This window comes from Microtus oregoni, unplaced genomic scaffold (genome assembly GCF_018167655.1).
Source record: "Microtus oregoni isolate MIOR12 unplaced genomic scaffold, Mior012 000067F_ref0000223, whole genome shotgun sequence".
NCBI classification, from domain to species: domain Eukaryota; kingdom Metazoa; phylum Chordata; class Mammalia; order Rodentia; family Cricetidae; genus Microtus; species Microtus oregoni.
Window position 1 is genome coordinate 1,254,082 of NW_024543974.1, and position 72,089 is coordinate 1,326,170.

General features: G+C 42.4%; 2 protein-coding genes across 3 annotated transcripts; one reads left to right on the forward strand and one right to left on the reverse strand.

Moving 5' to 3' along the window:
* Positions 1-11,380: 11,380 nt before the first annotated feature.
* Positions 11,381-36,936, reverse strand: LOC121440453 (sterol-4-alpha-carboxylate 3-dehydrogenase, decarboxylating-like). The gene is given in 9 exon segments (XM_041641213.1): positions 11,381-12,061; positions 12,908-13,010; positions 17,048-17,190; positions 18,855-18,983; positions 23,135-23,281; positions 27,965-28,123; positions 32,498-32,598; positions 34,281-34,324; positions 36,842-36,936. Coding segments are annotated over 7 exon segments (1,071 nt in total). The 5' UTR covers positions 32,555-32,598; positions 34,281-34,324; positions 36,842-36,936; the 3' UTR covers positions 11,381-11,728.
* A 277-nt stretch (positions 36,937-37,213) lies between these two features.
* LOC121440463 (centrin-2) lies at positions 37,214-42,050 on the forward strand. Of its 2 annotated transcripts, none has more exons than XM_041641228.1 (5): positions 37,214-37,225; positions 38,721-38,879; positions 39,166-39,294; positions 41,131-41,268; positions 41,615-42,050. In XM_041641228.1, the coding sequence occupies exons 1-5, from the start codon at positions 37,223-37,225 to the stop codon at positions 41,702-41,704; spliced, it is 519 nt and encodes a 172-aa protein (XP_041497162.1). In that variant the 5' UTR covers positions 37,214-37,222; the 3' UTR covers positions 41,705-42,050. The 2 variants fall into 2 exon arrangements, with proteins under 2 accessions (XP_041497162.1, XP_041497164.1); XM_041641230.1 differs by lacking the exon at positions 37,214-37,225 and adding an exon at positions 37,529-37,586 and having other exon boundaries at positions 41,615-42,049.
* The last annotated feature ends 30,039 nt before the right edge of the window (positions 42,051-72,089 follow it).

Sequence of the window (72,089 nt, forward strand, 5' to 3'; positions counted from 1 at the left end):
TTTCAGGGAATGTTTCTTCTTTTCCTAGGTTTTGATAAGCGGTTGAGAGAAATCAATACCCAAATCACCTAAGCCTGAAGATTTTGTGAAGAGGCTGAGCTGGTGTCAGTTCCAGCAGGGAAGAACCAACAGCAGATCCATCCTAATAGATCTATTGACAGGAACTGGCTTGTGTGATGGCAGCAGCTACTCAGGGAGGTCTAAATTTCAGAGCACAGCCATCAGGAAGAGCAGGCTGCAAACCTGACCATGACCATTTTTTTCTTCCTCAGAAAAGCCTCCTTTCTGCTTTTAAACCTTTTAGCTGATATGTTGAGGCCAAGGGAGATGCTTGCTCTAGAATCATCTTCCTACTTAGAGCCAAATAATGGTGCATTTGAATCACTACTGCAGAATGTTTCAAAGTAGCACCCAGATTAATGTTTGAATAACTGGGCTCTCAACCACTTTGACTCATTCTGACCCACCTAGCCCAAATGTGCAGGTGTTTTCCTCAGTCCAACAACTGATTCTCTGACTCTCCAGATACCAACCACATGTTCTGTAATGAGATTACCTCTGACATGAGCTACCTAGAGATAGCCCACCTAACACGTCAAATGCCAGTTCATGTCCTAGGTTGCCGCCTGCCCTTCCAGACAACTGGCTACAAAATTCAGAGCTCTTATCATCCCCTTCTGAAGTTTAACAGTTTACTTGAGTGACTCACAGAACTCTGGGAATCACTTTACTTGCTATCACTGTTTATTATAAAGAATGTAACTCAGGAACAGCCCAAAGAAAGAGGGAGAAAAAGTTGATGAATTTCCATGCTCTCTTGGGCAAACAACGGTTGGTTTTGATGCTGAGTGCTCCCCAGAGGCCCATGTGTTAAAGGCTTGCCCCCTGGGGTGGTACTGCTGGGAGGGAATGACAGTCTGGGTTCTCACGACAGGTTCTCTGTTATAGTGGGGAGGACCCCTGGCAAGGATGATTTATCAGCTTCTTTCCCTTTTTCTTTTGTATTCTAGTGATGAAATGAATGGTTTTGCTTTGCTTTATCACACACTCCCATCATGATGGCTGCTTCACCATAGACCCAAAGCAATAGAGTCAAACATTCATAGTCTGAAATCCCTGAAAATACAATGAAAAAGCAAAGCGTTTCCATGTCTGGGTGCTTTTCCATGGCCATGTTTGTGCGCACTCATCAAGATGAAAACTCATGCATTGCTGAGCTCTCCTTTCCTGTGCTGTGCTTTAATACAGAGCAAAAAACAAGAGAGTACACGGTTTTGAGGTTTGAGTTGTAAAAATTTTTCTTTCCCTTCATAATATGGAGGACTGGAAGAGAATCCAGGAAGGATGGACTTCCTTTTTTTTTTTTTTGCTTATGAACAAAGATAGTCTTTGCATCATCACCAATGATGTTCAGGTCTATCTGTTGGGACACACAAGTGAAGCTTCAGTAGTTGGGGCCAAGAGTGATTCTGCCTGGTACAAAGTGATCCAGGTTGATACATGGGGCATAAAGGGGAAATGGCCTGGAGTCTGGAATCCTGGGATTGGGCTGTTGCTGCCATCAGGTTAATTAGTGGCAGAGTTAAAGGCAGTACTCTAACCCCAGTTTTCTGTCCATGGCATGCCCACTGTCTGATCGCCAAGGATTATGGCACATTGGGGAAAGCCCTAGCCCTGGCACACTCCTCAACAGGACCTGTGGGCTTTAATCTAAATATCCCCTAATTGTGAATTTTGGCCCAGACTGCCTCTGGCTTCCAGCAGACTCCTGCTTCCAGGCTTTGCAAGCAGCTACTTACCCACTTCAAGTAATTCTTGCCTGCTGGGATTCTGAACAGAAACACTAAGATTCTTCTCCTTTCGGTTCTATTAGGCAGGAGCCACACAGGTCCTTGGGGTCCCAGTGCTTGGGCTCACCGTATAGAATAAATTAAAGGACATGTGTTTTTGTAGATGTTTAAACCACTAGTAAAAGCATTTTGATGATGTATGGACAAGTGTAGTACATGTGGTTAACATCCCTGCACTCCCTCCCTATCATCCTCAGTCCTAGAAACCACTTGTGTGCCCACAGCTTGCCATTTTTAAGTCTGTGGAACTGAACTGAGTGGAGGGCCCTCCCCAGCCATGTTTTGTGGGACAGCTGGGAAGGGCTCAACATGTTACCACAAGACAAGACTCAGAGCCTAGCAGTCACCAGGCTGTGCTTGTGGCTAGATCTGGGCACAGAATGAAGATGATGTCAGTAGAGCTTCACATTATTTCACCCAATTAACTGAGAGTTAATTAGTATTTCCAGGTTGCTGTTTCTTCACTGCCGGAGTGGCAACGAGAGGATCACTCACTTAGAAGATATGTAACACTTAGACCCCTTAAGACATGTGGGAAAGCTTAGTTTGCCAGGGCTGCTGGAACAAAAAAAAAACATAGAACTGGGGGCTTAAAACAAGAGAAGTGGATTCTCTTTCAGTTCTGAAGGCCAGAAGTCTCAAATCAAAGCGTTGGGAGCGCTATCCTCCTTAGGGAACCTCTAAGGACTGTCCTTCTTTGTCTTCCAGCCTAAGTAGCCCTAGGTGTTGTTCCGTGGCTTCTGACTGCATGGCTCCCATCGGTTTCTTTCTCCAAATGGCCATCTTCAGTCCTGTATGTGTCTCTAGTCTCTTCTGAGGACACCATCATATTTGAATTCAGGCTCCTATAATCTTATCTTAGCTTGATTTTATCTACAAAGACTCTTTACTAAAACAGTAACAATGAAGGGGTTTGGACTTGGACAGGGAACTGAGGTCTATCTATCTGTCTATTTTCCTGCCTCACCTCCTTCCTTCATTTGAACATCCTCCGGTGACATTTGGCATCTTGGGCCCTTCTGCTATCACTGGTGCTGGGCCTAGCCTTTGCAGCCTTGCCCTTGTGGGTCACATCTATGTTGGAAGCCCCTTCAGTTAAAATATGCAGATGGCTGCCAGCTGAAATCCTTTTCAGCTCAGCCTCTCAGCTTCCTTTCCCTACATGCTAATCACAATCCCAAATAAGGTACAAAGGGGTATTCCCAAGTCTCCTGAGTCCCATCCTTGCTGGAGGAAGATCCAGACCTAGTAGCAGATGTTCCAGCTCAGAGCCTGAAGCAGTGCTGAACAAACACTTGCAGCCTGGGCCCCAGGATTCTCAGAGAGGAGGATCCACCCACATTTCTCAACACCATCTTCTTGGTGACCTCTATACAGGTTTCCACTAACCAGCTGGTGCCAAATGAACCTAGGGAATAATCTGAATAGTTCTGGTAGACAGGGCTGAACATATCTAACAGTTTTCTTAAGGTCCTAGGCCCTAGAGGAAGCCAAGCAGAGGCCCTTGTGGGGCAAAAAGAAGGTAGGCAGTCCTTAGCACTTTCCTCTCTGAGCCAACTTGCCTGGCTGCCCCACCCCAGATTTGGAGCAACTGAACCTGTTAGGACTTGCCTGCACTTTGACCTCTCTTCCAGGTAGAACTTAGCTTCAAAACTGAGCTCCACTGTATTTCATGCTTCAGCAGGTGGCTTTGTACCCTCTTCTGCTGCTGCTTCTCCATGGTTTTGGGGTTTTAGACTCAAGGCTGCCTGGCCCCACCCACTTGAGCTACTTGTCTCTACCTTTGGAGAATCAAATGCTTGCCTGGTTTTGTTATGCAATGTTTGGAGGACCAGAATACTTCTGCCCTGCAGTCCCACCAGCCAGAGGAACCCTTTCTAGGGCCCAGTCGTTTTGGTACCTTGAATAATATTCCCCGCAATGATGTCCATCTTCTAAGCCTCACAGCCTCCTGTTTCTGTTATCTTTTTTTTTTGGTTTTTCGAGTCAGGGTTTCTCTGTGGTTTTGGAGCCTGTCCTGGAACTAGCTCTTGTAGACCAGGCTGGTCTCGAACTCACAGAGATCCGCCTGCCTCTGCCTCCCGAGTGCTGGGATTAAAGGCGTGCGCCACCACCGCCCGGCCTTCCTGTTTCTGTTATATGAGCAACAAAGACTGTATTTGTGATCAAGCATGATAATCCTGGACCACCATGCTGGGCTTAAGAAGGATCATTAAGTGTCTTCATGAGAATAAGTGAGAAAGGAATAGCATAGTATAAACAGATTGGAGTAATATGCTTTGAAGACAGAGGAAGGGGCCACGAGTCAACAAAACAGGTGATCACTAGATGCTGAAAACAAAATTGCAAAATGGATTGATACCCGAGTCTCCAGAAGTAACCAGCCCTGACAGCAACTTGACTTGAGCCCTCCGAAATAAAATGAGTATCTTACCTATATCCCCAGAACAAGAAAGTCTTTTTTTTTTCCTGAGACAGGGCTTCTCTGTAGCTTTGGAGCCTGTCCTGGAACTAGCTCTTGTAAACCAGGCTAGCCTCGAATTCACAGAGATCTGCCTGCCTCTGCCTCCCGAGTGCTGGGAATAAAGGCATGGGCCAATACTGTCCGGCTAAGAAAGTCTTTTTTTAAAAATATTGTTTTAAACCACTGAAATGGTGGTAATCTGGTAGAGCAACCACAGGAAATAAATTCAACCAGGGCTCTCATCCCATGCTGATGTGGGATTCCCCTCTGTATGCTGTGAATATGTTTTATTACCATTGATTAATAAAGAAGCTGCTTTGGCCAATGGCAGGGCAGAATAGAGCTAGGTGGAAAAACTAAACTGAATACTGGGAGAAAGAAGGCAGAATCAGGGTGATGCCATGTAGCTTCTGAAGGAGAAAGAACCTTACCAGTAAGTCACAACCTCGTGGTAATACATAGATTAATAGAAATGGGATAATTTAAGATGTAAGAGTTAGTTAATAAGAAGCCTGAACTAATAGGCCAGTGTTGCAATTAATATAGTTTCTGTGTGATTATTTGGGTCTGGGTGGCCAAGAAATGAAACGCCATCTCTGATTACACCATGTTGTGTGTCCCAGCATACAGACCCGAATATCAGTGGTGATTCAGAGACTGTCTTTGCTTCATTTGAGAGAACAGGAATTCACTGGGCAAGAGATTATGGTCATTTGCTCATATATATATATATATATATATATATGACAAATCACTTATAACTTTACTTATATTATATTGTAACTCAGCAGTGTACAAAGATTCCACAAGCTCACTAACATCTTGTGCTTCTGCACATGTGTGTGTGCACATGTATGTGTGTGTACACACACATGCAAGTACACATGTATGTGGGAGTACACATGTATGACCTCTGGCTTGTACAAGCATGATATTATGTACATTGTATGATTACTCTATTGCTGTCCACCTGTTTTTTGAGAAGGGGGTCTCTTATTGGCCTGATAGTTAGGATCCTTCTGTCTTTACCTCACCAGATCTAGAATATTAAGAGTACGTATCCTGACATTCGAATTCACATCTTCATGCTTGTAACACTGTAGGTGGGTCTTCTATCTATCTGTTGCTTTCATTGGTTAATTAATAAAGAAAACTGCTTGGCCTGATAGAGTCAGAACATAGGTAGGTGGGAAAGAGAACAGAATTGTGGGAGAAAGAAAGCAGAGTCAGGCAGACGCCATGGCTCTCCTCTCCGAGATGGACACTGGTTAAACTCATGCCGGTAAGCCACAGTCAAGTGGCGATACAGATTATTAGAAATGGGTTAAAAGAATATGTAAGAGTTAGCCATTAAGAGGTTAGAAATAATGGGCCAGGCAGCGTTTAAATGAATACAGTGTCCGTTTAATTATTCTGGGGCTAAGCTAGCCGTAAGGAAGCCGGGCGGGACGAAAAGCAGGCCTGCTTACCTTATCACTACAGTAACACAAATGCTGAGCTATCACTCTTGTCCACTTAAAAAATACCAGCAGTCCTGATATGTGTAATCTGATGTTGATTAAAACAACGAAGTATTTTTTTTTGGTTAAATTCTTTCATATAATATATTTTCATCATGTTTTCACCTTCCCCCCATTCCTCCCAGATTTTTCCAAAGTTCCCTCCCTCACTGACTATATTTTTGAGTGTCTTTTGTCCTATCAGTCTTAATTAAGCAGCAGTTCATACATCTTTATTGTGAAAGGCAGACCATAAATATTTTAGGTTTTGGGGGCCAGAATTAATTCTTTCATTGTAGCAAAAGATGCCTATATAAGTGAATAACTATGGCTGTGTACCAATAAAATGCTATAAAAGCAGTGTCAAGCAATATTTGAGCCCAGGTTCATAGTTGGCCTATCCTTGCCCTTAAGAGAAGGAATACTTAGGCTAACTTTGGCATTTCGTCTCTTTGATGGGAATGTAAATTCCTTGAGGGCAAGGGCTGTATTGTTACTTCCAGTTTCCTTTGACTATAGCTAATGATTTCTCTCCTCCTCTAATGAAGAACAAAGCTGGTGGTGTGTTTCTTAGTACCTGCTACAGAAAGCATCTCAACAGAGTCACTGACATACAGATTGCCTTCACCTTTTTCTTTCCTTTCTATCCCTACAGAAATTTTCAGAACCCAGTGAGCTGATGTGAACCATCTTTCTGAGCATGAGCACGTGAGAGGCAAACTTGGCAAAGAGAAATCTCTACTTTGGCCATTATCATGAGAAACCTTCCATAGTCAATGGCTAAAAAATGTTGAAGAGAGGAGCATAAGGAATGGAAGTCTAGTCTCCCATAGTGCTTTTCTTTCTCACAATTTCCATCTGTGCTAATGTGTGTTACAGACATGTGCATGCAGGTGCACACTCCTCTGAGTACATGTGTGGAGGCCATGAGGATATCAGGTATCTTCCTTTATTGTGTATCTTCCTCAATAGATTTCTACCTTATTCTCTTGAGAACCTGAAGCTCATTGTTTTTTGCCAGGCTAGCAGCCAGCAAGCGCCAGCAATCCTTCTACCTGTTCTCCACCCCAGGCACTAGGATAACAGGTATGTACAGCCCTGCTCAGCTTTGTATGTGGGTGCTGGAGATTTGAATACAGGTCCTGATGCTTGTACAAGCAATTACTTTTATTCACTGAGCCGTGTCCCCAGGCCCTATTTGTTCTTTTTGAACCCTTCAGGTTAGAACATTTCCAACTGAAGCCTGCTATCCTGTGGGTTTAGGAACTCTTAGCTAGATTAGACCGCCTAAATGCTAATGTGAAAGGTGGGGTTTACTGGCCTTGAGAGATCCAAAGCAACGGTCCCTCCTGGTTCTGAGAAGGATCTTTGGGGGCTCCCTCAGGTGGCTAATGTGGGAACTGCTGGCTTTCTTTTTGAAGGTCCTCAAGTCTTAGCACACTTTGTGGCTACTTTCCCTGGAATAAATAAGGAATAGAAAGCCCCTGGGCTCTGAGGAGTAAGGAAGTCTATATGGGATGGGGGGCAGTTGGGTCAATGGCTATTATACGATTGAGGACATAATTAGATGGACACGCAGGAAGAAATTATGTTGGAGATGGAGTTTGAAAGAATCGGCTGCTGCTTCTCCCACCCCACCAAGAGCAGTACGATGGGCGCAGGAGAATGCTGTTGAAGAACTGCATGCAAGTTGGCATAAGCTGCGCTCCTGGGGATGGAAGAGAGGAGTTGGGAGGGAAAGAGCATCAGTATATGCCATCACACAGCAAACCTGGAACCTCTGAAGGGCAGGAGGTCGCTGCTGTCCTTTGCATGGGTTCCGTGACTTCTGTTTTGGAGTCATGGATCCCATAGTGGAATAGTTAGTTCAGAGACTTGCAGATATGGGTGCCCACTGCTCCTTAGTTTCTGTCTACTGGATCCCTCTCCAAAGCAGGTTTCCCACAGCTGCTGAACCCCAGTTCCCTGGCCTGTAATTTATTTGGTCCCTGTCTTGTCTGACATGCTGCTGAAAGACACAGTTGAAGGGCTAAATATGGTGCTCTGAGGCTGTAGACCCCACGCACATACACTGGGACTGTGGCTCTGCATTGCCCTAGCCTGGCTGGCCATTCCCTTTTGTGGTTGCTGTTGTTCCTCTAGGACAGATGACCACCTGTGCTTACTGGACACCCACTCTGTGCTGGCAGGGAAAACTGGTTGGCTCTGTCCCTCAAAGAACTTCTGGCCTGGGGGAAGTAGGAAAAAGTAAAGGTAGGAAATACATGAAATGAGGTAAAGGTCAAGAGCCATGGGCTAGGGAAACAGAGAGGAGACAGAGAAAGCTAGGATTCTGGGAAGGAAAGAACTGGTCACTCTAGACCTGCACACAGGGCCTGCAAATACACCGAGAGCAAGAAGGACAAGCTGAGGAAGTGTGTGGATGGCAGACCGTGAGTCAGTCAAGGCGCAGCTCTGCTGGAATACAGCACATGCTAGCCTGGTGGGAGATGTGGGAAGAGAGGCTGTGAGAACACAGAACCCCGCTAAAGTACGGCTGGTAGTGAAGCGGAAGCTAGAACTGTTTTAGGTCTGACATAACAGATGTAGAGAGTGGGCTGGGAGAGGGAGAGATCACTCTGCTGTCACAGCACACCTGACTTGGGTGTAGATGGTCCAGGAAGAACTAGGTCAACAACCACAGAGGGAAGAAGTTCTGAAATGGGAGCTCACCCCAACAGACATACCGGGAGCAAACTGCCTTCCTCTGGCCCCGTTTCTCCAGAGAGAAAGTATCACACAGACAGGCAAAGGCTAAGCTCCATGCTTTAGGCAGCCACTGGAGGCCATCAGTCATCAGGAGTGGAACAGGCGGGGTAGCCCCTAGGCCTTGGGCCTGTGATGAGAGCAAGTTGTGTCTTGTAGTGGCTGCGGAGAGGCTCTAGCTGCACTCAATGATCTGGGGCAGGCTACTTTAGTGGTTGAAACCATCAGCAGGGCTTGTGGGGACAGTGTCAGGCCCACCCCCAGGCTCAGTTCAGCATGGTCGGGGTGTGGCCTCGGAATGAAATTTCTTGGCAGTCGTACTTCCTCCAATTGGAAAAGAGGTGAATGGGTCTGAGTGAGGAATGTAGGGAGAGTGGTCAGCTGGGAAGTTAGGGTCTGTCTGGAGGACATGCATGCAGATATGCTTGTGCATCAGATGCATACTTGGTACCTATGGAAGTCAGAGCAGGCACTGGACCCCAGGAACTAGAGCTACAGACAGCTTGTGAGTCTCCCTATGGGTACTGGAAACTCAACTGGGTCCTATATAAGAGCAACACGTGCTCTTTACCATTGGGCCATATTCTTACCCCAATTTTTCCTTCTTGGAATTTGCAAGTTTTCTGTTATATACTAGTTAGGTGGCCCTACTACAATATCCATGCCAGACAGGCAGATGTATGCCTGCTGTACTTACTGCAGGAACTCAGAGCAGCACCCAGTCAGAGTGTGTGGATGGCACAAGTGAACAAAAGCCACAGCTGAGTCTTGACTATCTCCTACAGGATGATGTGTTGAAGGCTTGGACTCCATCTTCTGCTGCAACTGGGAAGTGGTGGATCCATTAACAGGTGTGGCCTACTGGGAGGAAGTTAGGTTTTGAGGCATGAGCTTGAATGGGATAGGGCACTGCAGTCCCAAAAGCAACAGAGCCAACCAACCAGAGAGTAAGTTCTTTAAAACAGTTCCTGTTTTTCAAGTAGTTTTTGTCAGTATTTGGTCACAGGGACAGAAGGAAGAATGCACTGGACAACTGAGTTTGACAAGGGACATCTTTGGTCCAACAGCTGTTAACATTTTGAGGGAGTTTGAAGGCATTTGGTTTTGTCTGTTAGCTAGGCCTATTAGCTTCTCATCTAGCAGTTCTGATCAATTACTAAGCTTTGTTCCCATCTAAGGTGCATCTTTCCTTTCTGTGCTGAATTCTGATTTCTTTCAAAGTACATCCATTAAATGTTCAGTTCTAACTCATGTGGAGCAGTCAGGAGGATTTTCTTGATCCTTGCCCTCTACTGAGTAAATTGTATGAACCACTACAGGCTGTCCAGACCTACAGAATAAAGGTTATCCCCTGCCTTCCTCTTTAGCCTGACCAATGTCCTACTGCTTCCCAAAGTAGCCTTCCACTTGTGTCCTCTACCGAACTGAAGTTACACCAGTAAGTGCAACTTACACTATTATTTCATATATGGTTAAGAAACACAGCACTCTGCTCAAAGTGGTTGGCTATGAGACTGATCTCTTTAGTTTGAAATGCCAATTGGTGGGTCTGCATCAGCGATTATTTCTTCTTCATGTCCAAACTCAGTGCATCACCTGCTCTGCAGAAACCATGTCACTTCACGTTGTCTTACATAAGTACATAAAATGCATCAAATTTTATCATACTTCAGGGTATTATGAATGGAACTCCATTACTGTAAGCCTCATGAGCAAACCTGGCATCTTATTCACATTTATATCTGAATGCCTTGGCAGCTCAGCATGGTCTCTTCCCAGGCAGAGCTAATAAGCCAGCAACACAAACTGTATGGCCTTTATACCTTTATTATAGTTTCCCCCAATTGCCTTCCTACCCTTAGACAGTGATGAAGAAGAACGTAGAATTCTTCAAGAGCCAGGTGGTGGTAGCGCACGCCTTTAATTCCAGCACTCAGGAGGCAGAGGCAGGTGAGTTCGAGGCCAACCTCGTCTATAGAGTTGAGTTCTAGGACAGGCTCCAAAGCTACACAGAGAACCTGTCTTGAAAAAACAAAAACCAAACAAACAAAAGTTCTTCAGGAACACACTTTAATGAGTTCAGAGAACAAAACCACACTGTATTAGATGGGCTGTACTCTTTGGAAGATGAACGGCCTGGTATGTTCTGTGAGGTGAGCTACAACCGTGTCTGCGGGCCATTCTGCAAAATCTCATGAAGGAGTTTCTTGTAGTGATATTTCATTTGTATTTTAATAAATAAAGCTTGTCAAAGAAAGGCCAGAAAAACAAAACAGCCAGCTACTGGCTCTTACCTCTACCTCAGTCTGAAATGGCGATCCTGCCTCCAGGAATCTCAGAATGAGACTGTGTCTGAGAGCTGCCTCCTCCCCTCTTATAATCCTCTCTAGGGCTGGGATTAAGGGCATGCACCACTAGTGCCCGGTTTCTATGGCAAACTAGTGTGACTACTGGGATTAAAGGTGTGTGTCACCACTGCCTGGTCTGTAAGGCTGACCAGTGCGGCTGTTTCACTCTTCAGGCAAGCTTTATTTATTAAAATACAAATGAACTATCAGTACAGTTTCTACTCAAACATCCTGGAGATGAAGAAGGCCACTCTCTCCAGCTTATTACCAACCATGTTTTTAGGAGCTGACCAACTAACATAGCACACAATGTACACATCGCACTGACAACTAAAGACTGCCAACAGTTTCTGTGGAAAGAGAGATGTTTTATGGTAAAACAAGGCAGGCAGACACTGCACTCATTTTTGAAAGAAACCCTGACATCATGCAAGACAGCAGGGAACCAGGAATGTATTTATTCTTAGAGATTGGTAGCTGGGGTTACAGTCATCAACACTTCTAACTATTCTACTAGGAACATATGAAATGTATGTCTAAGTCTTACTCTGTGTCAACAATTCTGGTTTTGCTTCAGTTTTTAAGACCTCGATCAAAGTCTTGTGGTTTTCACTTTATGTTGGTATACTCAGGGGGAGGGAGAGAGAAAGACCAAAACAGTAGATTATGCATCTGCCTGCTTTAGGAAGTCCAATGCTACCCTGGAAGAGACATCTGCTCTTGTCACCAGCAAGGGGCACATAGCTCAGAAGAAACTCAATTAAGGATATTGGCTCATCAGAACAGAGAGGAAAAAATTATTGGGGAGGGCTCTGGGGCACATCATTTGTTCTTCCGCAGGTGGTGGAAACTCTGCACAGTCCTTTCCACGGCGTCATCCATGGTGACCAGTGGCCGGTATCCAATGAGCTTTTTGGCTTTCTCACAACTGTAGTAGTGGAATGTGCCAGCCAATGCCACCCGCATTGGTGTAAAAGTCGGCTTGATTTGGATGAGAGGACTGACCACCAGCACCAGCAGAGATAGCAGGAAAGCAAGGTAGTAGGCCACCCAGTAGGGGATGTGGTACTTGGGGGCCTCATAATTGAGGCCTGTCAGAATGCGGGACAGGAACGTTCAGAAAGGAATTGGTTCATCGTTGGTAATGTGAAATGCCTGGTAAAGGAACACGAAATTAGAGAACCCTGCACAGCTGTTGGGGTGAGCAGGCCACACATGGGTCTCTAAGCTCAACTAGCTGCTGGCTCCACTTGCAACTGTTACTGTGGGAAAGCAGAGGCACACTGTCCTGCCTGTCCTGTCTCTCTGGCAAGGCACCATGTGCGTTATCAGGTCTTACATGCCTAGCTGCAATGTATCACAGTCTGTCTCAGACTCTCAGAATGGGCCGTGTAGAAGGGCAGAGATTGAAGGTGTTAACAAAATCCACAAAGTGGATCCTAAAAGTGAAGTTTAGCTTGCACTCAGGAAGTTACAATTGGTAATTATTGCCATGGTAAAACTCAGTTTTACATCTGCATGTAACAAATGGCCAATATTCAATCTTTCAGACATATTGTTTGTTCTAAACCATGTTATAAGTGGGAAAATAGAAAATGTTCACAGGGGAGAAAAGAGCACTCAGAGATAAGAGTGAAAAACAAGGAAGATAGTGAGCCTGAGAAATAACAGGCAAGGTGGGGTAACAGAGTAGGTCCTCTCAACTCTGATGACTTCTGAATGACTATATGCAGATCACTTGCTAGGAGTGCAGGAGTGTCAGGTCTGAACAAAATTAGTCATGTGTGGGTGGTGAGGGAGGATAGAAATCTGAAATCTGAAATATGAGAAGAAAAGTGACAAGTATCTGCCTAACACAGATGTGACCAGGCTTCGAGTGAACATGGGACTCTAGAGAACAAAGCCTTTAAGTTCTGGATTTTGGCTGTCCAAAGTAATGATGCTTCACTGATGTAGAACTTCCCAGTGGGTCCTAAGGTGCTGGGAGAAGCAAGTCCTTACCTTCCCACCCAGAGCTACATCTTGGGAGAGGTGCTCGGCTGCCAAGATATGTCCATGAACCACATTCTCCACGAAGGTGAAGTCCACCAGGTTCTCCCCATTTCTGGAGGTAGATAAAAAATATTTCAGCTGTGCCCCACAAAGACATTTGAGAGACTAACCCACTTCTTTCTTATCAGTGCCTGTCTCTGGCACACTTGTGTGATTGCAACAGGTAATGAAATATGACTATGCAGAATGACCAGGACCTTTGGGGCAGTGAGATATTGAAGGATCAACCAATGAATGGGAGACTGTGGTGTCTTGCATGCCCCAGCATGACCAGTACTAGTGTGTCTTCTTGACCTTTGATTTGAGGTACAGACCTTGAATACTTTCCAAGGATACACCAGGCCAATGGTCTTCCAGTTTTCTCTCACTGCCTCTGTAATCCCTCAAAGCCTTAGATCAGAACATCAGTGAGATTTAATAAGTACAGGAAAACAACACACGGGGATAAAGAAGAAAAAAGAAATGTAAAAGGCACCAGGTGCAGTGAGGGGTTCATGCCTTGAATCCCAGTACTTTGGAGAAATCGCCCTTCACAATAGCCACAAATAACAAAATATCTTGGGGTAACACTAACCAAAGAAGTCAAAGACCTATTCAACAAGAACTTTAAGTCTTTGAAGAAAGAAATTGAAGAAGATACCAGAAAATGGAAAGATCTCCCATGTTCTTGGATAGGTAGGATCAACATAATAAAAATGGCAATCCTACCAAAAGCAATCCCCATCAAAATCCCAACACAATTCTTCACAGACCTTGAGAGGACAATAATCAACTTCATATGGAAAAACAAAAAACCCAGGCTATCCAAAACAATCCTGTAAATAAAGGAACTTCCAGAGTCATCACCATCCCTGACTTCAAACTCTACTACAGAGCTACAGTAAAGAAAACAGCTTGGTCTTGGAATAAAAACAGAGTGGTTGACCAATGGAATCTAATTGAAGACCCAGATATTAATCCACACACCTATGAACACCTGATTTTTGACAAAGGAGCTAAAATAATGGAAAAAAGAAAGCATCTTCAGCAAATGGTGCTGGCATAACTGGATGTCAACACGTGAATAAAATTAGATCCATATCTATCACCATGCACAAAACTATAGTCCAAATGGATTAAAGACCTCAATATGATTCCGACCACACTGAACCTGATAGAAGAGAAAGTGGGAAGTAGCCTTCAGTGCATGGGCACAGGAGACCACTTCCTAAATATAACCCCAGTAGCACAGACACTGAGAGCAAAAATAAATAAATGGAACCTCCTGAAACCGAGAAGCTTCTGTAAAGCAAAGACACATTCAATAAAACAAAAGGCAGCCTACTGAATGGGAAAAGATCTTCACCAACCCCACATCAGACAAAGGACTGATCTCCAAAATATATAAAGAACTTAAGAAATTAGATATCAAACTACCAAATAATCCAATTAAAAAATAGGGTATAGAACTAAACAGAGAATTATCAACAGAAGAATCTTAAATGGCTAAAAGATACTTCAGGAAATGTTCACCATCCTTAGGCATCAGGGAAATGCAAATCAAAACAATGCTGAGATTCCTTTTTGCACCTGTCAGAATGGCTAAGATCAAAACCACCAATGATAGCCTTTACTGGAGAGGATGTGGAGCAAGGGGAACACTCCTCCACTGCTGGTGGGAATGCAAACTTGTATAACCACTTTGGAAATCAGTGTGGCGGTTTCTCAGGAAATTGGGAATCAACCTACCACTCTTGAGCATATACTCAGAAGATGTTCAATTATTCTACAAAGACATTTGTTTAACTATGTTCATAGCAGTATTATTTGTAATAGCCAGAACCTGGAAACAACCTAGATGCCCCTCAACCAAATAATAGATAAAGAAAATGTAGCACATTTACACATTAGAGTACTACTCAGCGGTAAAAAAAAACAAAAAAAAAAAACAAACAAACCAATGACATCTTGAATTTTGCATGCAAATGGATTGAACTAGAAAACACTATCCTGAGTGAGGTAATCCAGACCCAAAAAGATGAATATGGTATGTACTCACTCATAAGTGGATACTAGCTATAAATAAAGGATATAGAGCCTATAGTTCATGATCCTAGTGAAGCTATGTAACAAGGTGAACCCCAAGAAAAACATATAGATCCACCTGCAAAGTCGAAATAGACAAGATCACCTAACAAAATTGGGAGTATGGAAACAAGGGGAGAAGAGAGGAAGGAAGGGGAAGAGGAGGAGAGAAAGGAATGGAGGAGGAGAACTTGAGGGAACAGGATGGTTGAGATGGAGGAAGGACAGAGAAGAGAGCAAGGAAAGAGATAGCTTGATTTAGGCATCCAGTATGTGGTTAGCAAGACACTTGGTTCTAGAGAAATTCCCAGGAATCCACAAGGGTGACCCCAGCTAAGACCCTAAATAATAGAGGAAAGGGTGCCTGATCTTGACTTGTCCTGTAGTCAAACTGATGAATATCTTAAATATCACCATAGAATCTTCATCCAGCAACTGACGGAGACAGAGGCAGAGACCCACACTGGAGCACTAGACTGAGCTCCCAAAGTCCAGTTGAAGAGTGGAAGGAATGAGAATATGAGCAAGGAAGTCAAGACCATGATGGGTTCACCCACTGAAACAGTCTAGCTGAGCTAATGGGAGCTCATCAACTCCAGCTGGATTGGGAAGGAACCAGCATAGGACCAAACTCGTCCCTCTGAATGCGGTTGACAGTTGCATGGCTGTGGCAGACTGAGGGCCACTGGCAGTGGCACCAGGATTTGTCCTTACTGCTTGTACTGGCCTTTTGGGAACCCATTCTTTTTGGATGGATACCTTGCTCAGTCTAGATATAGTAGGGAGGGCCTTGGACCTTTCCCAAAGCAATATGCCTTACTCTCTCTGAGGAGTGGATGGGGGTGGCTTGGGAAGGAGGTAAGTGGAGGGAATGGGAGGAGGGAAGGGAGTGGGAACTGGGATTGGTATATAATGTAAAAAGTTTGTTTTCTTTTTATAAATAAATAAATATTTCAATCTAGGAAAAAAGAAGAACTGTTTCTGAATGTTTGTGTTCCTCAATATTCTTGTTAGAGCCCTGCTCTCATGAATGGAATCAATGCCCTTATAAAAGAGGCTTGAGAGAGCCTATTTGTCCCTTGGGTCACATAAAGATACACAGCAGGTAAGAGGATTAGATGCTTAGCAGACACCAATTTTGCTGATAGCTGATCTTGGACTCCTCTGTTGTGGAACATTTGTTTATGCTATGGAACATTTGTTTAATGATGCAAAGATGTGTTGCATTCTTTTATGCTGCATTTGTTTAACTCTGTGAAGCTATGATTATTTGCCTGTCTAAAACACAGGAACTGAATGGCCAAGAATAAGACAGCATGAAGGATAAGTGGGGCTGGTAGATAGAGAGAATAAACAGAAGGAGAAAAAGGGAGATCTAGGAGCCAGAGAAGGAGAGGAGGACACCACGGACCAACCATCCAGCTACACAGTCAGCCATGGAGTAAGAGTGAAAGTAGGATATTGAGAAGAAAAAGAAAAAGCCCACTGGGCGATGGTGGCGCACGCCTTTAATCCCAGCACTCGGGAGGCAGAGGCAGGTAGATCTCTGTGAGTTTGAGGCCAGCCTGGTCTACAGAGTGAGTTCTAGGACAGGCACCAAAAAAAGCTACAGAGAAATCCTGTCTCGGAAAAAAAAGAAAGAAAGAAAGAAAGAGAGAAAGAGAAAAAGCCCAGAGGCAAAGGTAGATGGGATACTTAGTTAAGAAAAGCTAGCTAGAAATAAGTTAAGCTAAGGCCGGGCATTCATAGTCTCTGGCGTGATTTTTTGGGAGATGGGTGATGGGCCCATCAAAGAACAAAGAACAAAGAGTAAAAATCAACCAACAATACTTTTCAGTCTCCAGATCTGTGAGCTGTGAGTTACTTGTTTGTGAAGTTATCTAAACTATAGCTTTTTGTTACTGAAGCCTGAACAGACTCCGACTATTACACGATGCTTCTTGGCACTCTTAATTATTATCTGCGTGTGCTGCACGTGTGCTCACAATCTGAAGGGAACAGAATGACCAATAGAAGCTGCCTTACCCAATCATGAACTTCATTTTGCCCTTTCTAGCCGCATCAATTAGGATGGGGACTAATTGGGGGTCCCTTGGGCCAAAAATGCCGTGAGGACGAATGGCTGTGGTTAAGAAATTCTTCTCAGGGTCGTTGGCATCCAGTACTGCCTGAAAGAAATCAAGAGAGAAAGGGGCACTGTAAGACTTCTCCTGGCTAAGATGGTACCTTACTGTATGTGGAGACAGATGAATGACATACTCAGTGTATGTGCAGGCCATTGGGTAGTTGTCTGTCTTGGCACAACATCTCACATTATAATTCTGAGAAATCAACAGTGAAGGAGAAAACTGGCTAATACCTGCTAGGATGAAATCAGAAAGCTCAGGTCAGGTTCAATGGCCAAACACACATGTAGCCAGAAGGTGTATCTTGGCTTCAATTTATGGAAAAGGCCTGAGAGTTTTAGTTAATGAGGTAGACTTGAGCCTCCAGCAAGGCTACTACCAAACCAAAAGAGCTCCTGAATTCAGTGGCGTGTACAAGGCTTCAAACATACTCTTCACCATGCAATGAACAGTCCACTCAACAACAGACAGATAGCTCGGGAGTTAGCTTGGCCAACAGAGCACAAGGACACATACATATAAAGATTATAGTCCTAGCCACTTTAAGCTAGTTTTCAATCGAGTATATGGCAATCACAGCTTCCTGACCCCACTCCCCTCAAATGCTGCTAAGTGTCTGTGATGCTGAGGGGAATGGCCAAGCCTTCAAACGGCCTCTGACATGGTTATCTCTATGTTTGAAAAGTTGCTAGACAAATCCCAAAGAAGACTTATTATGAAGAGTGTTTCGGGTGATGTTGATCTTGAAAACAAGGTAAGTTACTGCTGGAGTCTCCTTCAGTTTTTCTGACTTCTAGTTGAGTTCACGCCAGTGACATATTAATGGCTTGAGCCCAGGCTTCCATCTGGAGATCATGAGCCAACTGAGCTGTGGGCTGGAAGCCTAGCACCTTAGGTGACAGTGTACAGGGCCTCTGAGCTAACTAGTATTGTCTGGAAGCCCATGGTAGGCTTTGGTCTCCCGTAAGCCTAGCTCCATAGAACAGGAGGGCATAGCCTGGGCATAGGACTTCTTTTTTTTTTTTTTTGGTTTTTCAAGACAGGGTTTCTCTGTGGTTTTGGAGCCTGTCCTGGTACTAGCTCTTGTAGACCAGGCAGGTCTCGAACTCACAGAGATCCGCCTGCCTCTGCCTCCCGAGTGCTGGGATTAAAGGCGTGCGCCACCACTGCCCGGCAGGACTTCTTAACTAGGTGAGAACAGGCTCTGTTGTGGCCTCCATGTGACTGTGTCCTGTTCTGAGATGGAAGTGAGCTTCAGTTTCCAAGTACTGGCCTGGAGAGCAAGCCTCAGTGTGTAATGTGCTGGAAAGGCCTAGGAAACAAGTCCATAGCTGCCCAAGTAACTGTAAGGGCCCAGGGCTGTCCCAGCCTGTAGTACAGGGTTTCCAGTGTCCAGGTGACCTCAGTGCTCAGCCCACAATTACACCCTCTTTAATCAGTGTATTTTCCTGTCATCTGGTAAAAGTGCCTGTCGTATTAGATATTTTTGGAGGTTAAAGGAAGTAGTCCCCAGAAAATATTGAGAATAGTATTTGGCCACAGTATATCATTCTGTCCTTTTGAATTTAATTCTGCAAATGAATTTACATTTCATGTTGGGTACTTGGGTCTCAAAATACTAACTTTTCCATATTCACAGACATTTTTTTCTTATGAATGGAGACACTTGAGGTATCTGTTCATTTAATTGGCTTTGAAGTACATACTTTCTCCTGCAAGATCTTGGTCTCTGTGTAGTAGTCAATGGGCTTCAAGGCATAAGGGAGGTCCTCAGTTCCATTTTTTATGTCCGTACCCTCAAAGACGACACTAGCACTGCTGGTTAAAATCAATTTCTGGCAGAGAAACATTTAAAGGAAAACAAAAGTCAGGAAGTTTTGCTACTCCAATTGCCTAAGTGTCATATATGAGCGAGCCCCATCCACAAGGCACTTCAAAGTTACTTGCTGGAGTATATTTTCTTTTTAAGTCTTCTAAGAAAACCTTGTAGCCATAGGGACTTTAGACACATTATGGTATTACAGTTTAAAATAATGGATCTCATTTTTTCCCATCCTATCATATCTAAGGGAGGAAATAAAACTAACACTATTCATGATAGATCTCTATGGGAGGGCGCCTCCATGGAGGGAAGGATGGACTACCAACCAGTAGGGAAATTTCTGCCTGCAAAATTCCACTGGATACTCTGATACCAATCTTGCCATATAAATAAAAGCATATGCATATGCACATAACTTAAGGCATGCTTTGCTAGTAGAGACAAGCACCTAGCATGTGTAAGGTTCAATTCACAGCAGCAGTATAAAAGGCAGGCAGGCAGGCAGGCAGGCAGGCAGGCAGGCAGGCAGGCAGGCTATATCTTTTGCAGGTCCCCAGATTGCATCATTCTGGTTAAGAGCAGTTCATCTGATACTGACATCATTGGTTCTGTTAGTTATATTTTTTACTGCTTTTATTCTATATCATTCTATAAATCCTAGCTACAGAGGTAAACAAACACCAATTTATGTTTTAAAAAAACAAGACACCAAACTAATCTCATTGGTCCAGTGTTTCTCAACCTTCCTAATGCTGTAACCCTTTAATATACAGTTCCTCATGTGGTGACCACAACCATAACATTATTTCATTGCTACTTCATAACTTTAATTTTGCTACTATTACTAATTGTAACGTAAACATGATATACAGGATATCTAATATGTTATATATGTCCTATATTAGATATCCTGCATATCGCATTTCTACATCTTTCAGTTATTTGATTCCCAAAGGGGTTGTGGCTCACGTGTTGAGAACTACTGCCATAGTAGATGATAGAAATAAAAAGATACAATACATATCAAGTTGAGACAGGACCAAACATCTCCCCGCTGTATTGAGGCTGAGCAAGGTATCCCTCCATAGTTGACTCCCTATGGGAAGCCTTACCCTTTCTGAGGAGTGGATGGGTGATTGGGTGGGGAGGGATGGTGAGGGAGGGAGAACTGTTGTTGGATGTAAAACGAAGAAAAAAACTTTTAAATAAAGAATATACAATGCCTACATGGAGTGGGTAAGCCTACAGAAAATATTAAGGGTTCAGCAAACTAGCTGAATTCAAAATCAATATAAGGAAATTAGAAGCTGGAGAGATGGCTTAGTGGTTAAGAGTGTTTAGTGCTCTTGAAGAAAACCCGAGGTGGGTTCTCAGCACCTATATTATATGACTCACAACCACCTGTAACTACAGTTCCAAGGGGATTTGATGCCTTTGGTGTGGCCTCTGAAAGTTCTGTACACACACACACACACACACACACACACACTCACATTCTCTCTCTCTCTCTCTCACACACACACACACACAAATAAATACCAAACAAAACCCCGTAAAACCACTATAAATCTATCTATTTCTATACCTATCTATGAAAATTTGCTGTATTCCTAAACATTAACAGTAACTGAAAATGTAGTATAAGTTGGTGATTAACAAATGATGGGGTTCACAGGAGTAAGTATAATAAAAGATATATAAAACCTCTGTGAAGTACAGTACAATTATCACTGAGTGGCATTACAGATGGGGGATGTTTCATCATAAATAGGAATAGTCAATGTTAGAAAGACATCAGATCTTTTTTAAATTACCCAGAACATAAATGCAACTGCAGTAACAATCCCAGGCAGCTTCATCAAGTAACTTGACAAGCTGATTCTACAGTGGAGGGGAAAACTTGAACAAAAGGCTCAGAGTAGCTAAGGGATCTTCGAAGAAGCTGGTCAGATACTGATATGTATGCTAAGGTAGAGCTTATACCCATGAGATCAGAGAGGTCAGTGCAGTAGACAGAAAACCTGGGAACAAATTCAGGCAAAACAGGATGCTCAAAGGATGATGCAGGCAGGATATATGTGCACAAAGTTTGGATTAAGCCATCAGCATGCTGAATTATTTGAAAAAAAATTGATCTTGATCCTGTTGCATATATCATAGATTCCTGGTTAATTAGATTTAAATATGCAAAGTAACACTTTAAATATTTGAGATAAAATGCATTAAAGACTTTGGTTTTGGTGTTGGAAAATCAGTTTCTCTTCGGCCTTACACACTAAGCTATCTACCCTCTTAGAGGACAAACAAGATATATATATATATATATATATATGTATATATATATATATATATATTTCTCAAAATGCATAAAGTTTCAGAAAGACATGTTCAGCATGACATGATATTAGTGCTCCAAAGTTCTACAACATGCTGTTAGTGCATGGAACTAATAGGAATAACAAGTGCAGGTTTAGAACCACTGTCCCACATGGGTGAAGAAGGGGCAGTGGCAATGAGGAAGGGGCATAGGTGGCTTCAGTCATGCTAGTAGTAAGCACTACATCCACTGTATTGTTCTGTGCCTTCCATTTCACAGCAGCGGGGGCTTCACAGAACTCCAGCTACATACACATCCTGGAGTGGAGAGTCTGGAACGTGGCAGCAGAGGGCCTGCTTTGAATCCCACCTCTTTTATTTACTAGCGGAGACTTTGCTTAGCCCCTGGCTACCTAAGGAAAAGAAAAGTAGGTGACAAACACAGTAGGGCAAAGCTCCTGTCAAGTACAAAGCATACCTGAGTATGACAGTTGGTTCTGATGGGTTTGGAATCACCCAGAAAGTACACAGCTGGGCATGCCTGAGGGGTTTAGCTTATGGAAGGAAATCCACCCTGAATGGGATCATGGGCTGAGGTCCTGAACAGGAAGTTAATTGAATACTGTCATTCATTTCTCTCTACTTCCTGCTTACAGATGTAATATGATTACCCAATGGGAATTTTAACTGATGGGAATACAGAAGAGCTCCCTCCTCACCTACTCATATTGGACCCATTGATTACTGGGAACTGGCCAAAGGTCCCCAGGAAGATAACTGGAAGAAGAGCCCCTACTCTCTGTACCCTTTTCTCAGTTTCACAGATCTCTAAGTGTTGTAAGCTGATACACGGCTAAAATTTGTATGCTTTTCGGCCTAAGTCAGCATAGGTTGCTATCATGTAAAAGCAGTAGTGCCCCCCTTTTAAATGAAAGCAGTTTGATAAACAATGTGAGGAACTGTTTAAAGGATTCAGCACAAAATTAACTTCTGATCCAGGAATCCCACCTCTGGGTAGCTACCCAAAAGAATCAAAAGTGAGGACTGAGGCAGGCATTTGTAGTCTCTGTTCACGGAAGTATAATTCATAGCAGCCCAAAGGCAAAAGCAACACAAACGTCTACTGATGGCTATTTATTCTCTTTCATGTGCATGGAAGTGTGTGTATGTACGGAGGTCAGAGGTCTATGGTGGAGGTCTTCCTCAGTCTCTCCATCCATAAATGGGGAGTATTAGTCTTGAAAAATGAAGGAAATTCTGACGAACTACAATGTAGATAAACCTTATAGACATTGTGGTAAGTACAAGAAGCATACCACGAAAGGATAAAACCTGTTTGAATGCACTTGATAGTAAGAGACAGAAGTGGAGAATAGTGGCTGCCAGGAGCCAGGGAGGGGCAGAAGACTGCAGAACTTCTGTCTACTGCATGGATAGAGAAGACAGTGATAACAGATAATGAAGTGAATATAGCTAACATCACCGAATGCATACTTGCAAAAGGGTTACAGTGGTTACAAAGTATATTGAAAACATTATGTACACGTTGTTTCAACAGAGAAAACAAGCAACATCAAAATTTCATATCTCTTGAAGCAAAAATGAATAAGCCTTAGCCTATCTGAACACTCAGATGGTCTATCTGTATTGGAAGAGTATAACCTCAACTGGTTGGCCCTCTGTGACATCAACTGGTGCCCAGGGCTTAATTTTTAGTATCTTCTTAACATGAAAGAGGCAACCCTGGATAAGCCCAGGAAGAGGGTTAAAGGGAACAACTCCACCTCCCCTCCCTCTGAGAAAGCAAGCCCATGCTCCAGATACTAGTTACCGCAGCATTTCCCTTACCTGAACCCCAGCCTCTTTGCAGGTTTCAATGACATTCTTGGTGCCAATGAAATTCACTCTATAAAAGAGTTCCTTGTTGTTACCGGATGGTGGGGGTGACGCACAGTGGAAAACTGTGCTTACACCTTTCAGAGCTGGGTACAGGTCCTGGAAAAGCACACAAGACAAAAGAATCATTCCAGCTTCTCACGTTCTCGTTCCAGCCTTCTGGGTACAGGTCCTGGAAAAGCACACAAGACAAAAGAATCATTCCAGCCTTCTCACGTTCTCGGTCATCTGTGGCCTGTAGGCCTTTTGGATTTTTATAATTCTGTAAGCAACACAGAAACATATGCTTTGTAAAAGACTCAAACTACACAGGAGTATGTGGGATAAAACCATGTTTTCTTTGAATTGCCCCTTTAATTACCTTGTCCAGAATAAAAAGGGAGTATGAGAAGTCAGACACCGCAGTGACTGGAAGAGGCATACAGTGACTCAGTTTCACTTACTAGAAGGAACCTTGTAAGACAAACAGGCGGCTGCAGATCTGGGCGTAAACACACTAAATAAACCAGGAAGGCCTTTTCATATTGTGAAGTAAAGAGGCTCTCCAAGCCTGCTGGAGGCTTCAAAGACTTAAGAACCAGCACACAGAGACTCCTACTGGCCAATGAGGAGGCTATTTGCTCAGCAGTTAGAATAAGAGTGGTTAGTGAAAGTGGAGAATAGAGAATAATTGATTAATTCGAGCAAAAAAGATCTGAGGGGCTAAATGAACAGAATGACAAAATGCCACCATTGTGCCAAATCTCCAAATTCATGGTTATCACCAGAAGAAAGAAAAATCACTAGATGCCATAAAATCCTTTGTCACTATACACAAACATAACAGTTCTGGGAAACCATTTGAGAGTAAGGAGTCACCTTCTAGGCCCAAATAACTATCAAATGATGAACAGAAGGCACACTCCAACACATAGGATATTCTTTTCAAAATTAAATTTTATATTGTTGTGTGTGTGCGCGCGCATACATGTGTGGATACCAGAAGACAATGTAGGATATCTCCCCCCTCCCTTTTTGAGACAGGGTCTCACTATGTAATCAGTCTGGCTGGCCTGGAACTTACTATGTAGATCAGGCTGCCCTCAAACTCACGAGATTCGTCTGTCTCCAGTTCTCACATTTTAAAAGACACCTTGTAGTTTCAGTAGGCTGACAAGCCAACAAGCTCCTGAAATTTACCCATCTCCACTTCTCTAATACTTGGCTCATAGGCTTGCATGACCATGCATAGCTTGGGATTGTTTGTGTGCTCGGAGATTTGAACTCTTGCTTTAATAGCAAGTGCTTTTACTCACTAAGCTATCTCCTTATCTCCTAGCTACTCTTAAGTTTGTTACTCCATATTTAAGCCTTCCTAACCATTATGACAATATCCTTTATACGTGTTTTTATTTGGGGGTTTAGGGTCCAAATGTGGACCACTCATATGTGAACCTTGAGTTCTTTTCATTTCTGTTAATCTGGAGCAATCCCCTGAGTTTTGCTTTCCTGTAATATTTCACAGGACCAGGGAGGTTAATTTATTGACTTTTGCTCTATTTGCATTTGTTTGTTCATTCACGATTATATTCACTTAATAGTTTTGGCCATTTCCAGATTCCCTTTATGGTTTTGTCTAACTTGTGCAAGTGGCTAACAGAATTCAGGTAAGCACATTTACTGACTTGCTATACAGGAAGTACAAAGGGTACCGGTAAAGAGATGCACAGGATGAGGTGTAAATGAGTGGTATGGGGCTTCCCCACCCACCTGTGCACTAGCCTCCAGTCTCACGACATAAGCAAAACTGAAGCATAGAAATAAGGAAAGTGAAACGGAAGCCTGGCAAGGTCTGGCAGGTCAGATTCTTCTTGGCTGCTCTGTGTAGCATTCCTTCCTCCTAGATATGGAGATGGATCCCTTCTGACACTGGGTGGGGAAAAGCACATAAGACTCATCTTTAGGAAGATGAATTGTAGTTCCTATAGCCTGCATTAGAGAAGGAACTGTGAACTAGGAAATGTGGATGAATATTTATATCTCTGCTATATCTATTCTTTCTCTCTTCTCTCTCATGTGTGTGTATACATGCATAGGGGTTTGTAGCCATGATGCACCAGGATGGGGGGACCTGAACCACACCAAGTCTTTAGTTCTATAGAAATAAATGAAATTGGATGTGGTGCCTCATATGTGCAATCCCAGCATTTGGGAGCTGGAAGCAGAAGGATTGGTGTGAATAGGAAGCCAGTATGCTCAACATAGTAATAAGTTTCAAGCCAGCCTAAACTACAAAGCAAGACCCTGTCTCAAAATACACATCCTATCAAAGTCTAAATTTTATAGCAATAGACATAATCAATGTAAAACTATTAAGGTATTTATTGGTTTTGTACTCAGTCTTTGAAATTCAACTTGTATTTTAAAGTGTCTTTCAGTGCAGACTTGTCTTAACTGAAGTGCTAGATGGGCATATGTGCCCAGTGCCTGCCTCACTGGACAGTGTACCAGTTCACAGGAAACAGCAGGTGGCAGAGACATGCTGATGTCCTGAAGATGCAATTAGCAACATCCAGACTCTAGGAAATGCTGTTCGATGATGAACAAGCTAAGCACCACTAAGTCAACACACATACTACAGCATCTTGGGAACTTAGAAATCAAATAGTCTCAACTGTGTTTAACTCTCTATTTGAAAAAACAAATATGGATGTCCTATGAAGTAGTTAATGAATGACTGACATTAAGGAGCATTATTATTATTATTAATGGTGTCTCTGAGACTGACAATTATGTAATGCTTTCCATAAAAATGAGTTTTATGTTTTAGAGATAAAAACTGAAATGTTTACACATGGACCGATAGATATGTTGGAGATTGGCTTCAAAGTAACTGTGGATAGGGAGATGGACACACCGAGAAGATGGCAGCAAACTGCTTGATGTGCAAGTATAAGGGTCTGAGTTGGAGCCCTAGGATCCATGTTAAAAAAAAAAACAATAACACAACAACAAACCAAACCAACTAAAACCAAAACCAAACATCTGGTTGCTTGGAAGGCAGAACCAGGACCTAAATAGAGTGCATTGAAAGGGGGTCCTGCGGCTGGCAGCACTGGGAGGCTGAGGCAAAAGGATTATTTTTAAATGTTCCCCTGTCATGTTCTTACCTGCATCATGTCCACCTTTCTTTCCTTAGCTCAGAATTCAGAACCCACTGTTGGAGCTTTGCCTTACTCCTCTGACCCTTTATCCCATTTGTCTGACAAATGCCTGCTCTGGTCCAGTGCACCTTGTCCCCAGTCCCTGCCTGCACCGGAGATGCTGAGTGTGACTAGAGAATCAGATACAGGTGTGGGCAGACTTTTAGAGTGCTGGGGCTACAACCTGAAGGAGAATTTGCTCAGACAAAAGGACAATATCCTTCAAACTCTTGGTGAAGAAACCCTAAGAACAAAGCAGGTTTCTCTAAGAGGCGGGGGTTCTAATCAGGACACTGTGTCCGTTCTCCCCAAGGTTCCTGCCTGTCCCACTAACTTCACACTTCCCCCCACAACCACATAAACTTCTTCTTTGAATTCAATCTCAGTTGTTTTCGCCTTCTTGCCCTGTGCACAGCCCCTCTCTCGCCCACTGGGGACTGTCTCTTTGGAGAACCCTGGATGACATGTGACTTGAAGAGAATGGTGCTGGACAACAAAGGGGCTATGGAGCCAAAGCTGGTGAGGAAACAGTAAAGACAGTGACAGTAGAAATGGCCACAGTTGCTCCTGCTGCAGTGGTAGAGAGCAGGACCAGGAAGAGGTAAAACAGTGCCCAACATGCCGTGTCTGCCATGGAGAGAATGTACTTATTGGGGAGGACAGGTCTGGGCTAGGGAATTACAATGGGAGTAGAGGAGTAGAGCATTAACTGCAAAGGAGAAGAGACAAAACCAGCAAGGCTATCTTCTTAAGCATCCAATTCAACAAGAGTACCAGAAATGCTGAAACCATTGTGGAAGTCACTTGTGAAGGAGAAGAAATGATTATGGATGGTTGCCATAAACAGACCCAACAGCTTTGCTGAGCAACTTTGCTGATGTAGGAGGGTCATCTGTCTATGTGTTACTTTCATTGGTTAATAAAGAGACTTGGCCTTTTAATAGGGCAGAAAATTAGGTGGGTGGAGTAGAAAGAACAGAATGCTGGGAAGAAGGCAATGAGGCAGACGCCTCAGGCAGATGCTATAGCTCTCCTCTCTAAGATGGACACAGGTTAAGATCCTTCCCGGTAAGCCACCACCTCGTGGTACTACACAGATTATTAGAAATGGATTAATCAAGATGTGAGAATTAGCCAGTAAGAGGTTAGAGCTAATGGGCCAAGCAGTGTTTAAAAGAATACAGTTTCCGTGTAATTATTTGGGTAAAGCTAGCCAGTGGCCAAGAGCTGGGAGGCAGGAAGCAGCCTGCAGCTCTTACTACACTGCAAAACCTACAAATATTCAAAAAATCTTGCCACCTATGAACTTTGCAGAACAGAGAAAATGGAACAACTGAAGTGAATGAGCAGGGCTGGGATGAGAGTGGGAAGTGAACAGGTACAAGATTTCCTTTGGAAGTGAACATGTTCTGGAAGTCAATAATGGCGAATGACTGCTGAAATATATATATATATATATATATATATATATATATATATATATATATACATATGTGTATGTATGTATATATTCAAACTATAGTTTTCTTGGCCTTTGAGCACCTGGTTTTGCCTTTGGGGGGTCCTACAGGAGATTAGTGAAGCAGAGTAGGTCCCTTACCTGTTGGCTGCAGAGATCACCTATAAAGAACTGCACCTGGGGGTTATCAAACCCTTGGCGGATATCGAATACATTGACAGCATAGCCTCGTGCCAGCAACTGCTCCACCATGTGCTGCCCCAGGAACCCAGAGCCTCCAATCACCGTGCACTTCTTGGCCTGGGGAAAGAGGGAATGGCAAGAGGACCAGAAATGTGAAGACTAACATGATAAAGGTCAGACTTACGTACCAGGAGCCATTGCAATGGCATATACATCTGTCTGTCTGAAACTGCCTGAGCTCAGGGAAAAGCTTAGTATAGCTGTGTTTGATCAACAGTGTCACCTGTTCTCTTGGGTTTAACAAGAAGGAGAGAGAAAACAAATGACTCTAGGCTAGACTGGTAGATTTGATGACATAATCCCCACCTTATATTTAGTGGAAGGGAATTAAAAGTCCTATGATCACACCAGACAATCTAAACAAGCAAAAAGCCAAAGGCTGTGCCTTCTTGTTCCTGATTGGTAATCCCTTGCCAGAAAAAAAAAATCTAGCTATTTCAGAGTTTCTAATGAAAGCATCCGTTTCCAAACTCAAAGGACAGTGATTTTCTCTGCCTCCATGCCCATAAGGAGGGTGGATCTTGTGGCTCTGGGATGACCACTTAACCCCTTCTGGCCTCAGCCCACGTATTAAGTGCTACGCTACTAGGATCTCCATATAGAACCAGGGAGCCATTTATCACTCAGACCCAGGGCTTTGCTGTGCCTTCTCGGAACTCAGAGGAATAAATGGATGACTCAGCATTGGGATGTGGTATTTAGATTCCAGCTTCCCCAGTGCATCCAATTTCTTGGCTAAATTCAGACTCTGGGAAGTGGGGTAATGGAAGGATAGTATACTACCTGTAGGTGTATAAGTATTAGAACTTTAGGATGTCAATGCAAATGTTCGCTGGCATCTGCTCAATAATCTGGAGACCTTATCAGTAACCTTTTCTCACTGCTGTAAGAAAATATCTATCAGATGCAGCTTAAGGAAAGAAGGATTTATTTTGGCTCATGGTTTAAAGGATACAGGCCATCATGGTGATAAGACATGATAGCAGGAGAGGCAGGTGGCCATACTGCATTTCTGGTCAGAAGAGAGGAAGGTACAGACACACACACACACACACACACACACACACACACACTGGCGCTTGGTTGACTTTTTCCTATCACCTTTTCACTGAGTCTGGGATTCTAGCACATGGGATGCTTCAGCAACATTTAGGGCAGGTCTTCCCTCATCAGTTACACATATCTGGAAACAACCTCACAGACATCCTCAGAGGCTTGTCTTCTAGGCATCTACAAATTTAGTTCTCTTAACAATGAAGATTACCCACCACACTACCACTGTCCCTAAGCTGTACCTGGGCTTCCCTAAGATGACAGACCCAATTTTCTTAGCTTGTATGGAATCAGTCAGTGTTGGCTATGTGAATAGTCAAGATCAAAAAGAACTCTGTTACTTATTATAAAATAAAGCAACCAACCTCCCCTCTTTTAAATAATCTTAAAATGATTTATCTTTATTTTACATGTATAGGTATGTATTTATCTTTATTTTACATGTATACTTGCATGTATGCTTGTGCATCGTATGCAAGCAGTGCCTGTGAAGGCCACAAGAGGGCGTCAAATCCTCTGAACTGGAGTTACAGGTGGTTGTCAGCCAATATATGGATGCTGGGAAATGAACCTGGATCTGGAAGAACATCAGTTGCTCTTAACCTTCCCTCTTGTACCTTAAACATTGACATAAAAAAGCTATGTGACATACTCAGGACTTGTCAGGGCCAGGTACCATCTGCAGATTTCTCTCTCTTACTGTGGATGTCCATTCTAAAATGGCTCTCATATCTGTAGACATGCTCAGCCTCCTCACTGCCCATCAACTGCCTCTCTGGCAATCTTTCCCTTCCATCTCTTTCTACCTCAGTTTCACAGGCATATTATATGCACTTAGAACCACTCTGATTTTTATGGCCAGTCCTCAGAGCTCCTGCTGATGCTCTCTAGCACCTCTAGGTTCAGAGATCACATAAGGTTCAGAGTCCAACTGTTTTACAAAAAGTCAATTTAGGGACTGGTGAGATGGCTTAGTGGTTAAGAGGGCTTGCTATGCAAAGATACGGTAAGTTCACATCCCCAGCACCAATGTGAAGTCAGGCATGGCTGTACATGCCTGCAACCCCAGATTAAGGGACAGGTGGATTCGGAGAACTTGCTGACCAGTCATATTAGGCAAAACAACAACCTTCTAGTTTACAGAGTACAGTAGTTTGAGTAAGAATGTCCCGCATAATCTTGGCATTTGAATATCTTGTTCCCAGTTGGTGATGCTGTATGGATAGACTTATGAAATATGGCCTTTCTGAAAATATGTCACGAGGGGTGGGCTTTAAAGTTTCAGTCTCCTGTCATTCCCAGAACTCTCTCTTGGCTTCATGCTTACAGTTCAAAATGTGAGTGTTCAGTTTGCTGCTCCAGCCACCACGTCTGCCTACTGCCATGGTGGTGATAGACCCTTCTCTCTCTGGAATCATACACCCAAATAAACCCTTTATTTGATGAGTTGCCTATGTCATGGCATTTTATCTCAGCAATAGAAAAATAATTATTATGGCAATAGACTGTCTAAAAGAAATAGGCGGAGAGCAATAAAGATACCCCGTGTCAGCAGGGCAGTGGTGGTGCATGCCTTTAATCCCAGCACTAGGGAGGCAGAGGCAGGCGGATCTCTGTGTGATGTGTGATTCCCCTCTGTATGCTGTGAATACCATTGGTTAATAAAGAAACTGGCTTGGCCTGATAGGGTAGAACAGAGTTAGGCAGGGAAAATTAAACTGAGTGCTAGGGGAGGGAAAGGCAGAGTCAAGGGAGAAGCCATGGAGCCGCCACTAGAGACAGACACTCTGGAACTTTGCTGGAAGGCCACGACCTTGTGTGATGCACAGATTAATGGAAATGAGTTAAATTAAGATGTAAAAGCTAGCCAATAAGAAGTTAAAGCTAGCTGGGTAGTGGTGGTGCACTTTAATCCTAGTACTCGGGAAGCAGAGGCAGGTGGATCTCTGTGAGTTCGAGGCCAACCTAGTCTACAGAGTGAGTTCCAGGACAGGCTCTAAAGCTAAAGAGAAACCCTGTCTCGGAAAAAAAAAAAGAAGTTAAAGCTAATAGGCCAAGCAGTGATTTAATACAGTTTCTGTGTCATTTTTTTCAGGAGTCTGGGTGGCCAGGAAACAAACAAGCTACTTCCTTACAACATCTGTGCATGAACCACACAAGTATAGGCATATGTATATATATATATATATATATATATATATATATATATATATATTACACACACACACTCTCTCTTTTAACAAACCCTTATAATTTTGTATTTGTTTACATATTTAAGCATTTATTTATTTGTTGAAACAGGGTCTCTCTAAGTATCCCTGGCTGTCCTGGAATTCCTTATGTAGACCAGGCTGGCCTTGAACCTATAGAGATTTATCTGCTTCTGCCTCCCAATCCTGGGATTAAAGGTATATGTCATCATACCTAGCTCTCATTTCTGATTTTAAATGTGATTAATCAGTAAATCTATTCATGAACAGGATGACATGGATTCCCTCCTTATACTGATATATTACACTGATATTATTCCTGGGACAACTGAGCCAACAGCTAGTCAATAGATTTTTATAGTGATGGAAATCAAACTTGCCTCTGTTCAGAGATGTCAAACATGCAAAGGTAAATGTCTTTAATCCTATGTCTAAGGCTATGTGAGGAGGCCATGTGAAATAATCAATAACTTTTTGTGACCATAGCAGACGAAAAAAAGAGAATAAATACTGATAAAAATGAACTTTCAGATGGGATACAAGTACTGAGAATGGACCAAATGGATAAATAAGCCTCTTGGAGATGATAGTGTTAGGAATAGGAGAGGAATGGACTTGGGTGGGTGTATAGCTCAGTGATGGAGCATATCTGTTAGGCTATGTTTCATTTCTAGCACCACAAAATAATTTAATTCAACTGTAATATAATCTCAAGAGCATGGCTGGGGCCCCTGGGTTTTCTCCAATATTTTTGGTTTTACTTTTTCTTCAACAGGATAATGTATGTTTTTTTTCATAGCAGTCCTACCTAGAATAAACATATAAGACAAAAGTATTCTTCCTTAGTAGCTTATATTTAGACATTTATTTCTTTGAAAGTCACTCCATGGAAAAAAAGAGCTCATTCCAAAGCATTAAAGAAGGTTCAAGAACCAGGTGGTAGTTGCACACACCTTTAGTCCCAGCACTTGGGAGGCAGAGGCAGATGGATCTCTGGGAGTTCAAGGTCAGTCTGGTCTAAATGAAGGAAAGAAAAAAAAAGAAAAGAAAAGAAGGAAAGAAGTGTGATGTATCAGGAGTGAAGTACATCACTATAAGCTTGAAGACCTGGCCTATGTAAAGAATCACCACCACAGCCTGGCCTCCCCTACTTTTTTAAAGTACTTACTTTGGAAATGTCTTTTGTTGAATGTGTCTCTTTTGATTCACCAACTGCTTGTTCCATTATGGCTCAAACTATAGTCTTGTTTGCAAAATCAACTCTTCTTCCTAAAGACATAATTAGAGAAAGACATTAATAGTAAGTGAAGCAAAGCATCTCCAGCTATTATCACGAGTGTTCATAAATAGCTGAGCCATAGCTATACCCACTGGCCAAAGTACCCTGTGCTAGAGTCTGCTCTCTCGGGGTATGGTAGGCCCTGAAATTTACAGAGCACTGAATTAAAGGCAGGACAGGAAAGCAGATAAATATGACTCCTTCACTACTCAAACCAAAAATCTTTGGGCTGTGGTTGGAGAATGGTGGTGACCAAGCATTTTACAATGGTAGACAAGAGTAACCAAATACGATCGATGCTACCAAACAGAAAAGTGCGGCCCAGGTGAAGGCCTCATCATATACTCCCCTCTTCTTTCACCCACAATATCAACTTGCAAACACAAGGTATTTGCTGATGCAATATGTGTAAATGGCAAAATGTACCAGAAATAATAGTCTATCTATGAAAGAAGATGCAGAGAATGCCAATGGGGAAAGAAATGTCAGGCAGTCAGCACTGACTGGGTCTTGAGATGGCTCCAATCCAATTTCCACACTTTCAAATGGTGGGTGCCATCATATTTCCCTAGAGGACTTGATTTTAGGACTGTACTGATTTTGTGGGCATATCAAAGACCCAAATATCCTTGAAATGGCTTATTACAACCCTCAATGTTTGATGGGTCATTTACAGAGAGGTTTTACAAACTCATAATGGAAGTTATTAGTTGTCATTATTAATTTTGTCAAACTGACAGGATTTAGAACCCTCTCTAGGAAGACTCTTGGCCTGCCTGTGAGGACATTTCCAGAGAAGCTGAGCTGAGGTGCAAAGACCTACACTTGAGTGTGGGTGGCACTATCCGTGGACTGGGATCCTGGACTAAATAAAAATGTGAAAGCAACGGAGATGTGGCTCAGTGGTCAAGAGTACCAGCTGCTCTTGTGGAAGAACTGTGCTTGGTACCCAGCAACCACATGGTGGCTTACAACTGTCCTAGTGCGTTGGGATCTGACACCCTATTCTGTCCTCTGTTAGCACTAGGTATACATGTGGTGCACACACACACACAGTGCTTATACACGTAAAATAAAATTTAAAAATCTTAATTCTTTTTAATTTAAAAAAGTAAGAAAGAGAGTTGAGCATCAGCATCTGTTCTCTGCTTCCTGACCGCAGATGCAACATGACCTGCTACCTTACACTCCTGACATCATGACTGCCTCACCATGATGGACTGTATTCTCATACCATACTAAACCTCTGCCTTCCATAGGTTGCTTTTCCCCAGGTATTTCCTCACAGCAACAAGAAAAGTAACTAATGCATCAGTTCAGTATATTTCAGAACTTGCCTTCTCCTGGGTCTCTGTGCATACATCTAATGACGATGGATAGCCAACCTGTAGCTCTGTGCTTACCCCATCCCTCTCTTTATTGCACACTTATCGGGACCTGACATCTACGCACCTCAAACAGACATGGCTCACATGGCTCTACATAAGTAAGACAGAAGCTGCTTGAGTTGCAAGATCAGGGCACAAATCGATCAGTGGAGTTAGTGGGCACCCAAGCCTCAGACATAGTTAGGCCTCATCATCACTCCCGTCAGGCTTAGCACCCTGTACAGGACCAGGTCTGATGATGCAATGGGAAGACAAGGACTCCCGCAATGCTAACACTTACTCACCCAATGGATACGTTATCTCGAGAAAATACTGCAAAGCAGAGGTCCTGTAAAAAAAAAATTAGAAGAAGAAGTAAGGCCTCTTCCTACAGAATTCAAAGACATGGCACAGGGTGAAAGTGCTTAGGAGGGCATTTGTTTCCAGAGGTCTCAGGTGAGCCATCCAGCTGGACTCTGTCTTTTCACAGGCCACATGTCCCTCACTTCCTCATGTTGCTTGATTACTTTTCGGTCACAGAAAGCACCCAGCTTTAAATTTGCAACGGGCCACCCAGCAGTCCCTCACCACATCCAAGCCGAGCTTCTATTGTTCCTTTCCTATCTCCTTTCTGGGCCAAGGTGAGTTCTCCCTTATTCTTCAAGGCCAGTCTCAACTGCTCCCTGTGAGCCCTGCTTCTACTTCCTCACCATCTGTTCTCAATGCTCTCCTCCTGGGTTCAAGCACCATCTGGTAAATTACCTGTTGCTGTTGTTTTCGGGGCTGCATCTGGGAAAGAGTCATCTTTCCTGCCTACCTCAGATTGCTATGGGGCTCAAAGGAGCCCATAAGACCGAGTGTCACAAATTTTCAAACACCAGCCACTGTTAGGTAGAAACCAGTGAAAACACAGTTCATGCCTTCAAAGAAATCATCAACTTGTGTGGAAAACAAAAAGCTTCAAAGAATGACAAAGCTGTGTTTGGGTCCTAAGGAGGACAAGCGGACAGAACCAACGTAGGCTGCTTGGTCACATGAAGTAACCTGACAGAAGAAACAAGAGACTGTTCACCTTTTAGCAGTCAGGAAGCAAGAGACTTCCAGGCCATGACCCTAATGCCCTAACAGTTTCCCAGCAGATCCCATTTTGTATAGGTTCCACTACCTTCCAATAGCACCATGGGTGGGGACCAAGTCCTCAATACAGGGACTTCTAAGGAATATTTAAGAATCACTTTTTGCAAAGAGGGGCATGAAGTCAAGAAGGTCAGCAGGGGTAAAACTGCAGGAGGCTTCGGTGGGCTTTATTCTTTAAACTGAAGTTTATAAGCAGGGGACTGATCTGACCAGAGCTGGTCACAGCAAATTAACCTGGTGGAGCATGTGTGTATGTTGGTAGAGGGGTATATAGGTAAATTATGGGAAATTAAGAAACTACTTACCAACTTGCTGATAGACTAAGTTTCACTGAATACCTAACACATATTCCTCCCTGCTCCAGATACTAGAGTGTCAGCAGTGAACAAAAATGTTCAATTTACAGTGGCTTATGAGGTGACAAGTGCTACCATAAAAAATAGAGCAAGATGAGGGGCTCGTATACAAAATGAGTAAGTCGCTTACTTTAATGAGAAGGCGATAAGGGCTGAAGAACTGGAGTGGGGAGGAGAGATGCAGGGCCAGGTGAAGCGAAAGTTCAGGGTGGGAGGTGCATGGCTCTGGAAGGAGTAGGCAGTGATATGATCGAAATATATTGCCAAGCTGGGCACAAAGGAGCACACCTTTAATCCCAGCACTCAGGAGGCAGAGGCAGGCGGATCTCCGTGAGTTTGGCCAGCCTGGTCCACAGAGCGAGTTCCAGGACAGTCTGAGCTACATATACACATATGTGACAAAAATTCTCAAAGAATTACTTAAATATCCTATGTTTTAAAAAGTTCATGACACTGCGTATGGTCAATGCAGGAGAGTGTATCGGCCACAAAACCAGCACTGGGTATGACGGGAGGAGTTGCATGCCAGGCTTCGCATGCTTTGGTGAGAACTCCAGTTCGTACTGCTCAGGAAGGGCTAAGGTTACGGGAAGGACAGACCTGAGAGAACCCAGGGGCTGGACATGAGGGATTGCTGCTGGAGGGAACAGAGGAGGCAAATATGACACGAAATTTCTGAATCCGGATCATGGCACCAAGGATACAGGGCAAAGGGCCTACATTACTACTACAGAGAAAGTCTCTGACCTTTCTCAGTTTGAGAGACCAATGTCATGTTCTCAATGTCCCTAAACATTCTATGCCTTGAGGGGAAGCAGCTGTGCCAGCTGAGGCACACTGCTGTAGCCAACACTGGATCTCCATTAGTCCTGGCATAGTTCCAGGGAACTCCACCCCCTTGCACACATTCCTCTTTATTCCCTACGCACGCCAACATTTCCAAAATTCCTTTAACTTTGCTTTCAAGAGAGTCGCATTCAGCAATGCTCCTTCCCATGTGGCTTGAATGTCTGCACAGCTATCGGGGCACATTTTGATAACTTTTCTAGAGCCACAAAGTCCCCAGATCATCATCCTGAGAGCTAAAGTGGTTTTTGTAGAGGTAAATTCACAGAGCCTCGCCCAGATTCAGTTTCTGAGCCCCAGCCCCGTGCACCGCTGACACAACGCTCGGCATGCCCACTCCCCTTTCTAGGCCTCAGCTGTCCCATTCAGTCACCCCTCCAACGCGTTATTCCAAATCTTTCCTGGCCCCTCTGATGCTGAATCCCCAACTCAGGTTTTAGAACGTCCCACCCATCCTCCCGCAGCACTCCCGCCCAGCTCTGTCGCCCACACGCAGTGGCCTCCAAGGACAAGGCCACAACTCTTACCCGGTTTAAACACTCTTGCGGTCGACTTCAGCTTGCTAGCAATCTGCAACCAGCGGACTTCAACCCAATACCAGTCACCCTTTTCTAGGGAGAGGTATGAGCCCACGATCAGCCGAGCTTCCCTCACCATGTCGATTGGCTGCGTCCGGCTCTGGCGCAGCCAATTGACGCTCGCAGCGTGATTTTGCCCAATGAGACCAGTCCTTGTCGCCGCTGCACTGCCCTTTAACCTTGGGGCGGGCTTTGCCAGGTTAGCGCCACCCGCTTTGTCCGCAAACCAATGGACGTGGGGCCGCGCACGCGCGCGGAGCAGTGGGAAAGGCACGGAGGCCGCTAGTACGCCTTGCCTTAACAACTGGTTGCTGAGGCGTCCATTCGGTGATGGTAAGTGCTGGACGTTCGATGGTCTCTGCGCGGCGCCCCCGAGCCCTTCCTAGGCCTCTTTGCGGCCCTGAGCCTTTCCTGCAGGGTTTACGCACTAGTTCTTTCTTGGAGCTCTGTGCCGGAAGGGTAGGAGAGAAAGTAAAGCCGCCTGCAGCTAGCCTGCCTGCACTTAGCCATTGCTCCCTCCCCACCTCCAGTCACCTTCAGCTTTCCCTTACCTGCCTCCCGGCCTCCGCTGATTTTCCTGGAACTGCGGGTGACCATTCTGTTGCAAGGAACACTCAGGCTTCCCGCAGACTCTGACCTCAGTCAGACTCAGGCCTCCTGGCCGCTGCTAACTGGCTAAAGTTTCTGCACGGTGGTAAGACGTTTACTATGTTCTGATGGTTGCAAACGTGTTTGAGCTTCGCAGACAAAGCACGTAAGTGCCAAATGGATTGGTTCGTATCACTTTGTACTGGCATAATAATTATCTCAGTAACTTTACCTTTGGCCAGATTTAGGCATAATTAATCGGAGGAGCACAGTTCGTGGGAACTAGCCCCACAAATAGATGTTTAACTACATTTCTAGAATTGAGATCCCCGGATTCAGGGATAGTTGATATCTGTTAGATATCCAAATTGGTTTCTCAGCTAGTTCTCTTTCACGAAGAAGAATAAGGGATTTCCTGGCTTCTAAAATCAATAGTTTAAAAAAGAGTCAGAGGTTCATGGAAAGATTAATTGTTCTTTCCTGCAAACTTTGTTCTCTCTCGATTTATTAGGCAGATCTTTAGAATAGGTTGGTACAATCTGTTTTTCCATTCATTACTGCTATCTGAGTTAGCAGTGGAATTAAAACATGGAGGGACCGTTTTCATCTTTGGTAATGAAAACTGAAGCCACACCGTTTTGTGACAGTGTATTCATAATAAAATGATACGCGTGTTCCTGATGAACAGGTATGGTCTCACGTTTGCTGTTTATTAGCTTTGGAAAAGAAGGAGAAAATTCAAGCATGTTAAACCTTTAGGTAAAACACTACATTCATTCAAAGAGTTTTTTAATGTTGCTTCTTTATATTTGAAAAATTTTGATTTAAGAAATGTTGTGGTAGAAGACAATCATATTTAATTAGAGTATTGCTGATTTTCTATTTTTACAATGTGGTGGCAAAAAATAAAATATATTTATTAAAACAGTTTTAAATTGAGAGAGTTTTTTCACAGAGGATTATTTTTTTAGAGTTGGAGTTAATTTTAGTTTAGGTTTTACACTTGTTTGTGTGGGGGGGAAAGGGGAGCATGGCTTAGCTTGAGCATGGATGGAGGCCAGAGAACAACTTGGAAGAGTTGTTTCCTTCCCACCATGTGGGTCCTGGGTTCCCACTTAGGTTGTCTAGCTTATGAAAGTTAGTATAATGTCATCCGAACATTACTCAGAATGTCTAGACCTGTCATAAATAAAATATGGACTTGTAATACAGTGCTTCTGTGTTTGTATAATGTTTGAAGGCCTCTAATTTTAAGAAGACAAACATGGCATCCAGTAGTCAGAGAAAAAGAATGAGCCCTAAGCCTGAACTGACTGAAGAACAGAAACAGGAAATCCGGGAAGCTTTTGATCTCTTTGATGCTGATGGAACTGGGACTATAGACGTCAAGGAACTAAAGGCAAGCTGCACAGACACTTGCTTTGCCACCTTCTCTTTCCCTGTTGCTTGTCTTTATTTGTCACCTTCTCCCTTCTCCTTATAAAAAGTAATGGAAAAAGGTACCCTATGTATATTTTACCTGAAACAATGATTTAATTGATAAAGTTGATTGCAAATATAAATAAAATCAGCATTACAGTGTTACCTAATGATTTTTCATCATTTTATCAGGTGCAAGGTTAGTATCCTCAACAGTCAGTTTTTCTTCTACATCTTTTGTTTAGATTGTACTCTTTTCATTGTAGGTTGCAATGAGGGCCCTGGGCTTTGAACCCAAGAAAGAAGAAATCAAGAAGATGATAAGTGAAATTGATAAGGAAGGGACAGGAAAAATGAACTTTAGTGACTTTTTGACAGTGATGACTCAGAAAATGGTAAGTTAGTTGAGATAATGCACATATTTCCCATCCATAATAGTAGATATATAGGATTCTAGGTATAAATAGAATATTCAATAAAATCTATACCATTCACATGGTTGAGGATTGTGTTTTTAATTAATTAACTAATTTTACATATTAACCATAGTTTCTCCTCCCTCTTCTCTTTCTGTTCCCTCCCATACCTCCCCCATCCTCTCCTCTGTGTCCATTCAGAAGTGGGAGGATTGTATTTTTAATTAGAGGATCCCTAAGTTTCATTTGGCTTTCTTTATGGTCACAGCATTACAGAAATCATTTTACCCTGTCTCATATGATAATCACAAGCAGTAAAATCTGTTAACAGAGATTTTCAAATGTTTCTCATTTCTATTTTTTATTTTAATGGTATTAAAAATTAAATTAGCATACAATAAATCAGGTATTATGGCATTTTCAGACAAGTGCTTCTCAGTTTGACAATTCAGTATATACAATTAGAGGCACAAGAATTTTGAGCTTTAGAAATGATAGGCTGTTTTGGTACTTCTAAGGTTACTTTAATCCATCCCTAGTTTCTCAGATCCTTTAGCAGTCCAAAGACTTGAGAGCACATGAACACGTCACCGGAACCGACCAGCTTACTCTTTCAATGGCCTCCTGGCTTGTTGGTGTGTCATGATCACCTTCTCTTAGTATACCCGGAGAAAGGTAACCCCTTTCAGGTTCCTCAAAGTGTTTCCCAGGGCACAGGCCATACCTCTTTAATTAATCTAAGAGTTGTGTTGCTTTGAAATCACCATACCTACATCGTGTGTGTGTGTGTGTGTGTGTGTGTGTATGTGTACTGATTTAAGAATTCAGGAAGCTTGGTATTCTGCAACCATCTGGCAAGTCGAATTCATATTCAAGATTAGCTCCTAGATTGCTCTTCCTAGGGATTTTCTCCAGTTGTAACTCCTGGCCAGAACCTTCCTGAAATATTCGAGGTTTGAATGCTTTTGGAAATTTTACTCTCTTTCTGTTGGAGCACTCGGGGCCTCAGTAATTCTTTAAAGTCCATTGTGCAAAATGCCTCTCTCTTCCTCTGCCTTTTCAGTGTATCTCTGTCTTCTGTTAGTATAAGCAGTGTATTTTTTTTAAATTATAACCCTACTCACTGCTTCTGGATTTTACAAATGAATCTAGAATATCCTTGGTTTGTACAGTGTTTTAGATACAATTACATTTCCTTTGTAACACTTGAGTTTGTGTTAAGTTTACTGATTTTCTCTTCCTTTTCTACAATGGGTCATCCTTGTTTTTCTGTGACTGAGGACATGTATTACAGTGACTATTTCCAAGCCCATGTGATGATGTGGAATAGGGCCAGGGAATTAATCTATAACTCCCCCCCCTTGGCTTTAGAACTGGGGAAAGTTGTGAACAAGACAAAGCACAAGAGGGGCAATCAGTATCAATCCCTAGTAATACCCAGCACTGGGTATTGGAAAGATGAGCCCCAGCTTACTTCAGAAGCCCTAGTCTTCTACCTGTGAAAACTGTCCAGCTGCACCATGAGTCTGTCCTCTCTAAATGATTCATTGACCCCTCAAACCAGTCTTTATGCACATTTAGCAGGACTTCTTGGATTTTCAACCAAGCTGGCATCTTTTCCTACTGGATTCCGAGCTGATTATGAAATAGATGATGGGCTAGAAAGTAGGCAGGGAGTACATTCTACCGTGACCAGAGAGCTTGGCTTCCTGGCTCCTAACATGACTCAAGTCAGGTTATTGGAGACAAAAGGATGACCAAGAAGTGGCAGGGCTGCAGGATATGAGTAACTATGTGTTTTATGTTCTACTAAAGTCCGAGAAAGACACCAAAGAAGAAATCCTGAAAGCTTTCAAGCTCTTCGATGATGATGAGACTGGGAAAATATCATTCAAAAATCTGAAACGTGTGGCTAAGGAGTTAGGTGAGAATTTGACTGATGAGGAGCTGCAGGTGAGTAATGTCTTGGTCTCTCTGGAGCCCGCTGGCTTTCCCAGGTTCTATTTTCTCTACTAGGACAACTTAGAAGGGAAGCTAGTATCCTAGCTGATAATTTAATACCCATGGACCCTGCTTCTGGAATACACATGTGCAGTTGAATGTACTCTTTTGGGTTTCAGACTAGGGTAAATTTCTAGCTCCTTTTTAAGAGATGCATTTGACAGTGTGTGTGTGTGGCATGCTCCCATTAGATGGACCATAGTCATCTTTCCTCACAGCATTATTTGAAATTTCTTATCTAATCACTTTTCAGTTTAGTTTGTGACTTGTTCTAAGAGGAGCCCTTACTGCCATACAGGAAATGATTGATGAAGCTGATCGAGATGGAGATGGCGAGGTCAATGAGCAAGAGTTCCTGCGCATCATGAAGAAGACCAGTCTCTATTAAGATCAGTGCTTCTTTTTCTATTGCAAGCACATGTGACTAGATTTAGTGCCTGCCATTTTGTGAAATATGGCTTTTGAGAACCCCCCTCCCCCAACCTCTGGGGTAACTAGCCGTGACCTTGAATCTATTTTTGACTTTTGGAAGTTTCTTTGATATTAAGTTCTTTGTACCTTTACCTGCTGATTGATTCAACAGGGCAACACAAGAGCACACAGTGGGGAAAAGGGACTGAGAGTGAGTGTAGCCACCCCGCCTTCTATTACTTCACACTGCTCATGCATTCCACACAGCTGCAAACATACAGTGGCTGCTTAGATGTCCATGTACCCATGTCACCGGAAGCAGTGGTTGTTCTAAAACTGTTTTAGTTTTTAGTAGACATCAGAGTGTAGTTTTTCCTCTCATAAAACCTAATGAATGCTTGCTGTGGCATTTGGATGTATGTCAATGTATTTGTTTTGTTTTAAAAATAAAACCTTTCTTAATTTAAGCTCTCATTCTTTAAAGGATGAATATTTTTATCTTTAACTGTAAGTTCATCTCGTAAACAGTTGTGTTGAGGGCAGCCTGGTAGATATATAAAATTTGCCATCAGCCCATGTACAAAAAAGGAAATAATTCTTTGCTACTTTTCTGCCATGAATGGTTTCTTGCTTTCAAAAATTGTGAGTTTTTATAACTGGTAGAATTTCCAGTTGACCTAAGGTTAAACGATGCTCTACAAGTGGTTCTGGCAAACTCTAAAGCTTATAGAGTCTTCGGGTAATTTGTGCTTGGACAAAATAGAGATAGACAGTAGGTAAGGTTCAGGCAATCTTGTGAGTTTGTTTGCTTATAGCATCTCACAGAATCTTGGGGTTGGGTTGAGAAGGAAAGGAGTATTATCCAGGTACCCTCCTAGCCCTACATAGAATTGCCTATGAGGTGAAGCTCAAGTATATGGCATTAAAGTCAACTCATGTTCCCCATGAGAGTGGGGAACAAGACGGGTTAAAAGGAAATGGAAAATGAACAATGACTGAATTATTGATCCTCACATGAGAAGAGAATGGGTTTTTAAACTTGTGTGGACATTCTAGTCCTCTGAGAAATATGTGTGTGTTTTCTAAATATCCATATATATGTATTCCACATATATTCATTATATATATACACTTATATACATATATACATACATATACAAAACTAAAAATAACAAGAGTCAGGCAGGTAATCATGCTTGTAATCCCAGTACATAGATGGTTTCCATGAGTTCAAGGCATGCTGGGGCTACACAATGAATTTGAGGTCTTTCTGGGTCACAAAGTCTGACCCTGTCTCAAAGAAGCAAAACAAAACAACAGCAGCAAAGCCCCACAAAACTAGATCAGTTTGAATCAGATCATCAATGGATATATATATGCATTCAAAAAATCTTTAGATTTATTTATGTGTTTGAGTATTTTGCCAGCATGTATGTCTGCATGCTATGTGTATGCCTGGTGCCTGCAACATCAGAAGAGGGCATAAGATCCTCTGTAACTGGAGTTAGGGACAGTTGTGAGCCACCATATAGGTTCTGGGTCCTAGAAATAGAACCCAGGTCTTATGCAAGAGTAGCAAAGTTCTCTTAATCACTAAGGAATCTCTCTGTCACCTCTCTCTGCTCTCTCTCTCTCTGTCTCTCTCTCTCTCTCTCTCTCTCTCTCTGTCTCTCTCTCTCTCTCTCTCTCTCTCTCTCTCTTTTTCTCTTTGTGTGTGTGTGTGTTTAATAATAAAAGGAAGGAGACAAAGAACCAAGAGTAACCTCAGACTTAGGTAATAACATGGGTTCTCTTACTGGATGAACAATTGAGACAAGCTGCCTCTCTTGGTGTCTCAGATTCCTTTTTGTACAATGGAGAGAATGATTGAACTGAGAATTTCTGGGGGTCAACTAAAAAATTCTCAACAGGACCTACTTTCTGGTGTTCGAGAATAATCTCATCCCTTTGTGGTGGTATGTCCTTTGGAGCAGCTCCATGAAACTTATGATCATTGTCCCCAAAGTCAGTTGACAACATTTTTTAGGAGGATGTGGCTTTTATCTTTTGATTATTGTTTTCTAATAAGAGGTCTATGACCTGATAAAAGACAAAGGGTTGCCTGGATAGAGGTGGGCGGTCCTTGGGCTTCCCACAGGTCAGGGAACCCTGATTGCTCTTCGAGCAGATGAGGGAGGGGGACTTGATCAGGGGAGGGGGAGGGAAATGGGAAGCAGTTGCGGGGAGGAGGCAGAAATCCTTAATAAATAAATAAATTAAAAAAAACATAGACAAAAGAAAAAAAGAAGAAAAAAAAGCTGGAGGAATGAAAAAATAAATAAAAAAAAAGACAGGGTTGGAAAGACTGGCCCTTCCTCCCATTTTACTATGAAGTATAGCCATACAAAATCAATTTATGTTTAATGACCAAGTAAAAGTTCTTAATATTTAGTGGAAGCACAGTTATATTTTAAAATAGATCTACTTTGTGAAATAGTGGAATCAAGCTAATTACCCTGAAAACATTTCTTCCTGCTTAATGTTCCCAACTATGAAATCAAATCTCTTTAGAATCTCTTGATGAAGGTGTTAGGGCGGCTAGTTGCATATCATCTCCAGTTACATAAGCAAATAGAAGGAAGTCACCATGTCCTGCAGTGCAGCCATTATGTGATTCTCGGTGCAGGAAACAGGGTGAGTCATCCAAAGAGGGAGGTGGGGCTGAGCCAAGCAGCTGTGTGGACAGGAGCCACGCGAGTTCAGTTCTTGTGGAGCCAGGCAAGGGACGCTGTAGGAATTGGGTATGTATGGTAAGCAGGGAACTAAGTGTGGCAAAAAGATAGATGGAATGGGCCCTAGAGACAACTGAGGGTGGTTCTTGCATGATTGTACACTCAGCAGGCGAGGGAAAGGCGCAGTCATTCATGTTGGTAGATGTGTAGCTTGCCTGTTCATAGACGCAGTGGAAGAAAGGGGAAGAATGGATCAGAGATATATTAGAAAATAGGAAGGGGTCAGATAGTGGAGGAACCAAGGTGAGTTCAGTTCATGAGGACTGAAAACATGATGTATGGAGATGGTAGGAAGAGAGGGAAAATGGAGCAGAGAAATTTGGGCGGAATGGTATTGAAGACAGTAGTAATGAATTGGTGTGAGCTTTGTTCAGTGCTGTATTGGGTGTAGTGGGAATTGGGAATTGGGAAGGAGCAGAGATGAGCTTTGGAAAGAGGAGCGGAGAAGAGTTCCATTCATATTGGGTTAGTGGGCCTCCTGAATTATGTAAGGCATAGTAAGTGCTCATGAAAGAACAGTTCAGTGGATGAATCTTTTTTCCTCTTTCTAACTTGTTAGAAAAGCTGGATTCTGAAGACGCACTGGCACTGAGTTCAGAATCTATCTGAGAAAGCTGTTAAAGACGAGAGGTAGTTGAATTGCAGTCCTTGCAAGACATGGAAACCACATGGGCAGGACCCTGGAGGAGGAGGGCTCCATGTAGACTGGCTTCTCTAGGTGTCATGAAGCGCCTTTACCCTCTACTGGATCCTACATTGTTTGGGGACTATTGTGCTTCAGTCCCATATGGACACTTTCTGCCTTTTCTCCTTCCTCCTGCTACAGTTTCTTTGCTGCCTCGAATAATGAGAGATAACATGTTATTTACCGTGTTCCTTGGTAAACTTCCTCTTTGGGAAGTCTAGTAGTTAGACCATGTGTTTAGAACCAGGCCACATAACTACCAGCTCCTGGGCATCTCCACTACTGTGTGGTGATTTACTCCTTTGGCTTTTTGAGGGGCCCACCACCCAGCTCGCAAATAAATCATACACAGAGGCTTATTCTTAGTTATGTATGCCCGACCTTAACTTGTTTCTTGACAGCTTTTCTTAACTTAAATTTTCCAGACTACCTTTTGCCTCTGGGCTTTTATCTTTCTCTATTGCTGTACACCTTTCTTTACTTTTCTCCGTGGCTTGCTGTGTAGCTAGGTGGCTGACCCCTGGAGTCCTCTTCTTCCTGTTCTCTTGTTCCTTCTCTTCCTCATTTCGCCTTCTATTTATACTGTGCTTGCTAGCACCGCCTATCCTTGCTCCTGCCTCGCTATTGGCTGTTCAGCGCTTTATTAAACCATCAGGTGTTTTAGACAGGCAAAGAATCACAGCTTCACGGAGTTAAACAAATGTAGGATAAACAAAAGCAAAACACCTTAAATAATATTCGCCAGCACTCCACCATCTACTTGGAAGAACTTCTCTGAGGTTTAACGGCTTCTGGGAGTGCTGACCTTGCAGACACTGCTAAGTGCAAGAATCTCTGGCTCTCCTTCAGTTCTTCTCTTGAGCCTGCTCCTGTTTTAACCACACTGCAGACCGGAACTGCTCAGCTTGGTTTCATTTTTGTTAGGCTTTCAGATAGTAAAATTTTGGCAGCAGGATCAAAGGAAGTAATAGGATCAAAACCACAGCTGAATAGCAGTTGCGCCTTAGTTACTAGCTCACAGAGAACATGCAGTTTTCAGCCCACTAGAAACAGAGGCATCCATCAGTTTGAATTGCTTGCTGCTCTGATGGCATTTGCTCTTGCACTTACCAGTCTAGGACATGCCCTTTCTGAGCCTTCCACTGTGATTGGCAGCTTACAATAAGTTGCTGCCTCTTCCACATTGATTCTCATCACCTGTTTTGTTTGCTGTTCGATTCCTATGCTGGACTTTGCTAGAGTATTTTGCACCTTCCACTATAGCCAAAGTAATCTGCCTGCATTGATTGTGGTTAGAAAGCTGTGCCGCCAATCTAGTGTGCCATCCAATCTAGTGTGCCATTCTGGAACATATTCTCTCTCTCAATCTCTCTCTCTCTCTCTCTCTCTCTCTCTCTCTCTCTCTCTCTCTGTGTGTGTGTGTGTGTGTGTGTGTGTCTGTGTGTGTGTATAGTGTATACACCCCCACCTGAAGGTGTCTGTGCTTACAGAGGCCAGTAAAGGGCTTCAGATCTCCTGGAAGTGAAGTTATAAAGCCATTGTGAACCATCCAACATGAGTGCAGGGATTCGAACTTGTGACCTTCACAAGGATTCATACTCAGGATTCTCCTCAAGAGAAGCAAATGCTCTTAATTATTGAGCCATCTCTCCAGCCCTGCCTAAACTCTTAGGAGAGCTCTGGCCTCATGGCTAAGAATATTCCTGTCAGCCTTTGAGGAATCTAGAAGGAAGCCTCCTCTTATGTTTTGCCACTGAGGGGTCTTCTGTCCTCCCCTTAACCACTGTTTTCTTTGCTCTGACCATCTAGGCTGTCACCAAGGCTTACTCTATAGAAGTCATTTTGAGCTACCCCTCCATTTTGATTTCTTTTCTTAAAAATATTTAATGTGTGTATATACTTTGCCTCCATGCATGTATGTACACCATGTGAATACTTGGAACCTTCAGAAGATGTAGAAGCTCCTGATACTGGAGTTAAGGAATGTTGTGAGCTGCCATGTGGGTTGTGGGGACCAAACCTGGGTCCTCTGCAAAACAAAACAAAACAAAACAAAACAAAAACTGTAAGTGCTTTTAACTGTTGAGCCATTTCTCCAGCCTCCATCTTTTAATTTTCTTTTAAAAATTTTAAATTACATTTATTTATGTGGGTGTATATTCCTCCACTGGCCTGTTTTCCTGTTTCTCTAAATTCAGAACTCAGTCCTTAATGAAGTGTGTTCAGAGAACAGTCAGCACGAGTGCTTATCTCCTACCGTGTGGACCCCAGGGATTGAATTCAGTTTATCAGGCTTGGTGACAAGCATCTATTCCACTGAGCCACCTCTTCTTCCTCCCTCCCCTTTTAATTTCTGAAGCCACCTCTCAATCCAAATAGAGATTGTTATGCCGTTCAGCTTCCTGGTCTCTTGATTTTGTCTTTCAGAGAGAGACCTTGTTCTTGTGTTATCTTGTTCTGCAAAGGAGTGTAGCCTTTAGTTTTGGTCCCATTTGCTTCAAATTGCAACTTTTCTACTCAGCAGCTGTGGTCTTAGAGGGCTAGGCTACGATATCTTTAGTCTTGCTTTGCATGTCTAGAAAATGGGCGTGCTGTGGGAACAACGGGAGATGCCAAAGCCAGGCTCCCACACAGCATATTTTGCCAAAAAACTGGTGGCAACAGTGTGTGTAGGCCTCATATACAGCCTTCCACAGATCAGTGCGGTCCTTTCTGCCATCGAGGGACTCTCCACTGGCCTGTTTTCCCATTTCCCTGAATTCTGATTCCCAGTCCTTAATAAGCGTCTATGCCAGCTCGTTTCTGTATACATACTCATGTCTCTGCCATTGCCCTGGTTAAAATATTATCCCCATCTTTCTTCCAAACATATATCTTTCATTTCATTTTGTGAAGGTCTCCTCTCCTTCCAGAAAAGCTTTTTTGGGGAGTGGGGGTGGGGGATTTTCCAGCTGGAATTAATGCAAGACAGCAGTCTTGCAATTAAGTTCTTGCCATTAGATAGAGTATCAGGACAGAGGCCCTGAGGCAGTGGCATTTGGAGTTCAGCATTGGTTTTAGCTGGAGCTCCTTGATGCCCAACCACCGTGGAACATGATGGAGAGGATGCCAGGAGAGAGACGAGGTGGAATCCTGGTGGGGCTGGGGACACCGCATGGGTTTTGTTGAAGTGGTAGTTTCTTTGAGCGGGTACCCTAGAAAGTCTAATTAAAAGAATACAATGACAGGTTTGCAATCAGAATTGTTTACCTGCTACATGGCTTATTGAGAGTCCCCAGCTACACTGAACACCCCTCCAGGGAGGGCACAGATGTGTCTTTGAGTTCTTCACAGTCATTCTCTGTGTCTGTTGCAATGTTCCAGCTGTAGTCAGACTTATTTACTGCTTGCGGGTCATAAAGCAAAGAATTACTAAGTCTTTAAAACAAAAAAAAATTCTAGCCTTCCATGACTGTTTTTTCTCCAATTATTCAGTATTACAGGCTGAGTTGTGCTTCCCTCAGTGTTAATGTTGTAACTCCTGGTACCTCGGAATGCAACCTCACTGAGATCTTTTATGTTGGTAGTCAAGATGAAGTCTTGAGGGTGGGCCCATATCCAGCGTTACTAATTCACTTATAGAATGGGGACATTGGGACACGCAGGGAAATGAAAGTGTAGAATAGGATCCTCTGAATAAGATAGCTGCCACCTTCATCTGATCCCCTGTACTTAACTTGCAAGAACCCATCATGATCAGGCTTATGGACTATCGATGTCCCCTTATTGAAGGGGTGGGCATCTTCGAGCTATTGGACCCACACTTGAGACTCCAGCATCTCTCTTTGGTTCTATGTGTATGATTCTGCCCTAATTCCATGCAGCTTCAGTATCTGGGAAGGTGCTAGAGTATAATAGGCTGTGGAGGGTCTATTTATACAGCTATAAAGAAGCCATCATCCATGCTGGGTGAAGACTTTCCAGAGCCTCTGCATTGGGGCCACCCACAGTCCTGCCAATAGCACTTCACCCAGTGCTTTTTTGTTCTCCGCATTGAACTTTGGTGGAATTGTATTTTGATTTGTCTTTGGGACCTCATAAGGAGGGGTAGATATTGTTTATGCCTTCCTAGGGAAAAAATTTTGTAACGTGTAAGAGACCCAGAGGGAAGAAGGATGGTTGGAATGCCCATGGAGAGAGACTAGATCCCTTAGAAGAAACCAGCCCTATTAACAATTCAAATTTTGAGTTCCTGTAAAAACAAAAACAAAACTTATTTCTTTTGCTGAAACCTCTGAATTGATGGTATTTTGTTGCGAGACTGCTAGCAAAACACATTATCTTTCTCTTACTGAAGTGCTTGCCCTCCTTCTGGAACTGCTCTGCCAGAAGTGTATATAATACCTGCCACCAAGGAAACAAAACTTGAACCTGGAAACTTTTCTCAAGAACTCTTTGCCCTATGGATGCTGCCACTCGCCTCTTCTGGAGAGATCCATGAGTCTTGCCTTTTACTCAGTGTGTAGTCTGAGCATATATATAGGCAATTGGGTAGGTCATGTCCTTTTGAGATGAGATAGTTGATGTGGGGAACTACTGATCAACCCTCATACAAATAAATTCGAAAGGTAGATCAGCAATCACAAAAAGCCTGGGAAAGATGAAAGCCAGGGCAGCTTAGCAGAGCTTCAGCGAGGCCTTGCTATTGGGCTTGCTGTTTTGAACTGCAATAAGCAGTTAAAGAGAAATGCTTTCTGAAGGAACCTAGCTAAGCTGGCTGTGGCGATGCTGTAACACCAGCACTAGAGAGGCTGAGGCAGGAGGATCAGAGGTCCAAGCTAGCTTTGGCTGCAGAGCACTTTGAGGCCATCCTGAGCTATATGAAACCCTTTCTCATTAAACAAAACCCCCAATCAGTCCTCCTACAAGAAAGAATGCAGATACCTGTTAGAGCAGATAAACAGTCTTGTGAGAGACATTGTTAGGGGTATCAGTGAAATGTTGAGCTTTTGTGCCTGGTTCCACTGCTGTTGCTTTGACCTGCAGCAAGTTACCCAAGGACTCAGGACCTCATTCGTTTCATCTGTCTACAAGGAGTATGTTAATATAACCCACTGCAGTATCAGCTGTAAGGACAGGAGAGATGGCTCAGAGGTTAAGAGCACTGGCTGCTCATCCAGAGGTCCTGAGTTCAATTCCCAGCAACCACATGGTGGCTCACAACCATCTATAATAGGATCTGATGCCCTCTTCTGGCCTGCAGGTGTACATGCAGAGCATGTATACATAAAATATAAACAGATAAAAAATAATCTTTAAAAAAGAGAAGAGCAGTTGTGAGAATTATAATTAAGACAGTACACTTAAAGGGCTTAGAAATGCCTTGCACATGACAGTAATTTAATAAATATTGTCCAATTAACACAACAAAAGTTTGCAGTTTTCACTACGGAATTCAGGAATTGCATCGTGGACCCCATTGTTGCAATTAAGAGGTTAACCTGGCTAGTTTTATGTCAACTTGACACAGGCTAAAGTCCTCTGAGAGAAGGGAATCTTAACTGAGAGAATGCCTCCATGAAATCTGGCTGTAGGGTGTTGCCTTAATTAGTGATCAGTGTGGGAGGACCCAGCCAATGGTGGGTGGTGCCATCCCTGGGCTGGTGGTCCTGGGTTCTATAAGAAAGCAGGTTGAGCAAGCCAAGGGAAGCAAGCCAGTAAGCAGCACCCTCCACGGCCTCTGCATCAGCTCCTGCCTTCAGGATCCTGCCCTGTGTGCATTCCTGTCCTGACTTCCTTCAGTGATGGACAGCAATGTGAAAGTGTAAGCTGAAGAAACCCTTTCCTCCCCCACTTTTCTTGGTCATGGTGTCTCATCACAGCAGTAGTAACCCTAACTAAGAGGGTTATACCTTTAGAATGGGCTTCTAATCCAGGTTACATAGATGTTGGGATTCCATGAATTATTCTGAGGAAGTTCCTAATCTTCTAACATTACATGCTCAGTTTGTGGGCACACACAGGTGCACTGTTTGTGTCAGATTTGTTCAAAGACTTCCAGTAGTCCAAAATCAGAATTAGAATTAGGCACAGCATGAAATATGTAAACCCACAGCACTGTGCTACGGTGGCATGTGTCCACTTGTATCTGTGTATGTTTGTATATATGTATGTATATGTGTACATGTGCCTGAGTGCGTATACATGTATGTGTAGGAGTGTGCAGAAGACATCAGGTTTTGATATTCTTCACCCACAAAGGAATTTTGAGTCTCACAGGTTTCCTAGCCTGCCTTTGCTTTCCCACAATGCAATCTAGCCCCGGTTCCATGTCATGTCTGAGGACCCAGGATGATTGTTTTCTGACTGCTCTGGACCCTGGGACCACCATGCCTTTGTCTTTGTCCTGGTCTACTTAGAGCCTTTGTGACCCAACAGCCTCACTGTTTGCATGACTTTTCTGCTATTTTTCTTCCCTCCTCTCTAACATCTTTGGCCTGAAGATTAATCTCGTTGAAGGAAAATCGCCAACCAGAGGATTTCTTTTCCTCTGAGAAATTGCTGTTTCCTTCCCTCACACTGACTAAAAGGTATTTTACTGATCTATCTTCAGCATTTTTGAAAGCTTCAATTCATTCTCAGCTTTAGTCTTCCCCGAATTAATTATTGATAAGAATCCATATCATTGCATGCACAAGTGTGTATTTCCTTCTTTTACAATTTGATTAATTCATCTTTTCATTCACTCAGCAGACTCCATACTTTTTAACCCAGGCCTGCAGTGAAAAAAACAAAATTCATGGTATTTGTATTCTAGTGAAGGAGACAGAAAACCAGCTCAAGAAAAATAAAAGAAGAAACAAAGATAAAAATGAATGAAGAAAGGATGACCAGGAAAGGAAGACCTAGCCAAGGAGATGACATTTGAGCAAAAGCCTAAAATCTTACATAGACTTGTGGAAAAGGTGTCCAGTCTGAGAGGACAGCAAGTACAAAGGTCCTGAGACAGCAGTAGTTTTGGCACAGAGGGGAACTCTGAATAATCCCATGTGGTTGCATCTGAAGACAGTAGGGGATGGGGTCAGAGCTAGTAGGCTCTGTAGGTAGAGGTGATGCTCTTTGGGTGATGGAGGGTAGTCTTGTGGCTCTAAGCAGTATAGTCAGATGCTAGACATTGGTAATTTATCCTTTTTCTTTCTAGTTTGACTTACATATTTTGTCCATTTAATGTTTCTCATTTGGAATTATTGATTTGTGTGCATGTGTAGTATATGCCTGTGTGCACATGTGTTTGTGTGGATGTGCTTGCCAACGTGGGTGTGTATGGAAGCTAGAGATTGTTGTTGGAATGTCTTTGTTAACTGCTTTCCAACTTAACTAAATTTTTTTCTCACTGAGTCTGGAGCTCACAATTTTGAATAGAAAAGCTAGCCAGAGAGTTCCAGGGTTTTGACTGCCTCTGCCCCCCAATACTAGGGTTATAGTATCACTATGCTTGCTTTTTTTTTGAGAAGACAGGGTTCCTCTGCCTCCTGAGTACTGGGGTTAAAGGTATGTACTACCATACCTGGGGATTGAACTCAGGTTCTCATGGTCTCTCAGCAAGCACTTTATCCAGTGAACCGTCTCCAAAGTCCCTTATTTAGAACTTTTTTATTGCTTACAACAGGAACATTCACTTTTTCTTGCATTTAGATTTGAACTGTGACATAGGCTGTTCTTGGATTTTGAGTCTCAAACTACATATCAGCTCTCCTGGGCCTTCAGCTGATTCAACCGGTAGGATTTGAGACTTTCCAGTTTCCAGAGGACTAATACATATGCATATTTTATAATACATAATGTGCATACATATATATGTAGCATAAAATATATGCTATGTAAATACATTTGTAAATTATTCCTGTTTACCCTAAGATGCTTTTCTGGAGAACCTTGACTAACATAGCCAGCAGAGGGCGATCTTTTATCAAGCTAGGCTTGCTTTTTATGTTTATATGGTTGGAGAGTTTTCTTTAAAATGGAAAATAATTTTTTAATTATTTTTTTACATATAATATATTTTGATCATTCTTTTTTCCCCTCACACAACTCCTTCTAGATACTGCTTACCTAGCCACTCAGCATCATGTTCTCTCTTTCTTAAAAAAACAATATAAAACAAATAATACAAAAAATTACCTAATTATAGCAAAACATAAAATACATGAAAGACACGGAGTCCATTTTGTGTTGGCCAAGTACTCCTGGATATGGAGCATGCCCTGGAGTGTGATTGGTATACTCAAGTGTAGTGATAGTTCATTTGTATTTTAATAAATAAAGCTTGGCTGAAAAATCAAAGAGTAAGCAGCCACACTGATCAGTTTTACAGCCTAGGCAGTGGTGAAACACACCTGTAATCCCAGTAGTCACACCAGTTGCCCCAGAAACCAGGTGGTAGTGCTGCATGCCTTTAATCCCAGAACTAGGGAAGATTATAAGACGGGAAGAGACAGCTCTCAGACACAGTCTCATTCTGAGATTCCTGGAGGCAGGATCTGTTGAAAGGAGCAGCGGGCTGCTTCCCGCCACCTCGGCTCCCGGCTAGCTTTACCTGAGATGATTACACAGAAACTGTATTCTTTTAAACACTGCTTGGCCCATTAGCTCTAGCCTCTTACTGGCTAACTCTCACATCTTGATTAACCTATTTCTAATAATCTGTGTAGCACCACGAGGTGGTAGCTTACCAGGAAAGATCTTAACCTGCGTCCATCTCGGAGAGGAAAGCTATGGCAACTGCTTCACTTCCCTTCTTCCCAGCATTCTGTTCTGTCTACTCTGCCTACCTAATTTTCTGTCCTATCAAAGGGCCAAGGCAGTTTCTTTATTAAATAACGAAATCAACACAAAACAGAAGACTCTCCCATATCAAGGAACACCATTTCAGACTGAGATAGAGGTAAGAGCCTGTAGCTGGCTGCTTTGCTTTTCTGACCTTTAGGTTGAACCCCAATATCTGTCTCTGGATTTTTATTAATTGTGTAACACTCAAGTGTCAGTCCATTGAATAAAACTGATTTTTCCTCTCTCTGCTTGGTCAGGGGTAGAAATTTGTGCCTACTTCTCCTTTTCCATGCTGGGATTCTGTCTGGCTTGAATTGGTGCAGGCCATGTGCATGTCAAGTCTCTGTGAGTTCGTATGTGCACCAGCCCTAGCTGTGTCAGGACAATGCTGTTTCCTTGGAGTCATCCACCACCTCAGGCTCTTACAATCTTCTGTCTCCTCTTCCTCAGAGATCCCTGAGCCTTGAGTGGAGAGGGGTGTGAGACACCTCATTTAGAGCTGAGTGCTCCAAAGTCGCCCATGCTCTGCGTAATGTCTAGCTGTAAATCTCGGTGTTAAATAGCATCTATGGAAGGGTGAAGTTTCTTAGATGAGGGTTGAGCAATTATCTTTTGGTATAGCAATATGTCATTATCAATTAGTTTGCTAATTGCTATGTTGCTTTAGCACAATATTAGTATTGGGTTTTCCCTTAGGCCCATGACCGATGTAGTCTCAGGAGAACAATCTTTTTAATTCTTGTTTTTTTATTTGATGATGAAGGCAACACCCAAGAAAGAGAGTAACATTGACATAATGTGAGACCGACATGAGGTCAGTCTAGAGCTGCAGTGAGTGAGGCATTCATTGTGTGCTGCTTGAGACATAGCAAACTGCAGCTTCTAAAACAACACTCTCCAACACAGCTTCCCTTCCCGAGATTCAAAGGCCATCTTACAACTAATGGGATAAGTTTTAGATCAAAACTTCAGAAGTCCAATGTCTTTAATACCAATAAAATGGTTGAAATACAGACAGAAACCAACAAGACTGACAATGGACAAGTGTGTATAATGCATGATCTGGCTTTTATATACGTAGACCAAGGTCTAAAAGGACCCCTGCTTTTAACCATTGTTTTCCTTTGCATGGCAGGGGGTGAAGCTTAGGGGTAGCCATAGTTGATTTTTTACTTTCTCTTTTTGTTTTCTTTGTTTTCTTTCTGACATTAAATTTCTTTCTTTCTCTTTTTGGTGGATGCTTTTTCTTTCCAGTTTCCGTAAGTCTAACAAACTGGTTCTGATATAACTACAGACTTATGATTAAATATGCAGACTTGTGAGCAGCTTCTTAATTCCACTCCATTTTTATTGAGGGAACATTCTGTTCCTCACACTTTTCATTCTTAGAGGAGCAACACAAATCTATTTCGTATAATTGTTAAGATAGGGCAAAGAGCAAATATATGTAAACCTTTCCATCAAAGACTGTAACACAGCAAGCACTTAACTAGTCATACCTAAGACATAAATATATTCATACACACATATAATATATATGAACATGTGAATGCCCACAGAGACCAGGGGAGGTGTCAAATCCCCTGCCTGGAGCTGAAGTTATTGGTGGTTGCGAACTATTAGATGTGAGTGCTTGGAACCAAACTCAGATTGCCTACAAGAACAGCAAGTGCTTTTAAACACTGAGCCATCATCTCTCTAGTCCCAGATGGATATAATTTTTAAAATGGAAATAGCTGTTGTTATTGTGAAATAGTTGAAACTGTAATTCATTGCTTGTGGAAATGTAAAATGACATGGTGGTGCCTCTCTGACAGGTATACTTCCAAGTGTATAGCCAAAATAAGAGCAGGTTTTCAAAGAGATTGGACATACATGTTCCTAGCACATTACTCACACTAAAGTTTCAAGTACTTCAAGCATCTGTTGATGGATGAGTATATAGCATATAGTCTTATCTATCCATACAATGGAGTATTACTCATCTATAGAAGGCTATGTAGCCACTGAAGGAGACAGACTTCCGGGAACCTTATCGGCAAACCACAAACCTCATGGTAAAATATAAAATAATAGAAATGGGCTAATTTAAAATGTAAGAGTTAATTAATGAGAATCTTGAGCTAATAGGCTGAGCAGTGTTTTAATTAATATAGTTTCTGTGTTATTTTGGGTCTGGGCAGCCGGAAAACAAGTGAACAGCCTCCCACTACAGAGTGGTACTCCATGTTGGACACCAGATATAGATGGATGCTATAAAGTAGTCCCACATTAGTTCAGAATTGAGTATGATAAATGGTTCTTTATTTAGAATAGACTCACAGATCACAGTTCTCTGTATGAGTGGGGAACAGGAATTACATCCAGCAGCTGAGAGAGAGGGCCTACAAGCTTTACAGCTGCATTTATAGTATAAGAGACCATGCCCAGGTAGGCTGGTATCTTAAAGGCTATCTTAAGTGGCTAAAGGAGTTCCCACTTCAGAAAGTAATGAGAGATTACCAGTGACTATGGGAAAGGGAAGTGAATTACTATTTAATGGGTATTAAGTTTTTGTTGGAAATGACAATATTTTGGGTAAATATGCTGGTGATGATTACATGATATTGTGAATATATTTAGTGTCAATGAATTTTATACTCAATAATTAAAATGATAGACATTCCAGAATATCATTCCAGAATACAAATAAAAAATATTCTTAGCATAAGTGGTATTAGGCTATTAGATCTAGTTGTAGCCCTTGACAAAGTGGGGAGAAGTGGGCTCTGAGAGCTAAGGAGAGGCAACACCCAATTTTGTGGATGGTATGCTTAGGTGAAAGAACAAACACTGTGGAAGTTCTAGTAGCTTTGATATGCTACAAAAACATGTGGATCCTCTATCGTTCAGTTATAGAAAACAGCACAAGAACTGGATTTATCTTGCTTTTTTTCTGAAACTTTGGTGCTAACACAGTATCTGGTATGCTGTGAGTACTATATACATATTTGTTGAATGATTAAATGAATAAATAAATTAATATCTGTAACTTCCTAATCTACTTAAATAATTCTGTAGCCTATCATTTTGGGCACTTTTGTCAATTACTTGATGTACATTTAGAAGCATGAGCCTGGATTTTAAATATTTGCTTGTAATTAGCATGACGACAGTATATTAGTTGGGCTAGGCTAATTTCTGTATCTCAGGGAGCTGATTCATTAAAGGATTATTTTGTAGCTGTGCTGTGTCCCAAAGCTAATGGAGGAGGGTTGGGATGCAGGTTGAGATTTTTTTCCATGGAAACTATCAGGGACCCATCTTTCTCTTGTCTGGTAGTTCCAATGGCTCATAGGTATCCAGAGATCTTCCTTTTTGTACCTGGTAGGCAAGTGAGAGGAGCCAGACCCAAAAGTGTCATACAGCCTCTTCTTGTCTGTATCACATTGGATGGTATATGGCCACATGATTACCCAAGGGAATCTTAATGAGATTCCGGGAAATGTGGTGTGGCTACACTGTATGTGTGTATGTAATGTGTAATGAGGGAAACTGTAGATGTTATGAAGTACTCCTAGGGAAGCTGTGTGGTGGGAATGCTAAGAGAAATATCATGGGTCAAATGTCCCACAGCCTCAGTGTTTAAGAAATAGGAAAAGAAACAGCAGAGACAGGAGGTTAAAGATAGACAAAGTGACCGAAGGAAAGCCAAGTGGAAGGCCACAAGGCTGAGAGGACACAGTGTGAAGGCTGGGATTTTCTCTTTGGATTTAGTAGCATAGAACATATATATCTATATATCTCTGTATGTCTGTATATAAGAGAATATTTTTGAGAATTTGACTGTAAAATGAAGGAAGGACATAGTGGCCAGGCAAGGTGATACTCAGGATGGGAGTAGAAAAAAATGGGAAAGAATAGTGAATGTTTGAATATTACAGGGAAAGAAGCATTGTACATAATGACTGATATAGGCCCAGGGACAAGTAAACAGACTGTTTGCCAAACAATCCCTAATTTTCTTCTGTGGGCATCCCAGGAGGATCTTCTCACATTGATACCTCATTGGAGTAATCTCTCTGGCTACTGATGCCTGAAGCTAGTGAAAGACAATCCATTGGCCCTGCAAGTGTGCTGATACAGGAACTTAGGCTCATCAAACCTGCCCTCTGTACTTCAGTTTTCTCCTTTCTAAAATGGCACTTTTACAAGTTATACGTATTTTTAAAATTGATCTACTTATTTTATATTCTGGTCGCAGGCTCTCCCCTCATCATCCTCCCCTCCAAGTCTCTCTCCTCCATTCCCCCTTCCACCCCCAACCCCCTCCTCTTCTGTCCCTCCTCTTCCATTTCCATCCCAGAAAGGGCGGGTCTCTTATGAGTATCAGCAAGATGTGGCATATCAAGTTATAGTAAGACCAAGCACCTCCCCATGTGTTAAGGCTGGGCACATGTGTTAAGTATGAGGAGTAGGGTCACAAAAGCCAGTAAAAGAGTCAGAGATGGCCCCTGTTCCCACTGTGGGAGTCCCATAAGAGGGCCAAGCTACACAGCTGTCACATATATGCAGAGGGCCTAGGTCAGTTCCATGCAGCCTCCCTGGTTGTCCCTTGAGTCTTGGCAAGCCCTTATGAGCCCAGGTTAGTTGACTGTGTGAGCCTTCCCATGGTGTCCTTGACCCCTTTGGCTCCTACATTCCTTTCTCCTCCTCTTCTGCAGGGCTACTGAACTTCACCTAATATTTGGCTATGGATCTCTGCATATGCCTCCATCAGTTTCTGGATGATGCATTTCTGATGACAACTGGGCCAGGTATCAATCTGGTCACAGGAGAGGACCAGTTCAGGCCACTTATCCACTATTGCTAGGAATCTAAGCTGGGGTCCTTTCTATAGACCCCCTGGGAGATTCCTCTATGCCAGGCTTCCACCCAACCCTAAAATGCCCTCCAGCACTCTTCCCTTAGTCCACTCATGACATTTCTTCTATTTCCCCTTCCCAGGGAGTTATGGGTGTCCCCCATGAACTCCCTTTGTTACTTAGTCTCTCTGGGTCTGTGGATTGCAACGCAGTTACCCTTTATTCTACAGCTAATATCCACTTAGGAGTAAGTGCATACCATGTGTGTCTATCAGTCTAAGTTACCTGACTAAGGATTTTCAATAGTTCCATCCATTTGCTTTCAATTTTCCTGGTGTCCTTGTTTTTAATGAGTAATGGAGTTATATGTAATTTGTGAGACTGACTGCAAATCAAAAATATCAATCCCCCATTTTTAGGAAGTTCCTACTATAGTAGATTTTCATATGGCTTTTAAAAATGTGTTTAAGTGTTACTTATCCCTCTTCTTAAAAAAATTAGATGTTGGGGGGGCTGGAGAGATGGCTCAGTGGTTAAGAGCATTGCCTGCTCTTCGAAAGGTCCTGAGTTCAATTCCCAGCAACCACATGGTGGCTCACAACCATCTGTAATAGGGTCTGGTGCCCTCTTCTGGCCTGCAGACATACACACAGACTGAACATTGTATACATAATAAATAAATAAATAAATATTTAAAAAAAATTAGATGTTGGGAAGATGGTTCAGTGGGTGAAGTGCTTGCTGTACAAGCATGAGGTTCTGAGTTTGGGTCCTCGGAACTCACATAAAAATCTGGGTATGGCAGTGTGTACCTACAACTCCAGAACTGGATGGGGGAAGTAGAGACAGTTGGATTTCTCAGAGCTCGTTGGCCAGCTAACAATGATATTTGGTGGGCTCCAGGTTCAATATGAGATCCTGACTCAAAATATAATGTGGGAAGTAATAAGAAATGTAGTAGGAGCTGTAGGCTGCGTTCCTGCCGCCCAGCTTCTGGCCGCCTGGCTAGCTTATGCCCCGAAATAACAACACACAAACTGTATTCATATAAACACTGCTTGGCCCATTTCTATTAATGTGTGTAGCACCACGAGGTGCGCTTACCAGGAAGATTCTAGCCTACGTCCATCCTAGGTCGGAGCTTCATCGTATCTGCCTTGGAGAGCAGAGGCATGGCATCTCTCTGAGGCATCTTACCTCACTTCCTCTTCCTCCCAGCATCTGTTCTGTTTACTCTGCCTACCTAATTTTCTGTTCTATCAAGGGCCAAGGCAGTTTCTTTATTTAACCAATGACCTTCCACCATCAAAGAAAGACACTTGATTTTGATCTCTGGTCTCTATACACTTGCATACACATGAACATGTATTTTTTGTCGCAAGAACACAGACACAAAAACAACCAAAACAAAATTATTAAGTATTTCAAGTCTGTTGTGGCGTTTTTATCTATTTTTCCAATGCCTTTTGGAACAGGAAGCCCTAGGACATGGTCTTGCCTGCATATGTGACCCTTTCAAAGAGGGGTAGCACACTCTCTTGCTCTGTCTCTTGGGTGGTCAGAGCCAGAGCAAGGAGCTGTTGATCCTCATCTCCCCTGGGCAGAATGGTAGGGCACAGCAGCTGGATCGCTGCAGTGTCTAACCTGTTCTGTATCAGTAAGGGTTTATTCCCACTTTATACCTAAATTCTTGAAACCCTTTAACCCAGATTCTTGTGGGTACACATAACACAAATCAGTGACAGCTGAGTCTTAAAACCAAGTGTGCAGAGGTCACGTGTGACTGCCTAGACGACACAACCATGAAACCAGCCTAGGTTCTAGTCAGCTTCCTTCTCTTGAAATTGGACAGGTGAATACTGTATGATTTGTGTTTGCTGGAAAACCGAGTTGATTCCCAAAATTCAGTGTCTTCTATTTCTAGGCATCTGTTGAGCACATTTAGACTTTTCTGATTAGTTTTCACTTCAGCCCCTATTCAAGAGTCCCCTCACCCAGTGTGTATTCCCCCTCCCCTCTCAGTTGGCTTGGCCTTGGGTTCTCTTAAATATTCAGAATCAAGGGTAAATGTCAGTCTCCAGGGTCTCAGAATCATAGTTGAGCTCACATTTATGCCTTAGAACTACAGCACTTTTGTTCTTTGGTAGCCTGGGAAATCCCCCGTGTTCCCTAGCAACAAGACCCATTTGGAGCTGTTGCTAAGGAAACCCTGGGATTTCCATAGTTGCTGAGAGCTCATGCAGCATCTCTTTTCCTATAGCTGAACATATCTGTTGTCAGCAGAAGAGGGGGGAGGGAGCTGATTTGCTGCTACCAAAGGGGGCAGGGCTGGATTCACTTCATCTTGACTCCAATATTGGTGCAAACAGGTGAGCAGGGCCAGGGCCACACTGCAAGGTTTATAAATTAGTAGTGTTACCCTCATCACATAGAAACATCCAAACAATGAGTTATCAACTTGGAGTGATATGGTCTGCTGGGTTTCCATGGTCCCAGGTGTCCCAGCACAGAATCACCAAATGTGAGTGCATTGTATCAACTTACCTGTATTCCCTTTCACACTGAGCAGGCACCAAACCTTCTCTTTCCTGTCTGGGGAAAGACAAAAACATTTATGAATGCATGGAATAAAAAATGTACATTTTGAAAGGAAATCAATATTTAAATTTTTTTATTTTAGAAGTTATTAATTTTACATACCAGCCCCAATTCCCCCTCCCTTTCCTTCTCCTACCCCTACCTCCCTCCATCCCACCACTAATCCATTCCTCAGAGGAGATAAGACTTCCCTTGGGGAGTTAGCAAAGTCTGGTATACTAAGTTGAGGCAGGATCAAGCCCTTCCCCCACTGTATCAAGGCTGAGCAAGGTATCCTGTCATAGGGAACAGGTACCAAAAAGCCAGTTTATGTCCCCAGGATAAGTCCTGGTCCCACTGTCCTTCCCACCACAACAGCTGTCACCTACATTTAGAGAGCTTAGTTAGGTCCCATGCAGGTTCTCCAACTATCAGTCCAGAATCTGTGAGCTCCCACTAGCTTGGGTCAGCTGTCTATGTAGTTTTCCCAGTCATGATCTTGACCCTCCTTGCTTGTATGATCCCTCCTCCATGTCTTCAACTAAACTCCAGGAGCTCAGCCCAGTGCCTGGCTGTGGACCACTGCATCTGCTTCCATTAGTTACTAGATGTAGGTTCTATGATGACAATTAGGGTAGTCACTAATCTGATTATAGGAGAAGGTCAATTCTGGCACCCTCTCCACTATTGCTAGAGTTTTAGCTGGGGTCACCCTTGTGGATTCCTGGGATTTTCCCTAGCGCACCAGATTTTTTCCTAACCCTATAATGGTTCCTGCTATCAAGACATCTCTTTATTTGCGCTCTCTCTCCCTCCCTCTCTCTCTCTCTCTCTCTCTCTCTCTCTCTCTCTCTGTCCCTCTCAGTCATCTTGAACCCTCATTTTCCCATCCCCCATCTCCTCCCTTCTACTCCTTTTCTCAGTTTACCCAGAAAGAAGATCTTAACTATTTCCCCTTCCTGGGGTCTTCCATGTGTGTTCCTCTTAGGGTCCTCCTTGTAACCTAGCTTCTCTGGGGTTGTGGACTGTAGCCTGCTTATCCTTTGCTTTATGTCTAATATCCACTTATGAGTGAATAATACTGTGTTTGTCTTTCTGAGTGTGGGTTACCTCACTCAGGTTGGTTTTTCCTAGGTCCGTCCATTTGGCTGCAAATTTCAAGCTGTCATTGTTTCTTTTATTTTTAAACCACAGAGTAATACTCCATTCTGTAAATGGACCACATTTTCTTTATCTGTTCTTTGGTTGAGGAGTATCTAGGTTGTTTCCAGGTTCGGGATATTACAAATAATTTTACTATAAACATAGTTGAACAAATGTCCTTGTGGTATGATTGAGCATCCTTTGGGTATATGCCCAGGAGAGGTAATACTGTGTCTTGAGGTAGATTGGTTCTCAATTTTCTGAGACACCAATATACTGATTTACAAAGTGGCTGTGCAAGTTTGCATTCTCACCAGCAATGGATGAGTGTTCCTCTTATTCCACATCCTCTCCAGCATAGGTTATCATTGGTGTTTTTGATCTTAGCCATTCTGACAGGTGTAAGATGGTGTCTCAGAGTTGTTTTGATTTTCATTTTCCTGATGGCTAAGGATGTTGAGCAATTCCTTAAATGTCTTGGCCATTTGAGATTCTTCTGTTGAGAAGTCTCTGTTTAGGTCTGTACCCCATTTTTAAATTGGATTGCTTGTTCTTTTGATATCAAGTTTCTTGAGTTCTTTGTATATTTTGGAGATCAGCCCTCTGTCAGATGTGAGGTTGGTGAAGCTCTTTTTCGGTACTGTAGGCTGTCTTTTTGTCTTATTGACTGTGTCCTTTGCTTTAGAGAAGCTTCTCGGTTTCAGGAGGTCCCATTTGTTTATTGTTGCTCTCAATGTCTGTGCTACTGGGGTTATATTTAGGAAGTGGTCCCTTGTGCCCATGCATTCAAGGCTACTGTTGAAATAAAATTTTAATTGAAATAGAACTTCAAAAATATTTTTCTTACAGCATGAATTTGTCATAAAGCATATGTGTCTCTTTGTTAATGCATCAAATAATAAAATAGAGTGGCAGGTCTAATTACTGTAATTTCGAAGTGATGACAAGTTTAAAGAAGATTTGGAGAGAGTTGCTGCTGTGATCTGAGCATACCAAGGATTTCTCTTGGTGACAGAGCCATGGTTATTATTATCTTGTAACAGGCTGTTTTCACCCTTTATCTGTGAAGCTAAACTTCAGTTAGAGGTTGGTAAAAGCAAAAAGTACTCTTCCAAACTTGATTCTATAGAGTCTTGAAGTTTTATGGAGATTGTGAATTTTGGGCTTGAGTACAGAATCATATGTGGATGAGTCAGTTCATGCCCATGGTCTGCAAGTGAGTGACTCAGCAAGAAGGAAGGGTCTTGTTGCTCCATTCCTGTTACTTTTTTCAAGTGTTGAGTTATTTAAACAAATAATGCTGGAAACGATTGAATATCCATAATTTTAAGAACCATGCTGGAGTCTCACTACACACCATGTATATTAATTAACTCAAAATGAATCAAAAACCTAAATTATGGTACTGAAATATTGTAACATTAGGGCCTGCTTGTTGGGGTTTATGTCCTTCCCAGTTCCCCACAGATGGCAAGCCCCAAAGAAAAATCACACAGAGAGTCTGCATTAGGTTATAAACTCATTGGCCCATTAGCTCAGTCTTCTTTTTAGCTCTTGTAGCTTATATTAACCCATTTTCTTATCTATGTTAGCCACATGGCTTGGTACCTTTCTCATCCAGGTAGATTACATCTTGCTTCTTTGGTGGTCTGGGCTGGACTGGAGGAATGGGCTTCCTCCTTCCTAGAATTCTCCTGTTCTCATTGCCCCGCCTCTACTTCCTGTTTGGTTGACCGGCCTATACTTCCTGCCTGGTCAATCAGCGTTTATTTAAAACATGATTGACAGAATACAGACAGTTCTCCCACAACAAACTATAAAAGATGTGGAACAACTGGGAGAAAAGAGCTCCATGACATTGGATATGATAACTTTTTTGAATAGCGAATCAAAAAATACACACAACCAAAGAACAAATAGATAATTAAGGCTACTTCTAAAATAAAACATACCTACAGAAACAATCAGCAGAGTAAAAATACAGCTTATGAAATGAGAGGAAGTATTTGTAGTTAATATAGTTGATAAAAAATCTGTTACCCACTATTCACAAATAATTTTTACAACTTGACAACAACAAAAATGTTTTATGTTAAAGTAGATAGACGAGGGGCTATAAAGATGTGGTTAAAAGTACACATTGCTCTTTTATAAGATCTGAGTTTGTTTCAAAACATCCTTATAGTTGCTCACAGCCATCTGTTACTAGCCCCAGGACATCTGAAACCTTCTTTTGGTCCCTCATTGCGCATGGTGCATTTACATGGAGGCAAAACATGCAAACATGTAAATTAAAATAGACAAATGATTTAAGTAGCTATTTTTCCAAAGAATATATACCATAAGGTTTTGTTCAGCCACAAAGAAGAATGGAATTATGTTATTTGCAGGAAAATTGACGAGACTGGAGATAATCATACTGAGTGAAATAAGTCAAATTCAGGCATATATTAAGTTCTTTTTCTCATTTGTTGATCTTTAATGTTATATAGATACATAAAGCCATTTAATTACATATGTGACATGAAAGCATAGTGAGACAGAAAGAAGGAAAGGGAGGAGGGGGAGGAGAGAAAGGGAAAGCTATGGGGAGTGAATGTGGTCAAAGTATAGATATACTTGAAATTATCTTTATGAAACCCAGAATTATGCACAATGCGCTTCTGTCAATAAAGTATATATGGGGCTGATAAGATTGCTCAGTGAGTAAAGACACACACCTCCCTGCCTGACAACCAGACAGGTAGACCCTTAGCCCCACATGGTGGAGGGAGAGCACTAACTCTAGTATGGTGTCTTCTGATCCACATGTGTACCCCTGCCCACACATCAGGATGATAAAAAATTTAAAGTAAATGTGTAAAAAATAAATACACAGTGGCCAGCCCACACATCAGGATGATAAAAAATTTAAAGTAAATGTGTAAAAAATAAATACACAGTGGCCAGAGAAATGCTCAACATCATCAGCCAATCAAAATCACCATGAAGTTCCACTTTATAGCCATTAGAATGGCACCACTGAAAAAGTAGAAGATAGAAAGTGTTGCTGAGAATGGAGAGAAGCCCTTTGCACTGCTTCTGCTGCTCAGAAAAGCTGAAATCGCCATGGAAGATACAATTATCCAATTCTATTTATGTATATGTATTCAAAAGATTTGAATTCAGATCACAGTGACATTTTTCACACCCTTGTTCTGTATTATTCACAATAGTCAAGAGGTAGAAAACACGAGCCAAATGTTCTTCAGCAGATGAAGGCCTGAACAAAATATGATGGCTTCAGATGAAAAAATATTATTTGGTCATAAGAAGGGATGTATAACAAAATTACAACATGGATTAAGATATTCCTCTAAGTGAAACAAACTACTAAACTGTAATCCAGATGATAAATTTCAAGTTATTTGTATTTTACCATAATTAAAGATGAAGAGACAGACATGAGGCAAAAAAGCAAGCAGTCTTTTGGCTTGGAAATACCTTGTTTTCTTCAATGGAGCATCACAGGGTATATAAAGAAGCAAGGAAAGCAAATCTACAATAGACTCTCTGGGGATGGAGCCTGAAACTCTTAGCTGCTGGGCTGGGCAATCTTCACAGGCTGCAGAGTCGCAAAGGAAGAAAGGCAATGCAATTTCCCAGGCTCTGTTGTCACTTCCGACTGAGTTCACTACTAGTCCCAACAAAGATGCAAACCCATTTCCAGATAAAATAGAGAACATGAATAAAAACAAGTCTGTGTTTGGCAACAAAGAGGTTGTAGGAAGAGGCCATGTTGATTGTTTTACTCATTTATTTGTTCATTCAAGTAAATTGTATTGAACAACCAGTTCACTTAAAACAGGGACTATCTTGGATATCCTGCTGTGGTCTGGTGTCATGAGATGAGGAAGCTTTGGGTCTGTAGTGCCGACTGCTGTACATACTCCTGCAGATCATGCATGGGGTGGATGTTGGGGTGGGTTCTGGGCCTCGGTAGTTGCAGGGCTGGTCAGCCTGGCAGCTCTCCCCTGTGTGGCCTAGGTGAGCTGCAGGGGCCACTCTCTTGAGTTCTGCATCTGTTGAGGGGCAGGGACAGCTCTCCCACCACCATAGGCAGAGGATGAGGGGCCGGAATAGGAGGGAGGGCACCTCTCCCCTGCACACACCACCATATGGCAGATGAGGGGCAGGGCCAGGTCTCCCATGCTCATGTTCTCAGGGCCATATATATGTATATTTTTTATAATGAATATTTATAAATATAAATTTATGATGAATTAAAAAACCACTCTATTTATTGTGTGTGTGCATGTGTGTGTGCATGTGTGCGTGTGTGCGTGTGGAGGTCAGAGGATAACTCGCTTGCAGGATTCAGTTCTCTTCTGCTGTGTGGATCCTGGAGATTGAACTCAGTTCGTTAGCTTTGGCAGCAAGTGTCTTTATTCACTGACCCATCTTTGTAGGCCAAATTTATGGAAAATTTAAAACAGATTTAGCAAAAATTTAAACACTTAAAAATGAATCTAGCATAGATATGAAAAATTTGTGCTCTGAAATTTATAGAATAGATAAAATAATAAAGACCCAAATATATATAGAGATATAGCTTGTTGAAGAATTGAAAGGTGATATTGTTAAGATACCAGGTTTTCCAAATTCACTGAAAAGCTTCAGGAAATTCCAACTAAAATTTAGATGTAAAGTTTTATCTCACAGGAAATAGTGACATTACACTCTGAGAGTTTAGAAAAAACACAAACTATAGCAAGCTTATTCCAGAAACAGAGTCAATCCCAAATAATATCAAATCAAAGAAATCCACACCAGAACATTAGAAAATAAATATAAAGATAAATTATTTCGTTTTTTAAAATTTAGTTTTAAAATGATGTATCTACCTGTGTGTGGGTATGCGCACATGTGTGCTGGTGCCCATAGAGACCAGAGGAAGGGCCAGATAGATACTCTGGAGCTGGAGCCAGAGTCAGGTGTGAGCTGTTTAACATGAATGCTAGGAATCCAACTAAAGCCTTCTGGAAAAGCAGTATGTACTCTTAACCACTGAGCCATCTTTCCAGCATGAAAGAGATAACTTTGAAAGCAGTGAAGAAAATGACAACTTAGCTCTAAGGAGATATTTTGAGTGGCAAGAGATTTCTTATAAGAAATCATGGTTGTATAAATAACTTATATGGGCCTGAATAGAGGCTTGACTAAGGCAAGGTCTTTGAATATTCTCTTTCTTATTTTTATCTTTGACCCAGCCATATGCCTCTAGGTGACATAGCAGATAGAAAAGGGGAGGGAAAGACTGGAGCAGGGAACAGCAGGCCTGGTTTCTAGGCTATTTATGAAGACTGAAAAAACATCTCAGCAACAGAAAAGAAAGACACAGCCTCGCTATGTAGCCTAGGTGAGCCTAGCATGGAATAAAAATGCTCACCTGCTTCAGCTTAAATAACAGAAACGTAATTCGTTTCTGGAGGCTGGATGTCTGGGATCAAGGCTCCTTCTGAGTTCTTTCTTGTTGGCTTTATAGGTAATCTTCTCCTTTGTGTTTTCACTTATTTGGTGTGTGTGTGTGTGTGTGTGGTCGCTTTTATATGGAGCCAAGTTATACTGGATTAGGACCCATACTAATAATTTTATTTTACATTAGCTTCCCCATTAAATACTCAGTATTCATATATAGTCACAGTCTCGAGTACTGGAGGTGCAGATTTTTTTTTAATATTTTCTTTTTTTTTAATTTATTTAATTATTAAAGATTTCTGTCTCTTCCCCACCACCGCCTCCCATTTCCCTCCCCCTCCCCCAATTAAGTCCCCCCCCCCCCTCAGACCGAAAAGCAATCAGGGTTCCCTGTCCTGTGGGAAGTCCAAGGAACCCCCACTGGAGGTGCAGATTTTTATAGGAACTTTATGACTGGCACAATTCTACCTGTAACAACAGCAATCTCATTCCAATGATGACACTTATGAGCCAGCCATACACTTGTAGGAAAATTACCAAGCCCTGCGAACTTCAGGTTCTTCAACTGTGAAGTAGATTTGTTGGGATGTTTGTGGTGCATGTAAAGTGCATCCAAAGCATGCTATATATTAGGATATTAATATCTGGCAAACCTATCAAAGTCCTGGTGGCAAGTGTTGCATTGGGGCATTTTGCCCAATGGTCAGTGTTACTAACAATCCACATGGAGTTATCATGTTGATCATATCTTCTTTGGAAACCCCAGGGCTGTTGTTAGGAGGTAGAAATCTCTGTTTGTTATATATTATGTTTTTTATTAAAAAATTTAAATATCATATTCACCAAATATTCAATAAGTTTGAGGACCTTTATCTATTAAATCTATCTGAGCTACACAAACCTAGCCTTAATCTTGAAAATATAGCTAAGTTTGGTAACAACAACCAGGTCATCATGTTATCCTGTAGCTATATTAGTTAAATAGACCTCTCAGGTCCTGTTTTATCTTATAAGTATTTTTTATCTACAGGCATAATTATATCCTTAAGCATTATAGGAGCAGTTAGACTGCAGTTTTTATTTATAGACCATAGATGCATGTTGACAACTATTTTTTAATTGCTTTTTTTCTGAGATAGGGTTTTTCTGTAGCTTTGGAGCCTGTCCTGGAACTAGCTCTTGTAGACCAGGTTGGTCTCGAACTCACAGAGATCTGCCTGCCTCTGCCTCCCGAGTGCTGGGATTAAAGGTGTGCGCCACCACCACCCGGTTCGCTGTTGACAACTTTTAAGAATGTTTGGACTTTTCTATGAAATTCTGAATAGCTAAGAGTTTCAGTCCTACCATTCTATAGAACCCTGCAACCCAGAGGGCTGTAATATGATTATTAATTATTAGCCTATATTTCAATTATACATTATTTTTTAAAATAAGTTTGACATGGGACCTCAGTCCTCCTCTCTCCTTTAAAGAGCATGACACCATTTCTAATAGAAATGTGCAGTGAGGAATCACTAGCTTTTTTTAAAAAATGAAGAAAACCAACCGAATAAACCTAATATGGTCAAAAATCCAACATATTTTATGTTTTGTTTTTCAAATTCAGTATTTGCAGGTTGGAGAAACCAACACAAATATAGTTTATCCTCCCTCTGGCCTTCTACAACTTTCTCTATACCCTCAGGTCAGGCTTTTTGTATCTCTGCTCCTCTGGTTTAGCCAGACATTTTTGTTTTAGACAAATTCCTCTTTCCCTTTTATTTCATTATTTTAGTATCCTTTTGTTTTCTAGACTACATGAAAACTTTCACCAAAGTCTTTCTTGTGGTTACTTTCAGTAGTCTAGAATATTGTATCGGTACGATACCTTAAACAAGAGTAGAAATATGTATGTATATGCATATGTGTATATTATAGCAAAACAATTTTAAACCAACTTCCCTAAATGATGACAATATTTATAACCCACTGAATCTGAATGACCAGAACCCATATATTTTTCTTTCCTGTGGAAATAAACGCACTTTTTCCCCCAAACATAATATATTTTTTGACTTTTATTCTAAAGCCGAGACATCTTAAAGTATATAGGCTGGTTTAATTCAGCAGTTTCTTAGGTAGGAAAGGGTTAAGGTGGAAAAGTAGCTATGGCAAGGACCTTGGTAGAGGGAGGTGTTATCAAAAGGCTGTAATTGGAGCTGGAGTGATGGCTCAGTGGTTACGAGCACTGGCTGCTACCCCAGACTCCCCACTTGTTTGAGGACTAGGTCCAGGAGGGTCGAACTCATTGCCTGCCCTATGATTTTAATTTTCAGGAACCCCAAAGAGGACGAACAGAACAGAAACATACACATGAAAACAAGCCCACTTGTATTCGAAAAAGAAACTGAAAAGATACAGACAGTGTGTCTGTTCATGCTTGGGCTCCACCAAGATGACTGAAACCTTTGGTCAGTTACTGCCATAATCAGATTGGAGTTTCCCAACTCCAACAGGTGGAAACCTTCCCATTTCCAGCAGAAGGGTGCTCTGAGCGTTCTCAGACTCTCCGACCAGGAGGAATTGACAGCACATCTGCTCTTCCTCAGTAGGTCTTCAGTTTGTGTCTGGTCATCAGACCAGCACCAGTATTTTTCTTTATCTAGTCACCAAACCAGAGCAAAGACAAAACTCACTCAGACTCACCCATTGGCAGAGAACAGATAATGCTTCACTAATGAGCTGGTGAGGTCCCCAGGGCTCCCGCACAATGCACTAAGTATAGGGTCTGAGGAAACGCTGAAGGAAGACCCCAGACTCAAATAGTAAAAGCAAAGAGCATTTATTTTACAAGCATGCATGTGGGGTCATTCACCTGTACAAAATGGCAATGACCCTGAGATGAGTGTGCAGGCTCCTTGTAAGCACAGTTAAGGGGAGTTCCAGTGACAGTTAAGTCATCTCAAATATGATTGGTTGAACAAGTAGCAATTATATTAGTATATTTCTAATTGGCTGAGGCCAAGTTTTATCATTTTTGGACACAACTGCACAAGCTTGGGCAAGTCCTTGAGACACTGTGAGACTTAGACCTTAAGTGTTTGTTCTCTGCCTCGACCCTGAATATAAGAGCAATGTGGATGAATAGCCCTTTGTTGGGAGAGACACTTGCTTTGCCCTTCTTAGAGAACTGAAACCTAAATTCAGTTTAACCCCTTCACTATGCCACCTTTTCTCCCTAGGTGGTTTATTATTTAATTTGTCTAGATCCTTCTCTAACTGGTACAACTGAAACTTCTAGAATTTAAGTATCATGTCCAAGTTAGGGTTTCTATTGCTGCAATAAAATACTATGGCCAAAACCAACTTGGGGAGGAAAGAATTTATTTGATTTATATTTCCATAGCACTGTTCAACATTGGAGGAAGTCAGGACAGGAACGCACACAGGGCAGGATCCTGGAGGCAGGAGCTAATGCAGAGGCCATGGAGGGGTGCTGTTTATTGGCTTGTTCCTTGTGGCTTGCTCAGCCTGCTTTCTTATAGAACCCAGGACCACCAGCCCAGGGATGGCACCACCTGCAATGTGTTGGGCCCTCCCCCATCAATCACTAATTAAGAAAATGCCTTACAGACTTGCCTGCAGCCTGATCTTATGGAGGCATTTTCTTGAGACTCTCCTCTCTGATGACTTTAGTTTGTGTCAAGCTGACATAAAATTATTCTGTGATGTTAATAGTTTTATTTATTTACTATTCTTATTTTAATTAAAAATTCTCATATACAATATTTGATCTTGTTCCTTCCTCTCCTCTAACTTCTCCCAAGTCTCCCCTCCCTGTCCACCCAACTTTTTTTCTCTCTCAAAAACCCACAAAACAAAAACAGAAATCAAAGCAAACAAGCAAAAGATCAATAAGAAAAAAACAACACCAGCAGCAGAGCAACAACAACAAAACCCATAGCATTTGTGTGTGTGTTGGCCAGCTATTCCTGGCCATGGAACTTCCCTGGAGTGTGACTGATACCCAGTGACACTCCACTGGAGAAGACAGATTTGCCTTTTGCTATTGAGTTGCTATTCAGTTGCAAACAGCTT

Bases quoted from the DNA above. Each gene is read 5' to 3' on its own strand.
- LOC121440463 (XM_041641228.1), top strand. The intron at 38,880-39,165 runs GCAAGCTGCACA...TTTTCATTGTAG, and splicing joins TAGACGTCAAGGAACTAAAG to GTTGCAATGAGGGCCCTGGG. The intron at 39,295-41,130 runs GTAAGTTAGTTG...GTTCTACTAAAG, and splicing joins CAGTGATGACTCAGAAAATG to TCCGAGAAAGACACCAAAGA.